General features: G+C 38.3%; 4 protein-coding genes across 7 annotated transcripts; 1 reads left to right on the top strand and 3 right to left on the bottom strand.

Annotated features, from left to right (window-relative positions):
• Positions 1-8,547: 8,547 nt before the first annotated feature.
• On the bottom strand, positions 8,548-17,491 carry lcn15 (lipocalin 15). 2 transcript variants are annotated; one of them, XM_055200749.2, is made up of 7 exons: positions 17,257-17,491; positions 16,842-16,981; positions 16,618-16,694; positions 12,319-12,429; positions 12,140-12,241; positions 11,821-11,842; positions 8,548-8,968 (listed from the first exon to the last, which is right to left on the bottom strand). In XM_055200749.2, exons 1-7 carry the CDS (start codon positions 17,356-17,358, stop codon positions 8,830-8,832), a joined length of 693 nt encoding a protein of 230 aa, XP_055056724.2. In that variant the 5' UTR covers positions 17,359-17,491; the 3' UTR covers positions 8,548-8,829. The 2 variants fall into 2 exon arrangements, with proteins under 2 accessions (XP_055056724.2, XP_055056725.2); XM_055200750.2 differs by having other exon boundaries at positions 8,826-9,125.
• Positions 17,492-20,940: 3,449 nt separating this feature from the next.
• Positions 20,941-31,081, bottom strand: slc2a8 (solute carrier family 2 member 8). Its single transcript, XM_055200748.2, has 10 exons — positions 30,771-31,081; positions 30,470-30,632; positions 29,973-30,179; positions 29,641-29,740; positions 26,668-26,879; positions 26,396-26,545; positions 26,214-26,322; positions 24,532-24,693; positions 21,591-21,736; positions 20,941-21,509 (listed from the first exon to the last, which is right to left on the bottom strand). Exons 1-10 carry the CDS (start codon positions 30,854-30,856, stop codon positions 21,363-21,365), a joined length of 1,482 nt encoding a protein of 493 aa, XP_055056723.2. The 5' UTR covers positions 30,857-31,081; the 3' UTR covers positions 20,941-21,362.
• Positions 31,082-31,351: 270 nt separating this feature from the next.
• On the top strand, positions 31,352-45,754 carry ttc16 (tetratricopeptide repeat domain 16). Of its 2 annotated transcripts, none has more exons than XM_055200746.2 (11): positions 31,352-31,821; positions 31,906-31,996; positions 32,099-32,242; positions 35,046-35,146; positions 35,557-35,686; positions 35,766-35,980; positions 36,483-36,759; positions 36,930-37,071; positions 37,143-37,308; positions 39,320-39,456; positions 45,323-45,754. In XM_055200746.2, the coding sequence occupies exons 1-7, from the start codon at positions 31,694-31,696 to the stop codon at positions 36,703-36,705; spliced, it is 1,032 nt and encodes a 343-aa protein (XP_055056721.2). In that variant the 5' UTR covers positions 31,352-31,693; the 3' UTR covers positions 36,706-36,759; positions 36,930-37,071; positions 37,143-37,308; positions 39,320-39,456; positions 45,323-45,754. The 2 variants fall into 2 exon arrangements, with proteins under 2 accessions (XP_055056721.2, XP_055056722.2); XM_055200747.2 differs by lacking the exon at positions 45,323-45,754 and adding an exon at positions 40,219-40,328.
• A 1,499-nt stretch (positions 45,755-47,253) lies between these two features.
• mymk (myomaker, myoblast fusion factor) lies at positions 47,254-54,312 on the bottom strand. Of its 2 annotated transcripts, XM_055200740.2 has the most exons (6): positions 54,093-54,312; positions 51,376-51,490; positions 49,190-49,338; positions 48,952-49,068; positions 48,713-48,853; positions 47,254-48,129 (listed from the first exon to the last, which is right to left on the bottom strand). In XM_055200740.2, exons 1-6 carry the CDS (start codon positions 54,225-54,227, stop codon positions 48,010-48,012), a joined length of 777 nt encoding a protein of 258 aa, XP_055056715.1. In that variant the 5' UTR covers positions 54,228-54,312; the 3' UTR covers positions 47,254-48,009. The 2 variants fall into 2 exon arrangements, with proteins under 2 accessions (XP_055056715.1, XP_055056716.1); XM_055200741.2 differs by lacking the exon at positions 47,254-48,129 and having other exon boundaries at positions 48,258-48,853.
• Between the last annotated feature and the right edge of the window lie 706 nt (positions 54,313-55,018).

Below are 55,018 nucleotides of genomic sequence, written 5' to 3'. Positions count from 1 at the left end.
TTGAAATCATGTGCAAAATAGTACATGAAGAGATGTTTGTAACTGTATGCTTCTTATTTTGATATTTTGAGCATTTACTTTTATTATCAAAATGTTTCATGACACAAACGCCCATCTTAGAGGCTGTTTACACCTGGTCATAAGATGTGTTTTGGTTGTTCGAATAAAAAGTGGACAACGCTAACAGGTGTAAACGTTGTGTGAAACATTTGGAGCTTGTTCACTTTCGACCTCATTCAGGGGTTGTCGAAAACGCATTGAACCGGATTGTTTTTGTGGGGTAGACGCACATGTGGTCAAATATGTTCGAGTGGCCACAAAAGACTGCTTACTTTCCGCCTATAGACCATTTCAAAAGATGTAAACAATGCGGTTCCAGAAGCAGTTCCTGTTTCAGTTTTTTAAAACTAGATAAATGTTGGGATAAAATACAACCAAAAAACACATAGAACTGAATCAAAAAGTTAAGCAAATATTTTAAAGATAATGATATATGTCAAATAAAAAAAAAACAGTCACAAATTGAAACAGGAAGTGTTTCTGGACCAGTGTTGTTTACATCTTTTGAAATGGTCTATTGATCGAATTTATTGTACTGAGCACAATGTTTTTCCATCGGTCCTGACTTCTAGCGCGAACCCACAGTGTTCAGCGCAATTAAACGTAAACTTTTCTTAAATTTCTTGTGTCGCTATGTCACGGCTAGGGGCTGGCTGTAAATGGCTAAAGCCACGCCCCTTCTCAACTTCCACCTCGAGGAGGTCCCCAAAGCCAACCCAATGACCAGACAACACGGGAACAGGTAAGTATTAAAACAAACTTTATTTAAATATTTAAAATAACTTGGGGAGTGGGGGAGGGGCAATTAAAACTAAACTTCCTCTCTGCCTTCCAGGCAGACCACGGCACAGGAAGGTGGCAAGAAGGGGAAGAGGGCAACGGGGGGTTCCAGGGGGCTGGTGACCAAGGTATAAGTTGGGGGGGGGAGAAGACGGGAAACACAGGCTCCTGCCAAACTCCGCTATCCGTGGCGCCCTCCTCTTCTCTCCTGGAGGCAAAGACAAAATAGTGTGATTTAAGGGTTTATCTCTCTCTTCGCCCGTTATACCTGTATCGCGTGGGTCCGATGCTTCACTGCTCACTCTACTTTCCTCCTCTTTCCACAGGCAGCGACCGGGGCACAAAAACACGTTTAATCTGGACTTGGATCGTCCTCACCTCTCTGCTGTTACAGCTCTGGGTATGTATGTCTGTTCACAGTTCGTTCTCCTGACGTTCACTCTCGTTCTCTCTTTCTCCACAGGCAGCTTGGACACAACAACACGGTTAGTTCAACTTGGATGCTTCTCACCTCTCTGCTGTTTTCAACTATGGGTAGTGCAGCTTTTCCTCAGCGCACTACATGGTGTTCTGATCGACAATGCACGGGGGCGGGCTTACGACAGCTGGCCTGCACAGAAGGGCAACGGCGATGATTTCCCCAGAAGGCGCCGGGGGCCAAAACCCTCTCGGCGAGTTCGCTGGTCAGCAGGGGGCGAACTGTCGCACCGTCACACCGGGCCGAGCGCTGCCCTGTCCTAAATGCCCGTGGGGCGATCGAATACCGGACAGGGGCGCCCCTTTGTAGAGACCACGGGGCGGCGGAACTCCTTCGCCTCTCACTCTGCCACAAGGGAAAACACGCAGGTAAGTAGCAATACACTGGCCCGTAGTTGTACTCACGCACACACTGCCAGCTTCCAAATCTTCACCGCCACACTCCGAAAACTGTCGACACACCAACGGGGGCCGGCTTCCAGAGGCCCACACCGTCACTTCGTGCTCAAACCGCACACAGCGTATAATAGATGAGGTTACTCACGACCGTCAGCCTTTCTGTCTCTTCCTCAGTAAAGGGGATGATGCGGGGTACGTCTGACAAGACACACAGCACTTGCACAGCAACCCACAGCAAATACACAGCACCACTTCAACGTGAAAGGTTTTCAAATTACATGGACTCACCCACCACACTATAGGTGTACACAAAGAGACGCCCGACGTCCTCCACTTCGCTGAGGTCGGATGGGGGCGATGACAATACGGCCGGAGTGTTTAGCTCTGCTGCTATGGCTGCTGAGTCCAACTATTTCCGCGGCTCACCTACCGCGCTAGATCAGGAGTAGGGCCGCCCTCCTCTTCCTGGAGGCGTTCGATAATACACAGGTTAGTGTTTACACTTCATTTAAATCCAGAGCTAATACTCACAGCGGTCCTCTTGGTAAATATTTTGCAAGGCTGTTTCGTTTCCTTCTTCCTTGGTTTCCCTAAATGTGTCACATAAACCGATGTTTTCTTCTACCCACAGGGTCTTCGCTTACTGCAACATCCACTGAGAACTACGAGAGAGAGAGAGAGAGAAAGTACAACCAGCTTCCAATGTGTGTCGGACGAGCACAGCTCCGCACCTCAACTCACACACTAAGCACACAAAAGCGTCCTCGTGGTGCAGTGCTCCTTTACATATCACAGCTCTGTCCTTTTCGCCTCTCTTGGCTGCCGCACTCTTTCCTCTTGCTATAAGCACTCCGTGGATCAACGGCGCCCTCCGGCTCCTCCAAGGACGGAGCGTGTGAATTTTTCTGCCCTAAGCAGCAATGGAGCTCGTGCCCAAAACAACTCTCACTGTTTGTGCTTCCCTTGGACCTTTTTATAGGTCTTGCCTCCCTTCTCTCTTCCAATCACGAGTTGCCTGCTTAATTCGTAACACCTGTTGCTCGTCTGCCTTGATCTGTGTTGCCAGGGAGACCAGGAAGTAAAATGTGCGGTTAAAAATCGGGCCCGGGCGGAAACCATCTTCAGGCGGAACCTTTCTCCGCCACTTTCGGTTCCGCCCCATCAGAGTCACCCTGTGACAGCTAGACACGCCCATTCCGCCGCCAACGGCCAAGCTTTCATTTAAATAAATGATATTGCTCTCTTACTGAAAATAAGGGGCATCAAGCCTCGTTCAGACCACCAGCGTCTTTCTCGCTGTGTGTCACCCGTCTCTTTCAATGAGGCTTTTCTAAATCTGGTCGTAATAAACAAATGAGTACCATCCACTCCAGTAACTGACGAGAGACGGATGATGTGAACTCCACTGCTTCCCCCCATTGGTAGTAGTCACTCCCGAAAATTATTCATCATTTGCATAAAGTTAAACTTTCGCTTGTGTCGCTGGAAGCTTCCATTGAAATGAACGAGATTGTGTCGCCTCACGACTACTTGCTGCTGTCTGTCTGAATGGGGCATCAGGCTGTGTAAAGCTGCATTCATGCTAGCAGCAACTAGCAGTAGCAGAAAGACGCAATTTCATTGATTTCAATGGAAGCTTGGCGACATCCTGCAACAGTGACCATTGGCGACTGAATGGGGTGTGTCCAGTCGCACGACAAAGTTGAGAAAAGTTTAACTTTATGCAAATTAGGAGCGACTTTTCAGTCACTGGCTCGCTCGTGTCGTCGAAGTCGCCAAGCTTCCATTGAAATCAATGAGAATGCTTCGCTCTGCTACTGCTTGTTGCTGCTAAAGGTACATTCACATTATAAGCGATTTTGTCGCTGTGTGTCGCTCATCTCTTTCAAAAGAGGTGTTTCTAAATCTGGTTGTCATAAACAAATGAGTAACGTCCATTCCAGTAACTGATGAGATGCGAATGATGCTAACTCCACTGCCTTGTTCTCATTGGTAGTCGCTCCCGAATGTCACTCATAATTTGCATAAATCTAAACATTTCTCAACTTTGACGCGTGACTGGACACGCCCATGTGTCTACAGTCACTGTCGCTCGTGTCGCCGAAAGTCACCAAGCTTCCATTAAAATCAATGAGATTGCGTCACTCTGCTACTGCTAGTCACTTATAATGTGAAAGACCCTTGAGGCTTTACGGTACATTCACACGGGGCCAAAGCGTTAACACTTGAGGGAAGACTTGTCTGAAGCGTGGCAAACAGCCAATCATAGTGGCCGCAGCACATGCTCCGGTTTTCCATAAACGTAATTGGCTGGGTCTGGCTAAGTTATTTGCATAAGGCAATCTGATTGGCTGACACACGCGTTGACGCTTGAAAAGTTGAGAAATGTTCAACTTCTGCGAGCAACGGCACTGACGCGGCGCAGACGGATCCACAATTTAGTCTGGCAATGCATGACGTCACCCATTAAAAGTGAATGGGAAGCGTTAACGCTAACGTGTGAATGTACCGTAAGTGTTTCCGCTTGACGGAAGGCGTGTCTGAAGCGTGGCCAATCAGAGTGGGCGCAACATAATTGGCCCACTGTGTTATTTGCATAAGGCAATCTAACTGGCTGACACACGTGTTGGTGCTTGAAAAGTTTTGAAATGTGCTGCGAGCAACGCAGTGATGTGCCACCGACAGATCCACAATTCAGTTCGGAGAAGCGTTTACGCTGGCGTCCTGTGTGAATGCACCGTGAGTTATGGCCGTCCGATGTTTACTGAATACAAGTGACAAATATAAAAGCATGCTTAAAAAATCTAATTTGCGATGTCACAGAAGTTACACACTTCAAAAAAACCAAGAAGGAGAGTGTTTATATAAAAACATAGCACGTCTGTTAAAATTTATACATTTAGATTTATTTATCAGATTTAAGTCTAGAAACACACATGACGTTCATTTTGAAGCAAATTTCTTCAGGTTTAAAGCCTGAGAATAGATTTCCACACGTTCACTTAAAAAAAATGGGAAATCGGCATTTAAAAGCTGAGAGAGACGGCAGCTTTAACGCGTGTGGGCGTGGTTTCGGCACACCCCTAGCATTTGAGAGCAGAGATTTCTGCCTGGTATTCCAAGATTTTGATAACTTATTTTATGTATTTGGCATTTTTATCATTCACAAACTGAAACACATTTAATATCGGATTTTAAGCCACAGATCAGTGTCTATCACACATTTACTGACATATGCTTTGAAAGTATGCCTGCTCTCATCCGTACGCTCGTATGCATACGCTACCGAGAAATTGTGGGAGATAAAGACCCAGTTGTACCAAGTGAAACTTCTGGGTTTGGGAGAGCCGAGGTGCTTTTCTGTTTGGCTGGCTTTGCTGAATGGAGCCATTCACAAGCTTCAAACCGCATGCTTTCATTATCTTCATTGTTATCCCCCTCTACCCTTCACCCACCGCAGTATAATGGCACTCCGTAAAAGGGACGGGGTCGGGGGTGCAGTCTGGGAAGGGAGGGAGGGGGTAATTGGGTGAAAGTGGAGAACGGGGGAGGGGCTTGTAAAAGGGAGAGGACAACTAGAAAGAGATGGAAGACCCCGAAAAGGATGTATGGTGACACACCAAAGGCCTATAATAAGCGACCCATCATGTCGCTGACAAGCAATGACAGTATAGGAATGCTTTTTGATTGATTGTCCAGTTGATTGATTCATTGACTAATTGATAACGTCACAATATAAACCAACATAATACTTTATTAATATGAATAGAAGCATGCCAAAAACACATCATGCTATCTTCATGAGATGTTTGTTAGCATTTGAAACCCTATTAAACATTAACATTTGTTAAACATTTGTTTTACCGTTTTGGAATCCATTCAGCCGAACTCCGGGTCTGGCGCTACCATTTTTAGCATAGCTTAGCATAATCCATTGAATCTGATTAGTCATTAGCATCGCGCTTAAAAATAACCAAAGAGTTTCGATATTTTCCCTATTTAAAACTTGACTCTTCTGTAGACTTGACTCTTACATCATGGACTAAGACCGATGAAAAATAAAAAGTTGTGATTTTCTAGGCAGGTATGGCTTGGAACTATACTCTCATTTTGGCGTAATAATCAAGGACTTTGCTGCCATAACATGGCTGCAGGAGGCGCAATGATATTACGCGATGCCTGAAAATAGTCCGCTGCTATTGGAAGTTACCAAGGGTAATATTTTCAGGCGCTGCGTAATATCCCTATGCCTGCTGCAGCCATGTTACAGCAGCAAAGTCCTTGATTATTACGCCAGAATGAGAGTATAGTTCCTAGCCATATCACCCTGGAAAATCACAACTTTTAATTTTCCTTCGGTCTTAGTACACAATGTAACTACAGAAGAGTCAAGTTTTAAATAGGAAAATATCTAAAGTCTTTGGTCATTTTTGAGCACGATGCTAACGGTCTAATCAGATTCAATGGATTATGCTAAGCTATGCTAAAAGTGGTACCGCCAGACCCGGAGATCAGCTGAATGGATTCCAAAATGGTAAAAATCTGATGTTTAACTCTATAGGGGAGCTGGAAAATTAGCATATTTTCAAAAAAAGTGGGGTGTGCCTTTAAGAGGACATAAAGGCAGTTTCCCAGACAGGATTTATCCCAGACTAAAGTGCATGTTTAAGCTACCATAACTTATAAACATCTTGTACTGACATATCTTGACATAAAGTGAAGAAAATAAGTATTTGAACACCCTGCTATTTTGCAAGTTCTCCCAATTAGAAATCATGGAGGGGTCTGAAATCGTCACCGCAGGTGCATGTCCACTGTGAGAGACACAATCGGAAAAAAATCCAGATATCACAACGCATGATATTTTAAACTATTTATTTGTATGATACAGCTGCAAATAAGCGCTTGAACACCTATCAGCTAGAATTCTGACCATCAAAGACCTGTTAGTCTGCCTTTAGTTTAAAATGTCCACCTCTACTCCATTTATTGTCCTAAATTAGATGCAGCTGTTTGAGGTCATTAGCTGCATAAAGACACCGGTCCACACCATACAATCAGTAAGAATCCAACTACTAACATGGCCAAGACCAAAGAGCTGTCCAAAGATACTAGAGACAAAATTGTACACCTCCACAAGGCTGGAAAGGGCTACGGGGAAGTTGCGAAGCAGCTTGGTGAAAAAATCATTAGAAAATGGAAGAAGCTAAACATGACTGTCAATCTCCCTCAGACTGGGGCTCCATGCAAGATCTCACCTCGTGGGGTCTCAGTGATCCTAAGAAAGGTGAGAAATCAGCCCAGAACTGCACGGGAGTAGCTGGTCAATGACCTGAAAAGAGCTGGGACCACCGTTTCCAAGGTTGCTGTTGGTAATACACTAAGACGTCATAGTTTGAAATCATGCATGGCACGGAAGGTTCCCCTGCTTAAACCAGCACATGTCCAGGCCCGTCTTAAGTTTGCCAATGACTATTTGGATGATCCAGAGGAGTCATGGGAGAAAGTCATGTGGTCAGATGAGACCAAAATTTTTGGTCATAATTCCACTAAACGTGTTTGGAGGAAGAAGAATGATGAGTACCATCCCAAGAACACCATCCCTACTGTGAAGCATGGGGGTAGTAGCATACAGGGCGACTGCACTGTATTAAGAAGAGGATGACCGGGGCCATGTATTGCGAGATTTTGGGGAACAACCTCCTTCCCTCAGTTAGAGCATTGAAGATGGGTCGAGGCTGGGTCTTCCAACATGACAATGACCAGAAGCACACAGCCAGGATAACCAAGGAGTGGCTCTGTAGGAATCACATAAAGGTTCTGGCGTGGTCTAGCCAGTCTCCAGTCCTAAACCCAATAGAGAATCTTTGGAGGGAGCTCAAACTCCGTGTTACTCAGCGACAGGCCAGAAACCTGACTGATCTGGAGAAGATCTGTGTGGAGGAGTGAGCCAAAATCCCTTCTGCAGTGTGTGCAAACCTGGTGAAAAACTACAGGAAACATTTGACCTCTGTAATTGCAAACAAAGGCTACTGTATCAAATATTAACGTTGACTTTCTCAGGTGTTCAGATACTTATTGGCAGCTGTATCATACAAATAAATAGTTTAAAAAATCATATATTATGATTATGCCTCTCACAGTGGACATGCACGTATGATGACACTTTCAGACCCCTCCATGATTTCTAAGTGGGAGAACTTGCAAAATAGCACAGTGTTCAAATACTTCTTTTCATCACTGTATATCAGTGCCACTGTTTTGTCTGAAGATGCACACCAGTATTGTTTTTCTATAATGTTTGTTTGTAAAAACTACTATGTATTTCCTAATATAACAAAGGCTAGGATTAACCTAAACCCTGTACGGGAAACCGTCCCGTTATGTCTTAGGACCAACAGAAACAGGCTCCTCCTTAAAATGTCGATGACAAGGATGATAAAGGTATCGGATCACATGAACGATTATGAACTGCACTGTCATGATACACACATACCATAGGCAGAGTTTGGGGGGGCATGGGGGGCTGCACCTCTAAACCAGAGCCAATCATGATTTGTCTGAGCTATGAAGGAACTAAAAATAACAGAATTCATATTTAGTACTTTAGTGGGTATTATTTTAATCCTAAAATATTGCAGTTCCCCTGTCTTGAAACAAACTTTAAAGTCCGCACATGACAAACACCAAACTGTCCATAAATAATAACAAAAAAAAAGTTTTTTATTTCATTTATTATGTCTTTACACAAAACCATGTCATTTATATACAGGAATAATATTACATTTCTAAGGACACATTTTGGACTGTAAATAACCCTCTTGTACTGAGAAACATACAGTGTATCCAGACATGTTAATAACAACGTAGGTAAATAAAGTGTGGGTTAGTTAAGGTTTGTGAACTTTTAAAGGAATTAGGTTATTTTAATTGTAAAAACATCACGGTACCAGAGTCCTGAAAATGCTGTGGTAAATAAATCACAATAACATGACATGTAAACATGGTAATAATTATACAGTTTCACAAAAAGTTATACAATAAAAACAAAAAGTGTTTAAACAGTGGCTTCTGTCTTGATTGTGTCCTGTTACAATAGCGTCACCTGGTGGTTTAAGAGCGCGGCGCAAACTGTGTTACACTGCTGCTGTTATATAGTTGCATTTCTTCAATGATTGTTTGTGTTATAACAAACACCGTTCCCCAAATGTGTAACAAAACTGAGTATATGTAACCAAAGGTCCACAGCTGGCTGAAAGATGGTGAAAGTATAAAGTTAGTTATAAAGTTAAAGCGAGTTACCCATTAAACACATGCTATCGAATCACACTTTGGAAAGATTCTCAGTGCCAAAGATTGATTGATTAGTTGTTTGTGCAGATTTCTCCTCTCTGAATTCTGCTGTGGTCCTGCAGGTGAGTGAACAGTGGTGTAGATTTTAGATTAAATAAATGAAAATGTACTAAGTGATTTAAAACAAATTTCACATTCAGGGCCATTAAGGGTACACTCTTAAAAATAAAGGTGCTATAAAGGGTTCTTTAGAGCGATGCCATAGTTACATAATATGATTTCTATTATAGACCGTTTCATCGAACAAAACCTTTTTTGAAACCTTTATTTTTAAGAATTTATAGGGGAGACCAAGGCTAGTATTTTCAACTTATGTTTTTATGTCTATAATCTAGTACAACACAGTTTCTAGTGAATCTGCACGTTACCTTTCACATTTCTGCCGAATCTCTTTGTGTTTTACTCAGAGCCGGCTCTAGACCTTCGGGGGCCCTAAGCACAATTTGGTCAGGGGCCCATTTGACAGTTTTAAGCAAGGCCTAAAGAAAAGAAATGACTAACTTATAACTATACTGTGCATATTATATCTACTATGTTATTTTTTTACATTTTGTCTATTAAATTATGTTTTTATTATTCTATATATACTGTATGTTAATTATCTTTTTTACGCTGCTGGTCCTGAGTACGTATTTCGTTCTGATGTGGCAACATGCAGCATACAGAATGACAATAAAAGACCTTGGGGTGGTCCCGGATAGGGATTCTCTTAAGCCAGGACTCGGCTTATGAGCGATGTTTTCTAATTAAACTAACATGCCTGACCATCAAAGAAACATTTTTAATTGACACCAGAGTTTAAAGGTGCAGTGTGTAATTTTTAGAAGGACCTCATGACAGAAATGCAAAATAATATACAAAACTATATTATCAGGGGTGTATAAAGACCTTTTTATAATGAACAGTTATGTTTTTATTACCTTAGAATGAGACGTTTTTATCTACATACACAGAGGGTCCCCTTATGTGGAAGTCACCATTTTGTGCCGCCATGTTTCTACAGAAGCCCTTAACGGACAAACTTTTTTTTCTAAGTTGTCTCCGTCAATTAAATGTTTTTCCGGTGGCGGCTACCATAGCTTCTCTATGCGTTTCAAAAGCAAGGGGTGAGCGGTGGACTGAGCCGTTGGTTGCAATTCGCAACTTCACCACTGAATGCCGCTAAATTTTACACACTGCACCTTTAAGAGGCACAAACAACGGCCTATATATAATTTGAATGAAATAGAGTAAATAGTATAACATTTAAATAAAATATTATTAAATGTTTAATAATAAATGATTAAATTTTTCAAATAAACAACTTTAACAATAATATCTAAAACACCACAAACAAGATTAAAAGACGTTAACATTCGCTAAATATACTTATAATCCGCCTCACTATATATTATCTCTTACGTAAATAGCATAACAAAAGTTAATAGGCTTGTTTGAGATGAGCTAAATCTGCACATAACCGATCACCGGTGATCACACGAGATGCGTTTTTCAACTTGTTCTTGACTTATGACATTCATATTTTTTATTAATTCCTTTAAACTTTTGTATTGGTGTTAAATTATTTGTACTGTGAGCTGTTTATATTTCACACAAAAACGAATTTATATTACCACTAGACTTAGATTACATCCCAACATTTACTAAGTAGTCTTTTCCAGTAATGAACAGTTCACCTTTGTTGATTCTCCTTATCTTAATGCAAATGCATTTGTTGGTATTTCAGTTGCATCTACTTAATCCGCGATAAAATACGTGAACGCGATCTCTTCCATTGCTGACGTTTGCAGTCCACACCACAGCGAGATTCAGGTGTCCGGCTTGCCTACGGTTTTTTTCACTCCTCCCCTTACTGCAGCCGTCTGCTCTCGTCTAAATTTCAGGCAAGGCAAGCTACATGTCAAACAAGCCTAGTCTGACAGACAATGATCAGGTGATGAGTGACATCATAGGGTCAGTCAGGGTCAAGATTAGCAGGGAACTCGCCAAATAAAGAACTAAATAAATAACAACTGTGCCGATCATGATGCCTGATAAAGAGCGCTGTAGATCCATTTCTTTTTATTTATTTTATGTTACTTTTGATGTATAATTTTTTTCAACCACCAGCTGGCAGCGACTCTAGTGGGCCCTCTGCTGGCCACGGGGCCCTTTGCTATTGCAAGTGTCGTTTAGTGGCTGGGCCGGCTCTTTTACTGCTTAAAACTGTCAATTAAATTACTTTGCTGCCGTAACATGGTTGCAGGAGGCGCAATGATATTCCGCAGCAGTCGAAAAATCTTCCCCTTAGTAACTTCCTATGGCAGGGGACTATTTTCGGGCACTACGTAATATCACTACGCCTGCTGCAGCCATGTTACGGCAGTAAAGTCCTTGATTATTACACCAGAATGAGAGTATAGTTTCTAGCCATATCTGCCTAGAATCTTTTAATTTTCTGTCGGTCCCAGCACACCATGCAACTACAGAAGAGTCAAGTTTTAACAAGTTTTAGTTATTTTTTAGCGCAATGCTAATGGTCTAATCAGATTCAATGGATTATGCTAAGCTATGCTAAAGTGGTAGCGCCAAACACACAGATCGGCTGAATGGATTCCAAAATTGTAAGATTCAAATGGTTAACTCTAGGGGAGCTGGAAAATCAACATATTTTTTAAAAAAAGTGCAGTGTCCCTTTAATGTACTGTATGAGCCTATATACACAACTAACACTGGTCTCCCCCTTATGCATGCAGAAGTATTAATTCATACCTTGACTCCATGGGACAGGGATCTGAAATAAAAATAAATATATAAATATGATTTGTTTGGTGTAAATATTATGTAATTTAATAGGACAAGCATAAATAGGCAACAGTGAGTGACTCTGTCGAGAATAGTTTGTTTGGTCTGTTTGTATTTGTATCCCGTTTTGTTTATTCAGCAAACTTCAGAGGCCTTATTTAAGGTCACAACATCACATGGATCATACAGACGTCATCTAAGTCAATGCAGATTATTTTTTCCAGGCAATATGTTGCAGTTTGACATTTACAGATCATGTTTGTTATTTTATACACTTAACACTTACCAATGGCTCCCGGGGTCACAATGGCCTCTTCAGAAAATCCCAGTGTCAACGCAAAGGATCTGAATTTTTCAATCACCTCTGGTGTTGAAGTGGCCGATCGCCCTAAAAGCAATATTATAATTATTAATAAGCATGTTGTTAATAATTGACTTAAGGCCAGGGCAACATTATTGACTTACCATACAGAGCTAATTGAGTGTACTCTTTATCCATGCTTTTAAATTTAAGGACCAAACTGTAATCTGTGTAGTTGGTCTCCACCACTGTGATGTCTTTTATTATTTTGTGCCCTTCAAATGACAAAAAAGCCAGACGTTAAATGATATTTAATTTTTAATCAAGAATTATATTTTAAACTGATACGCTGTATAAAGTGAAAGTTGGATTAACTTAAAACGTTTTAGGTGTTACCAATTGAAGTAATTTTTTATTTTTGTCAACTACAAGTTAATAAAGCTTACACTTTTAAAGCAAGTATTTTTTTTCAAAGTTTATTCACTTTAGATTTTTAACCGGAAGTGAGAATTGAAGTCATTTTTAAATAGTTCCGACTTTTGCATACAATTTTGGATAAAATTGTAAATTTTTGCAATGCAGTTGTGTACTATTATTCTGCTTTAATTTGCATAAAATAAAATAGTTTTTATTAGGGATGCACCAAGTTAAAATATCTGTGCTGATACCGATATTCTTAGTACTTAGAATGAAGTCTACCGATAGTTTTGCATTTTAGTCTTTGTTTCAAATATCTATACCGATATTCAAGTACTTTGAATGAAGTCTATCGATAGTTTTGCATTTTACTCCTTGTTGATACCGATATTCGAGTACTTAGAATGACGTCTAACGATAGTTGAGCATTTTACTCCTTGCTGACACTGATATTCTAGTACTTAGGATGAAGTCTACCGATAGTTTTGCATTTTACTCCTTTCTGATACCGATATTCCAGTACTTAGAATTAAGTCTACTGATAGTTTTGCAATTTACTCCTTCTTGATACTGATATTCCAGTACTTAGAATGACATCTACCGATAGTTTTGCATTTTATTCCTTGCTGATACCGATATTCCAGTACTTAGAATGATGTCTACTGATAGTTTTGCAATTTACTCCTTCTTGATACTGATATTCCAGTACTTAGAATGACATCTACCGATAGTTTTGCATTTTATTCCTTGCTGATACCGATATTCCAGTACTTAGGATGAAGTCTACCGATAGTGTTGCATTTTACTCCTTGCTGATACCGATATTCCAGTACTTAGAATGAAGTCTACCGATAGTGTTGCATTTTACTCCTCCTTGATACCGATATTCGAGTACTTAGAATGAAGTCTACCGATAGTGTTGCATTTTACTCCTTGATACCGATATTCGAGTACTTAGAATGACATCTACCGATAGTTTTGCGTTTACTCCTTGCTGATACCGATATTCCAGTACTTAGAATTAAGTCTACCGATAGTTTTGCATTTTACTCCTTGCTGAAACCGATATTTCAGAACTTAGAATTAAGTCTACCGATAGATTTGCATTTTACTCCTTGCTGATACCGATATTCCAGTACTTAGATTGAAGTCTACCGATAGTTTTGCATTTTACTCCGTGCTGATACCGATATTCCAGTACTTAGAATGAAGTCTACCGATAGTTTTGCATTTTACTCCGTGCTGATACCGATATTCCAGTACTTAGATTGAAGTCTACCAATAGTTTTGCATTTTACTCCGTGCTGATACCGATATTCCAGTACTTAGAATGACATCTACCGATAGTTTTGCGTTTACTCCTTGCTGATACCGATATTCCAGTACTTAGAATTAAGTCTACCGATAGTTTTGCATTTTACTCCTTGCTGATACCGATATTTCAGAACTTAGAATTAAGTCTACCGATAGATTTGCATTTTACTCCTTGCTGATACCGATATTCCAGTACTTAGATTGAAGTCTACCGATAGTTTTGCATTTTACTCCGTGCTGATACCGATATTCCAGTACTTAGAATGAAGTCTACCAATAGTTTTGCATTTTACTCCGTGCTGATACCGATATTCCAGTACTTAGATTGAAGTCTACCAATAGTTTTGCATTTTACTCCTTGCTGATACCGATATTCCAGTACTTAGAATGAAGTCTACCTATAGTTTTGCATTTTACTCCATGCTGATACCGATATTCCAGTACTTAGAATTAAGTCTACCGATAGTTTTGCATTTTACTTTGTGCTGATACAAATATTCCAGTACTTAGAATTAAGTCTACCCCTAGTTTTGCATTTTACTCCTTGCTGATACTGATATTCCAGTACTTAGGATGAAGTCTACCGATAGTGTTGCATTTTACTCCTTGCTGATACCGATATTCCAGTACTTAGAATTAAGTCTACTGATAGATTTGCATTTTACTCCTTGCTGATGCGATATTCCAGTACTTAGAATTAAGTCTACTGATAGATTTGCATTTTACTCCTTGCTGATACGATATTCCAGTACTTAGAATTAAGTCTACCGATAGTTTTGCATTTTACTCCTTGCTGATACTGATATTCCAGTACTTAGAATTAAGTCTACCGATAGTTTTGCATTTTACTCCTTGCTGATACTGATATTCCAGTACTTAGAATTAAGTCTACCGATAGTTTTGCATTTTACTCCTTGCTGATACCGATATTCCAGTACTTAGGATGAAGTCTACCGATAGTGTTGCATTTTACTCCTTGCTGATACGATATTCCAGTACTTAGAATTAAGTCTACTGATAGTGTTGCATTTTACTCCTTGCTGATACCGATATTTCAGAACTTAGAATTAAGTCTACCTATAGTTTTGCATTTTACTACATGCTGATACCGATATTACAGTACTTAGAATTAAGTCTAACGATAGTGTTGCATTTTACTCCTTGCTGATACCGATATTCCAGTACTTAGAAGTAAGTCTACTGATAGATTTGCATTTTACTCCTTGCTGATACGATATTCCATTACTTAGAATTAAGTCTACCGATAGTGTTGCATTTTACTCCTTGCTGATACTGATATTCCATTACTTAGAATTAAGTCTACCGATAGTGTTGCATTTTACTCCTTCTTGATACCGATATTCCAGTACTTAGAATGACATCTACCGATAGTTTTGCATTTTATTCCTTGCTGATACCGATATTCCAGTACTTAGAATGATGTCTACTGATAGTTTTGCATTTTACTCCTTCTTGATACTGATATTCCAGTACTTAGAATGAAATCTACCGATAGTTTTGCATTTTATTCCTTGCTGATACCGATATTCCAGTACTTAGGATGAAGTCTACCGATAGTGTTGCATTTTACTCCTTGCTGATACCGATATTCCAGTACTTAGATTGAAGTCTACCGATAATTTTGCATTTTACTCCTTGCTAATACCGATATTCCAGTACTTAGATTGAAGTCTACCGATAATTTTGCATTTTACTCTGTGCTGATACCGATATTCCAGTACTTAGAATGACGTCTACCGATAGTGTTGCATTTTACTCCTTCTTGATACCGATATTCGAGTACTTAGAATGAAGTCTACCGATAGTGTTGCATTTTACTCCTTCTTGATACTGATATTCGAGTACTTAGAATGACATCTACCGATAGTTTTGCGTTTACTCCTTGCTGATACCGATATTCCAGTACTTAGAATTAAGTCTACCGATAGTTTTGCATTTTACTCCTTGCTGATACCGATATTCCAGTACTTAGAATTAAGTCTACCGATAGATTTGCATTTTACTCCTTGCTGATACTGATATTTTAGTACTTAGAATTAAGTCTACCGATAGTGTTGCATTTTACTCCGTGCTGATACCGATATTCCAGTACTTAGAATGATGTCTACTGATAGTTTTGCATTTTACTCCTTGTTGATACTGATATTCAAGTACTTAGAATGACATCTACCGATAGTTTTGCATTTACTCCTTGCTGATACCGATATTCCAGTACTTAGAATGACGTCTACCGATAGTTTTGCATTTTACTCCTTGTTGATGCCGATATTCCAGTACTTAGAATGACGTCTACCAATAGTTTTACATTTTAATCCATGCTGATACTGATATTCTAGTACTTAGAATGATGTCTACTGATAGTTTTGCATTTTACTCCTCGTTTCAAATTATGTCAACATTCTGTTGTCATTGTCACTTAATTCAAAATAATATGAGTTCTGATGCATTTTCTGCCCCTTTCAATTACAAGGATATAATCTGTCATGACCATCGGCTGTTTTTAAACAATCAGCCGATGTCCATTAGTGGGGAAAATGCTTTTATCTGCCAATGTTATTTATAGGCCGATATATGGGTGCATCCCTAGTTTTAATTTGTCAAGTTGACTAAAGGTATTTGTAAATAAAATACAAATGTCTACAGATTTACAGAAGTCATATTTTTCTAGTTTAAAAGCTAAACTCGAGATAAAGAGGAAACTTTGAGCTTACTATTACTAAAGTAAATAAAAGCTCCTGGAACATCTGTCTTCTCATATGAATAAAGACTGATGGAACATCCATATGGTCTGTTAAAACAACAACAACAACAGAACAGAACAGTTACATGGGTTGGTTAAATCGATTTATTTTTCATAATATACTTTTCAACTTATTGTTTAAGATGTCCTGTTAATGCTTTTCTAATGATATATGAAAAACTTCAAATTGTCTACCTCATTGTCCACATGGTCAGATTCGCATTACCGCTGGCATCTGGTTTAAGGGAACCTTTAGAAACCATTAGCTGGCTTTTGAACATTGCGAAAAAGGGAGACTCATCTGCAAGTCCAAGCCGGTACCATTCTCCTGCAAACTGAGAGAGGTTACCGAGTACAGAAAGACCGTTTTGTTAAATTTACAGATCTATATTTGCAATTATATCATGTACACAGTGCTGGATTGTTTAACACATGGTAGGTTCAAATATGGACAAACCCAGTCGTTGAGTTAAAATTAATCAATATTTTTTATTTCGAACAAAATAACTTCTTTAAAATCAATAAAATGCAATAAATTATTGCAGTATTTTTTTACTGTTTTTTTTTTAATCAAAACTGCAAAAAATCCACAACTTAAAATCATACTCACTTTCTCCAGATCAAAGTCTGACTGCGGTTCAATAGGATGTTGTGTGTTGAAACCGTGGGTCCCCAACAAAATACAACAAAAAATTGCCAATGCCAAAATCATGCTGAATGATCAAACAGTCCTTACAAATGATTGAAATGATTAAAGCAACACTATTGGGATATCAGTGAAGCTGTGCTGGAGATCCAAAGAGCTTTATATCTGCAAACAGAAGGGTTGAATGTTTGTAAAGCTGTGAAAGCCAACCCCCAACACACAAGCAAGCGTTTGTGCGATCACACCGCACTTAGTAGGAGGTGATCAATGTTAAACAGTGTGCAGAAATTTAAAGGTTAATTAACAAGTGACAATATGCATGAAAGTTGCAATATACATGGAGTTATGTATGTGTTGTTTTGTTCAATCTATGATCAATCAAGCTTTAAAATGTAGAGAGACAGACTGTGAGTGTCAGATGGCCCTGGACTTCGGCCCGCCGCATGCGGCCCACTCAACTGCCAACACAAAGGTTAGAGAGGATTTACAGACCACATACATTTCCCCTAAGCTTTAGATTAAACAGAGAGATGGTATAAAGGCTTAATACCTGCTGAGACAGAATACTGAGGAGCTGTTTTACAGTAAGGACAATCTGGCTTTATTTAAACAGCATGCACTGGTTGCTTATAATGAGACCACACAAGCACCCATCGCGACGGTTAGTATTAAACAACATCTCAATATATTCAAAAATAAAATAAAAAATATTTTTTATTTTACTATATATGTGTTACAGACATTTTGAAGACAAACTTTAAAGATGTAAATATATAATGTAACCTTTTAAAGGGATAGTTCACCAAAAATGAAAATTCTGTCATCGTTTACAGCAGTGGTTCCCAAACTTTTTCATCGTGCGGCCCCCCTTGTGTATGGTGCATTCCTTCGAGGCCCCCCAAAGAAAATCTGTGACAAAAAACTGTTCTAAACTCAACATTTTACTTAAACACATATTAAATTATACAAAAAAGTAGTGCTTTTGGTTAGTAGCCTTATTTTTTTTATGTTTATTTACACAGAATTCATGATAAATTAATGTATTTTATAAAATGTCATAAAACTGGGGCCCCCCTGGCACCATCTTGCGGCCCCGCCCCCCAGTTTGAAAACCCCTGGTTTACAGTACTCACTCTCATATTGTTACAAACCAACACAAAGGAAGATATTTTGAGGATTGTTTGTAACCAAACCGTTTGTGGGCCTATTCACTTCCATAGTAGGAAAAAGAATACTATGGAAGTGAATGGGGCTCACAAACTGTTTGATTAGGAACATTCCTCAAAATATCTTCAGTCGTGTTCATCAGAACAACAAAATTTATACAGGTTTGTAACAACATGAGAGTGGGTAAATGATGACACAATTTGTACTCCTGGGTAATCTATCTCTCTAAACAGCCATGAACCGGAACAAAAATAAAAACAGAATACAGCACCAGAGTCTTAATATGATTTACACTTATAATCAATAACTTCAAAATCTGAAGTGAAATACAAGTACCTGTTAATATGAAAAATAGACAACTAAGGCCCAATTCCAATTCTATGTATACACCCCTACGCCTCAACACTTCCCCTTGAAACAGAGTGAAAAGGGAAAGGTTTAAAAATATTCCCCTAAGAAATGGGACACCACTACTACACCTTGTCATAAAACAAATGATTATTTAAGTTTATTAATGTGAAAAAAGATTTAAATTATACTCGCATTAGCAGCCATGTTACATTTTTTACCCCTTCATTTAAAGTGGGGTCCTGAAAAATCTTTGTTTGAAGGGCTATTTGACCTTTCCCCTACCCCTCCAACTTAAAGAGAATTGGGACACCCCTAGTCCTTCACGTGAACGTGTTAATTGGAGGGGTAGGGGAAAGTGTAGGCATAGATATGGATTTAGGGCCTAACAGAGGTCAGAGTTGTGAAGAGCACAAAGAAACGGATACGAAAAACATGAAATTTAAATTAGGAAAGAACCGTTGTGTTTAACCTTAATAAGACCCTTGGGGTTAATTCTACCCCCAAGCCACTTTTCTTTAGTTTAAAAACATGGTTCCCTTCATCAAAGTGGAATAAGATTTTGTGACTTTTCCAGATTATCGTCAAGATTCATATAAAAAACTGGGCTTGATTTGGTCGTTCTAAAGAGGCGTAAAAAAATTCACTTAATTCTCCCCTTTGGGGGTAAAAATGACCCTAATTGAAAAGAATGGGAAACGGAAAAAAATCATTTTTTTTCTTTTTACATAGAAAATACATGCTCAATCACACACACACAAACAAACACACACAAACACACAAAGGTAGGACTGCCACAGAGAGCATTTTTTTTTACAGAATTTGGCAAAAAAACAGCCACAGATGCAAAACAAAGATGTAAAATACTCACACAGGTGTGCGCTCTCACACACACACACACACACACACACACACACACACACACATGCAGACATACATACACGCACAAACACACACACACACACGCAAACACGCAGTCAAATTTCTGTGGCATTTTGTAAAAACAGACATTTCAAAATGCATCAAAAACTACAACAAAATTATACTATTTGAAATAATATTTATTTTTAATGTCCTTTCTAATGTTTATATAAACATAAATTCACAAAATGTATCACTAAAGTAGCGATGCGAGCAGTTGGCCACATCCAGTAAAATGAATGGGCCTCTATGGGCATCTGCTGGTCGAAATTATTTATTTCCTAAACAGTAATTCTTTTATGTTTTTCCTAAACACCAAATGGCCGAATTCAACACATAAAATCTAGATCAATTTCTAAAAACAATTTAAATCAAATTTAGATCAAAATTTATGTGAATTTTTTATAAAAATTTGATATTTTACAGGTAAGCTAATGGTGTGGTTGAGGAATTGAGTGGTAAACGGGTACAAAAATAATTCATATCTCCCAAAACACAGCATTAATGTATAGATGGGAAGTAAACAAAAAAACATATATTATTTGTATCATTAAAAATTTATATATTTTTTGTAATCACTATTTTAATGTCTGGGGTCATTTTTACCCCCAAGGAACTGTAATATATACAGGAAAATAGGGGCTTATGAGGGTTAAGATAGTAAGGCATCATATTGTACTACAGATAGTTTGGCTTTCCTGTATCTTAACTGTTAGAGAATGGGGCTAGCAACACCAAAATTATGGGTTTAAATTTTAAGGGAATGCACATAGTTATAAAAACGCTTAGCTAGTCTGCGCCGATAGCCCCATGGTTAGTGCGTCGGCATATAGCATCAGTGCGCTAACGGTGACCCACGTTCAATTCCCTTCTCGGCGGTCCTTTGCCGATCCTGCTCCCCTATCTTCACCCAACACTTTCCTGTCAACTCTCTACTACAATACTATCTAAAAAAGGCATAAAAAGTTTTTTTTAAAAGCTTAGCAAAAGTCACACTCTATAAAAGTGTAGCAAAAAAATAATAAAAATAAAAAAAATAACGACAGACTCAAAACTTAAAGACAAAACAGCATCTGCCTTCACTTTTGACAGTGCAGTTTAATTTTACCCCACTCCCTATATAAAGCAAAAAAGGCTAAAAATGTTCAGCCATCATTAAAAAAATATTGTTCAGCAACCATAAAAAGCTATGAGCAACTGCAAAACATTGCAGTTTCTTGATGTCATTAGTAAGCATTTAACATGTTTTATTTTTTTCAATTACTAATACATTTTGCATCACCTAAGTCACAGATAAAACTGAGAACTAAACCTACAGCTTATATTTTTATAAAATATAAGAAGTATATCTAAGGATATCTCAATATTTTCGAAACTCTTGAAGTTGTGCGCTTCCTTCAAAAACATACTTGCTTATATGTAACCTGCAAGCAAAAATCAATTAGACCTAAAATCACAATGGTGCATCAATATCAAAATTATATTGAACCTAATTCAATTATAATTCCACATTTTGTTAGTTTTCGATTAAACAAATACGTATTTGATCTGTAAACATACGTACAAAACACTTCCGGAAGGTCAATGCAATCATTTCATTTGCTGAAGACTTCGGTGTTAAAGCAACATTGTTTTTAACGCTGATAAGTTCCCTTGAAATGGGCTTGAATCTCCTCCAGAGTTTTGCCTTTAGTTTCAGGGACAAATACAGCAGTGAAGATAACATTCAGCGCACACAGCACTGAGAACATCCAGAAGGTTCCTGCACTAGACATCAGATCCTGAAAGAAGTTTAAGTCATCTGAGAATCCGAATCAAAGTATCTCTATTTTTTTAGGTTAAAAACGTAACCATCAGCTCACCATGAGGTTCTGGAAGGTTTTGGTGACGATAAAAGCACACGTCCAGTTGGTAAGCACACACAAAGCACTGCCCAATCCTCTTGCTCGTGTGGGAAAGATCTCAGACATCACGAGCCATGGAGTCGGACCCCAACCAAGAGCAAATCCTGATCCCACCACATACATAAGTGAGGTCAGTCTAGAAATAAATACTGCTATAACGCCTGATGTACAGCTACTGTAACATGTACATGATTTTTCTACATTTTTTACATGTAATGGGGGGTCCCTCCTCCTCCTCTCTATGCATTTAAAGGAAAACACCACTGTTTTTCAATATTTTAATATGTTCTTACCTTAACTTAGACAAATGTATACATGCATATCTTTTTTCAATGCATGCACTTAATCTTTGTATAGCGCGTCGTGAATGTGTTAGCATTTAGCCTAGCCCCATTCATTCCTTAGGATCCAAACAGGGATGAATTTAGAAGCCACCAAACACTTCAATGTTTGCAGCACTTTGACCTCAGGCGCAGTAATATTGACAGAAGTTTAAACGAAAGGGCGAGTCAGGAGTGATGATGTTACTGCGCGCTGAGATCTAAGTGTTGCAAACTAAGCGCTCTTCCGACATACAACATAGTTCTCATTTTTATCAGCTTAAAAAAATCGCCACATTTTATTTTGTTCCACCATACTTACTGGTGTAACTACTCATGTAACAGTCTTTAAATAGGGAAAACAAGGAAGTGTTTGGTGGCTTCTAAATTCATCCCTGTTTGTATTCTAAGGAATGAATGGGGCTAGACTAAATGCTAACACATTAACAGCACGCTATACAAAGATTAAGTGCACGCATTGAAAAAAGATATGCATGTATACATTTGTTGAGGTAAGAACATAGTAAAATATTGGAAAACAGTGGTGTTTTCCTTTAAGGGGCCCTTGGCCCAAAAAGGTTGAAGACCTCTGTTTTAGATTGAAAGTAAATCCACCAAAACTATATAAATGGTAAAATAACAAAATGTAACTACACTGCAAAAAATTATTTTCAAGAAAAAATTGTCTTAGTATTTTTGTCTTGTTTTCAGTAAAAATATCTAAAAATTCTTGATGAGCAAAATGACCCAACAAAACAAGTCTAGTCCATAGACCAAAAACATCAAACTCATGTGATTTTGTTCAAAAAACAAGCAAAAAAAAAAAATTTTCCCCTAAACACTAAATTCAAGAAAAATTCAAGAAAATTTGTTTACCCCATTGGCAGATTTTTTATGCACAAAATCACTTAAATGTGATATTTTTGGTCTAAAAACCAGACCCACTTTCCTGGGTCGTTCTACTCATCAAGAAAAAGCATCTTAATTTAAGAATTTTTAGATTTTTTACTGAAAACAAGACAAAAATACCAAGAATTTTTTTCTTGAAAATAATTTTTTTGCAGTGTATATTAGCAAATAAATTAAACTGTTATATTGTAGCATTTTCATCGTATTATCACAAAAATTTGCAAATCATTACTCATTGCATTTTATTAAGCAGATTCTTGAAGGAGTTCACATTTATTCTGGACTCTTATTGGCTTATTTAGTTGAAGCCAATAAAAAATAAAAACTATTTTATTTATATAAATACTAAATCATATACTTCATCTAGGGCTGCACGATTTGGGTAATTTTTCCCATTGCGGTTATTGATGCTAATATTGCGATGTGCGATACTAAATGGTATCATGAGTCAACTTGATGGGTTTTAAGGAAAATCCACACACAGTTTAGCTAAAATGTGTATTTGTAAAACTAGAAATGTTTTTGTATTGCCACGTGATGTAGCAACTGCTCAGTGTCAGTAATCCTAAATCCAAAATACCGCCATACAACAGACACAGAGTTTTTTTTTAGCTACCAGATCACTGTCAACCTCCTCTGCATCCATCTTCGCTCTAATATAAGTGACGACGCACACCACACATGTGCATGCCACACGTGCACTGCCTTTTTTGTTAGTTTTTCTTTCTTTTTTTAAACAGCAAGGAAAATCATCAAACTGTTATCAGAAAGTTTGCATATTTATTTATTTAATATAATTGCAACATTTTGCTGTCATATAATCGCACAGGCTGACATCGCAATTGCGATGCGATTAATTGTGCAGCACTAACTTCATCTTAAATGTAAATGCATATTAATAAAATACATCTTCAAATTCATCTATATATCTATCTATATAAAATTTCAGATTACAAGACGACAAGAAACATTTCAGCTAAGTAACCATAAAATGCCTAAAATATGACATAGCACATATCAACATGGCACATAAAAACTGTGCTGTATGCTACAGTTAATTTAATACATTTTAAATATATATTTTTTAATTTAGTATTATTTAATATTTGATATTTATATAAATGAAATTATTTTTGAAATGCTGCATGACTTGGACTGAATAAGCCAATAAGGGTCCAGAATAGATGTGTCGGTAAAAATCTTCACATCACTGATCCATACGCTGCTAACGCAGTGCTCTACCACTGAGCTATACGATTTCATGTTGTACTTATCTATTTTTTGGAAATATTTTTTGGTGGATAATACAGATCTTAGTTTAAGACCCACTGTGTAGATTTTTAGCGGCATCTAGCGATGAGATTGTGAATGGCAACCTTTGGCTCAGTCCACAGCTCACATGCATAGTAAAGCTACAGTAACCACAACAGGACAAACATGTCATCGTTTGGGACAACGTAGTAATGTAAATAAAAACATCTTATTCTAAGGTAATAAAAACAATACAGTTCATTTTGTAAGGTCCTTATACACCACTGATAATATACGTATGTATATTATATTGCATTTCTGTCAAGAGATCCTTCAAAAAGTTACACGGTGCACCTTTTGATCTTTTATATTACAAACAATTATTTGAATAGACTTGACTACTAGAAAAGACTACTAACCTGCAATGAAAAGGCCCATGCTTCCAACAGCAAGCCAGGCCAGGTCTGTATGAGGCTGTTGAGTGTCTGTTAGTGCATTTATCAGTGAGGAGTTATCGTGCTTCATCACAGTCAACTTGAAGTACACGCCAAACACCACTTCACTGACGCACATCGTGACACCTTGAAACAGAGGATAAATCATTTACATTGGGTATTAATTTCCTTGGCAACAAAGTGATGTAAATATATTATTTCAGCAACACTTTACAAAAAGCTTGTATTTGTTAAGATTATCAAATGCATTTGCTAATATCAACCAATAATGAGTGGTGGTGTGAAAAAGTGTTGGCCCCTTCCTGATTTTTTTTGTGTTTTTGCATGTTTGTCTCACTTTAATGTTTTAGACCATTAAAACAAATTGAAATATTATTCAAGGATAACACAAGTAAACACAACATCCAGTTTTTTTATTATGAAGGGAAAATGAAATCCAAACCCACATGGCCCTGTGTGAAAAAGTGCTTGCCCCCTAAACCTAATAACTGGTTGGGTCACCCTTACCAGCAACAACTGCAATCAAGCATTCGCGATAACTTGCAATGAGTCTGTTACAGCGCTGTGGAGGGATTTTGGCACACTCATCTTTGCATAATTGTTGCCACATTGAAGGGTTTCCAAGCATGAACCACCTTTTTAAGGTCATGCCACAGCATCTCAATAGGACTGAGGTCAGGACTTTGACTAGGCCACTCCAAAGTCTTAATTCTGTTTTTTTCAGCCATTCAGAGGTGGACTTGCTGGTGTGTTTTGGATCATTGTCCTGTCAAGTTCGATTCAGCTTGCAGTCACAAACAGATTGTCAGACATTGTCCTTAAAGATTTTTTGGTAGACAGCAAAATTCATGCTTCCATTTATCACAGCAAGTCTTCCAGGTCCTGAAGCAGCGAAACAGCTCCAGACCATCACACAACCACCACCATATTTTACTGTTGGTATGATGTTCTTTTTCTGAAATGCAGTGTTACTTTTATGCCAGACGTAATGGGACACACACCTTCTGTAAAGTTCAACTTTTGTCTCGTCAGTCTACAGAGTATTTTTCCAAAAGTCTTGGGGATCATCAAGATGATTTCTAGCGAAAATGAGACAAGCCTTTATGTTTGTTTTTTCTTGGAACTCTGCCATGCAGGTCATTTTTGTCCAGTCTCTTTCTTATGGTGAAGTCATGAACACTGACCTTAACTGATACAAGTGAGGCCAGCAGTTCTTTGGATGTTGTTGTGGGGTCTCTTGTGACCTCTTGGATGAGGCATCGCTGGCCTCTTCGGCCACTCCTGGGAAGGTTCACCACTGTTCCATGTTTTGGCAATTTATAGATAAAGGCTCTCACTGTAGTTCGCTGAAGCCCCAAAGCTTTAGAAATGGTTTCATAACCTTTTCCAGACTGTTAGATTTTCTACTTCACTTTGTCAGGTGGGGGGGTGTGGTGGGGTTTGTTGAAGCATTTTTTCATCTTTGTTCATATTAGTTAATTCATTGTGAATTGATACAACTTTCGATTTTTAAAAACATGAAACTGAAATAAACATGAACTAAGATTAATAAATGCTCTTGTTCATTGTTAGTTCATGTTAACTAATGCATTAGCTAATAAGACCTTATTGTTAAGTGTAACAATAAACACTCTTATGTGTCTTACCAGATAAAATCAGAAGAACTTTTCGTCCAGCCCTGTCCATGATAAAAGCAGCGAAGCCCGTGAAAATCACCTGAATGGCAGCTACAATCACCGTCGCAACATCGCTGCTCTGAGACAAAAGACTTCAATAAGTATTAAGAGTAAACAATTAAAAAAAGAAGGATTAAATCAAACAGACTCACTTTGAAATGAGCTTGCTCAAAGATGGTCTCTGCGTAAAACATGATGGCATTAATGCCAGTAAACTGCTGGAACAGCATCAACATGATGCCCACCCATAAAGGCTTATAAACACCAGGATCCTTTAGATCAGCTAGACTGAAGCTTTGCTCCTGAAATCAAAAACAAACATGATTTTGGAGGCAGTGCACATCCTGTATTGTTAAAACATAACAGCAACTTCATTTTCAAAAGCAGCAGTGAAGTCATAATAAAACGAAACATGCTTTCAAACCTCATTTTTGGAGGCTTCTTCTATTCTGGCACACTCCCATTCCACTGGTGCATCAGGACCCCTGAGGAACCGCAAGGATGCCTCTGCCTCTCTCCTCTTACCCTGGGACAGCAGGTACCGTGGGGTCTCAGGCATGAAGCACATAAACACCAACATCAGGGTGGGAGGGATAGAGGAAACGATTGCTAACCACCGCCAGTCCAGAAACAAACCTGAAAAACAGATTTTGGTTCATGGAAAAGACTAAACACTCTAAAACATTGCTTTTATAGGGATACTACAACTCCCCTAGAGTTAAACATTTGATTTTTACATTTTTGGAATCCATTCAGCCGATCTCCGGGTCTGGCAATACCACTTTTAGCATAGCTTAGCATAATCCATTGAATCTGATTAGACCATTAGCATCACGCTAAAAAATAACCAAAGAGTTTCGAAATTTTCCTATTTAAAACTCGACTCTTCTGTAGTTACATTGTGTACTAAGACTGATGGAAAATTAAAAGTTATGATTTTCTAGGCAGATATGGCTAGGAACTATACTCTCAAACTAGCGTAATAATCAAGGACTGTGCTGCCGTACCATTGCTGCAGCAGGCGTAGTGCTATTACGCACTGGCCGAAAATAGTCCCCTTGGTTACTTTCAATAGGTTACTTGGTTACTTTCAAAATTCAGGTGCTGTGTAATAGACCCCTTAATCACCCACGTCACTGTGACGTCACCGCTCTAGCTGGAGGCAAAAAATAAGTAGGAACTCATAGCCGGCATGCTAAAAGTTAGAGGTTTTGACTTTAAAATGTCATCTTGTTGTGTTTTTGGCTTCCAGAATAAAAGGGACAGCACTTTTGGTTCAAAAATAAAGTTTTAATTTCACAAAAATCAAGAAGACAATTGTGGTTGAATGCAATACAGCGTACAGACTAGACGGAGACGATCATAAATAATGCCGGTGTTTGCAGTGCACACTTCATATCAGGTAAAATAATCTAGGCATACATACTGTTGTGTTGGTTTTATCTAGTACAAATCAGCAAGTTTCTGTTTTGTAGGTAAAAAGTCGCCAAAAGCGCTATTGTTTAGCTTAAATGTTAAACAAACATACAGCGATAGATGTGTATGCCATCGTTTGAATAGTCTCTTAAAATAATCCACATTGCTAATCATAGTTAGCCCAACGATAGGTTACATAAGACAGTAAGCCTAGACAAAATTACCCAAACCACCTGAAAGTAATTCATATGGTTGTCTTGGAAATATCTAAAACCTGGTTAAAATCGCACGAGTTAATTTACAAAAATACCTGTCACGGTCCCGCAGAATCAGTGACTGTACATATTCGGACACTTCCAAAACTGCTTCTGCATCCATGTTTAACAAATCCCTCCTAAAACGTGCCATCTTAAGTTTGTCAACATTGCCTCTGCGGCTCTTTTTGCCTCCAGCTAAGCCCTGCCCACACAAATACGTCACAATGTTTACCAACTGTAAAAGGGTCTATATCATTGCACATCATTGTGTATGCACAAATGTCTGTGAGCTGTGTACACTGTGTACTTTTAAAAAATGGTGCATGACACCCTGGTATCTATTATCAGTTCACACTTAAAATGTATGCAGTGTATAGCTAAATTTTATTGTTATTGACAGCATAAAAGTCACTATATAGTCTTTATTACAGGCATGCAGTTCATGCAGATCACACGGTATGGATTAGGTTTTCGTACTCTTACAGCAGAGCTACAGCAGTTTACAATTCAGCTCCTGTTCATCCCTAAAATGGACATTCCTGAGCTAACTTGACCTCTTTTGCTAATATAATAATGAAAAACACATTACGCCATTAAAATCTATTAAAACCGAAATGGCCAACACACATTTAAGCCTGACAACAGGCCTGCACTGACAATGTAAATTAAATTATGCTGTGCAAATGCAAAATAATGTGTGATGTCACCGGAAAACTTCAATTGTGACTTCTGATTAAACATTAAAGGAATATTCCATTTTCTTAAAAGAAAAATCCAGATAATTTGCTCACCGTGTCATCCGGAATGTTGATGTCTTTCTTTGTTCAGTCGAGAAGAGGTTGTGTTTTTTGGGGAAAGCATTGCAGGATTTTTCTCGTTTTGATGGACTTTGGTGGACACCAACAGTGGACACTTGGCTCAACACGTAACGGTTTTTTTTCAGCGGAGTTTCAAGGGACTGTAAATGATCCCAAGCGAGGCATAGGGGTCTTGTCTAGCGGAACGATTGTCATTTTTGACAAGAAAAATAACAAATATGCACTTTTAAAGCACAACTTCTCGTCTAGATCTGGTCGTGATGCACCAGGTGACCCCACGCAATACGTCATGACGTCAAGAGGTCACAGAGGACGAACGCGAAACTCCGCCCCAGTGTTTACAAGTGTGTTCCTACGTTGTTATATCAACTGATACTAATTAATGTCTTTGTGTCAGTTTATTGTTTACAATGGTCCGCAAATATGCGTTTTATATATGTAACACGTGACCTCCCTACGTCACTAAGCATTTACGTTAGGTCACTAGACGAAAAGTTGTGGTTTAAAAGAGCATATTTTTTATTTTTCTTGTCAAAAATGACAATCGTTTCGCTAGATAAGACCCTTATGTCTCGTTTGGGATTGTTTATAGTCCTTTGAAACTCCGTTGAAAAAAACTTTTACGTGTTGAGTTAAGTGTTAATTGTTGGTGTCTATTAAAGTCCATTAAAATGAGAAAAATCCTGCAATGTTTTCCTCAAAAAACATAATTTCTTCTCGACTGAACAAAGAAAGACATCAACATTTTGGATGACATGGTGGTGAGTAAATTATCTGGATTTTTCTTTTAAGGAAATTAAATATTCCTTTAACAATCATCTTAAACCGCTAACCGAGTGCTCTGTTATTTTCAAATGCGCTAATGTGTCATAATATATGACAAGTATGATGGGTTATATACTCCACCTGTGATATAGGATCCCATAATGCCCGTCACAACCATCAGTTGAACACAAGAACCCATAGTGCCCCGAACTCGTTCGTGAGCCATTTCAGAGATGTAAAGCTGGAGATGTATAAAAAAAACACACGGTATGTTGTAATATATTAAATCTTCACCCTAAAGCATGTTCTTGTGGCTCAACTGGGTAAAGGTCACAGGTTCGATCCCAAGAACACACATGTACTACAAATCACTTTGGATACATTTTTAGATACATTAATGATAAAATACAACTCATAAGGATAAAGGCATAAATAATGAACACATGACATAGTGGAAAACTGGTAATACTTACAGGTACAGCAAGTGAGGTGACTCCACTGGCCAAGCCGGTGAGAACTCTGCCCAAATATAACATCCAGTGATTCTGAGCAGCAATGATGACTGTAAAACCAAAGATAAATGGTATTGCACAGAACATGAGGCTCAACTTTCGGCCGATCTTTTCCACAATCCATCCTCCCAGCAGACCCCCGAGTGCGGCACCAATCGTCACCACAGACTATAAGACATAAAAAATATTCGTTCAAATCCAACCCACACGACTCTGGGCCATATCCTTCCAGAGTTGTCTGCTGTCTGGGAAAAGTTTAGTGAAATAACATATTGCACAGTTGACTTTTTACATTCACGTGGTCAACAAGTTGCTGAATGTGGTTCTCCTTTAACCTTTATACACACACATCCACCCCCGGCTGACACTACATTAATAACTGAGGCACTAAAATTGAATGACCACCATTTATTTTATGATTCTGACAAAAATTTTTATTAATAGGAGGCACCACCTACCCCAAACCAAGACGCCTCCTCTGTGTTGAGCTGTAGTCTCAGGTCCTGGGTTCTGCTGAGTTCTGGTATGGCAGGAGAGCTGTAACCCAAAACGAACCCAAAACTCAGGGGTCCCAGAACTGCTGCAAACGTGGCTACGTACAACTTGCCATTCTTAACCGTACTGAGATGGAAACATTCAAAACAGTCAATGAATGTTTGAAATGAAATGTCACATCACAATATATTTTATACAAGGTATAATTCAGTTCGTTAGTATCACTAACTTACAGTACTTTTTAATAAGTGTGGAGATACTCACTCGAGGTACGAGTCCTGCTCTGACCTGTCTTCTTGTCTCCCTTCGTCGTTGACCAAAAGTGGTCTGGTCTCCCCGTCATAATTCATCGTAACTTTAAGTGACAAGTGACATTAAGTTATCAAAGATAATCACCACGTCACGTCATACATTACAGTTGCAAAAAGATGACGTTCAGCGCGTGCACTTAAAAACGCGTTATCTTTCAACATCCCATAGAAGACAAACTTGCAAAAACGGCTGAATTCAGTAAAAGACTCTCATTGTGATCAGCTGATGTGCACGATGACAATAATAACAGGGTTGCCAGGTATTCACATCCAAACCATCCCCCAAAACTAGTACAATCGATTTTCGAGGTCGGTTTTGAAGTTAGAAATCACGTTCCGTTTTTGACAAGGGTTAAAACTCGCATTTCAGGATTTAAATATCATTTTATTGGTGTCGCGTCAATCGGCGGACATGCAAAACAGCTCGCGGAAACATTATAAAAAGTAATCTAATTACGCGAGAAAACTGCGATTTGGCAACCCTTGGCAACACACTTCCTGAATTTATTTCAAAATAAGAGCACATGTCTTTTATTTTGCCCCGTAGATCTTTTATTTTGCTCGGTCTTTACAGAAGTTTAAAAAATTAAATGAAAAATACGATAACACATGACTAATTATTTTTGCTTTTAAAGACATCACAGACTGCTTTTTAACATTTAAAAAAAATTGGTGGGAGTGTCTCCCTTATGACTCAAGTGTTTCCATAGTTACTATATGCTTTAAGACGTTTTCCAGGGTCAATATTGTTGTGTGTTGTCTGTTTGGTGCTGCCTCTGTTTTTTTCAGTGTGGACGCAAATTGTAAGTTTTTTTGTTAGATTAAATATTTTAAAGATTTTAGATAGAGAACAGGTTTATGCCTTGAATCCAGGTCATGTCTGAGTCACACAGGCAGACTTTCAGGGAATCTAAAATATTTGCCTCCAAGTTTCAAACCGCAGGATCTAAAGAGAAACCCGAAATGAGTGGGGAGCTCCTGATCAAAAACAAATCAGATATTCAGTAAGTAAAACGCTATTTATAACATGACTAGTAACATACATGCAATCTATCATGAAGTCTTGCTCTGATTCATTCTTTATCTAGTTACAAAGCAGGTGTAGATGCCATGTCGCAGTTTCAGTTTGAGAAAGCTGTGTGCTGTTTCTCAAAGGCCATCCTGCTCCAGCCACAACAGGTGGATGCATGAATATGTGCATTTGTTGTCTTGTATTGGGATTGGGTAATTATTTGGTTAAATCTCTGAATAAATTGTGTTTTATGTTTGATCCATATGCAGACCCAGGTCTATGTAAAGCGAGCAGAAGCTTATCTACAGCAGTGTGACTTCCAGTCAGCAGCGCTGGATTACAGACACGCCTGCATGCTGGAACCACAGACTGAGGTCTACTGTCAAAGACTGGCATTCATTTACTATCTGCAGGTACATAACCAACAGCTGTTGGAAATCACATTTGAGGTCTAACTATTAAAGAGCACTATTGTCCGATTCACGATTTTACATTTCCTTTGGTGTGTATTGTGTAAGTATGTATTAGTGTTAATGATACATACCCCAAAGTAAACAATGACGCAAGTTATCCTCTCCAAAGTAAATCTGTTTTCTTGGACTACAACAAAAACTCGGAATGTAGGCAACAAATTACTTCCTGGGCCTGTTAGTCTCAGCCTCAGACGTCACGCCCACAAACGGTTGGCTGAACATCTGATGTTTTTCGTACACTTTTCTGGAAACCCTGTGAGAATGTTAAAGTCGTCTTTGATTGGTTGGAAAAAAACGGATTTCCAGGAGACGCGAGTGTCGCGATTAGTTTCAGTCCCTGGAAAACAAAGCTCTGACGTTCCATTGAGGAAGAGAATCAGTCGTGTTCACGTGGATAATAATGAGCAGTTATCATGATCAGCTAAACATTGGATTCTCGAAAATATGCATAGTTCGCGGCATCGACTCTCTAAAAGACGTCCAAGAGTTTTCTTTAAGGCAGTTAGTGGAGTTTAAAAGTTTGGTTCTCCTGAATTGCTTGTATGTGTTAAAAAGTGGAGAGATATGCTTCAAACAGACGTTTAACGGGAGCGTCTCATTGGTGTGGCTGTTGATGAAGTGCACAACGTTGTCCTATGGTGAGTAATGTTGTTTATTTAGATACTATTTGGTTGCGGCTGGTTATTTCAATAACTGACTTGTTGCCAGCCGGCTCGTTATTGTGGGGAGTCCGAAACGTGACGCTAGATGAAACAAACTGTGATTGGTTGTTTGACATGTCGGTCAAACAGCTCGTGGGCGGGCTTTGTCCAGAAAAAGCAGCAAAAAACACCAGACCTTCAGTATTGAAGGTCTGGCTACGCGAGACTATGGGCCTGTTGACGTGGACAAGACTGACATTATCATAATTCCTCCCACTTCGGACTCAGCCTGTAAGTTAACTCCTGTTAGCATTGCATTGTGACCGAATCTTTCAAACATGGTAAGGAGCGTCATGGACACAGCGCTTTTCAGATCGTTGAGCTTTGTACAAAATCAGTGCGTTTCAGGTAGACGGGAATATCTGGAGCTACAAAAATGTATGGTATGTGGAAAATAATGTGTTTTTTGAACCATAAACCACACAAACACATTGTACTATACCAAATACACAAAAAAACATTGTTTTTAGCAATGAAGGTGTCTTTTAAATTGCGCCTGCTCGCTTACCGTGGGTTCACATCAACCACGTTTGAGGCATCAAATTAGCATGTACTGTGCCTAGTTTGCCGCTTAAACAGTTTGAGTTTACTCGCTTCATTCGCACGTGAAATTCTAGTCATCGAGAAATTAACGCGGAAATTTGCGTCATGGGAGGGGCTTCTGCGACTCTGCTCGATTCCTGTAATCACCTCACTACCAGAGCAAGCTCCTAATTGGTTAACTTGGTGCGTTTTTCCGCCAAAGTTCAAATTTTTCAACTCGCGCCGAACTAGACATGCGAATGAGGCGGAATCGCATGTACCGTGCCGCGCTTAATGCCTAATTCGCGGCGCGAGACCTCCAGACGCACGTCAACGCGTCTTCACATTGACTTAAAGGAATAGTCTACTCATTTTCAATATTAAAATATGTTATTACCTTAACTAAGAACTGTTGATACATCCCTCTATCATCTGTGTGCGTGCACGTAAGCGCTGGAGCGCGCTGCGACGCTTCGATAGCATTTAGCTTAGCCCCATTTATTCAATTGTACCATTTAGAGTTAAAGTTAGAAGTGACCAAACACATCAACGTTTTTCCTATTTAAGACGAGTAGTTATACGAGCAAGTTTGGTGGTACAAAATAAAACGTAGCGCTTTTCTAAGCGGATTTAAAAGAGGAACTATATTTTATGGCGTAATAGCCCTTTTGGGAGTACTTCGACTCGCCTGAAAAGTCCGCTCCCCTTCTCCCTCTCATAATGGGAGAGGGAGGGTGTTACTGCGCCGAGTCGAAGTACTCCCAAAAGTGCTATTACGCCATAAAATATAGTTCCTCTTTTAAATCCGCTTAGAAAAGCGGAAAAGCTCCAGCGCTTACATGCACGCACACAGATGATAGAGGGATGTATCAACAGTTCTTAGTTAAGGTAATAACATATTTTAATATTGAAAATGAGTAGACTATTCCTTTAACATTGAAATCACTTGCGCTTGACGCCTCTACCGCAGCTGGTGTGAACGCAGCATGAGTCTACAAGTCCATAGGGTGTCCCATCTGTCATTTTTACGCTCCGAAGTGTGCTCATCAGCGCCCCCTCTGCAGCCTTGATGCGGTTTTCGGCAAAGCCCGCACTGCTGCAGGCTTCACACACTCTGAGGAAGTCCACAAAGTGTGTCATTTGGGACACGGACAAAGTTGCACACTTCAAGGCACTTCAGTAGGCCTTTAAGTATGGTCTTTAAGTACTTTTTGAACTCTCAGTTTAGTAGGGACTGTTGCATTATTTGCTTAATTAATTAACAAATGAAGCTGGGTAAAATATCAGATTTTTTTAATGCTGCATAGGGTTGCTGGTGGTCCTAGTTTTCTAAGGCTAACCAACGCATGTGGAAAATGTCCCTGCTGGTTGTGGCCGACACACCCGTGCTGGCATTCAGGTTTTGCCAGCTAGACTGGCGCCAGACCAGTAAACAAGCAGCAAATACCAGCCTGAGATAGTATGGTCATTTTTGATGATTTAAAATGTCTTGTGTGTGCCTTTTTGTACCGTTCTTGCAGGGTCAGTGTCTCTATGATCTGGGGATGTTCCTGGAGGCTCTGGAGTCTTTTACAAGAGCAGCAGAAATCAGACCTGCTTTCCAGCTTTATCACATGAGAAGGTCAGTGCAGCTATCAGCAGATACTTACTGTTAGATCCCAAAATGTATTGCAGTGAAATAGACATAAAAATGTCATGCTAAAAAGTGAAAGTAGGAAAATCACCACTAGGTGCTGCTACATCCCTCTTTAACTGTGTGAATATACACAAAAAAAGACCTTTGTGCCAGTCGTTTGGCTTAGAAAGAAGTATTAAAAATATACAATTAGCAGTGAAAAAAACTTTCATACCCTATGGACTGTCCAAAAGAAAAATACCTTATATTTGTTTACTTATTTTTTATAAAATAAAAAATATATATAAAACATATGATTGGTTTAATAACTAATGCAATGCAATTACATTCAGGCCTTTTTCAGTGCACAAATGCATTTTAGGGCTATCATGCTCTCCTTTACTATATATTCATAGCTTGGCTTGTCTGAGTGCACTGGGCCGATACTCTGACTGTCTACGGCTGGTTGGTAACTGGTTGAAAACGGGTGACCCTTCAGCTGATCTCTTCATACTGAGTGCCCGACTGCACCAACAGCTCAAACAGGTCATTATTCACAACCTCCAAAAATTTTTTTAATTTAAGAGTCTGTTATATAACGGCCCGGGTCTATATGTGTCCCTAGATGGCATTGTGCTATCATGACCTGAGATCAGCAGTCAGATTAAAGCCGGGGCATCCAGAGGCACTCGTGATGTTAAAGAGGCTACAAGAGAGCGCCGAACATTACCATCGTGCAGCTGTTGATAAAGAGTTAATGGGAGAACTTACAGATGCCCTGGGAAAAATAAACACTGCACTGGACTATAACCCTGGTAAAGCACGGTACTTTCTCTTTAGGTAAGGCTTGGGTCATGACATCTGATGAGATTTGTTTTTTGTTGGTTGAATAAAGATGATGTTACGGCAAACAGCATAAGTTAATTTACTATCACACATATTAAATCTTTATTACTATTTTTCACATTTTAGAATAATGGAAAGTAATTAAAATATTCTGTGCAAAAGTCACAAGACTGATTAGTCTTTTGACAGCCCTAATAAATACATATTAATTACAGTACTTTTTGGCCAGAAAATTTTTTGAGATGTATTGCCACCTTGTAAAATAGCTGGCAGGTTCCATTGTGACAGCCTGAAAACTGACTGATGGCAAGTTGTCATAAAAGATTAGCGGTTTTTAAGTAGCTTTTTGTAGACAAGCATTTAAGATATGTGTCCATACATTGCATATTTGCAAAAAATAAACCCACCCTGAGAAAAGGTTGCTGAAGTGAATGTGTGACAACTAGCCCCGGTCTCCCCACAATGTGTGATAAAGTGCACATCTGCATTTTTACAGAGGAATTCTGTATCGCCGCCTAAAAGACTTCAATGCTGCCATCGAGGACTTTGTTCTTGCGGTTGAATTGTGTGGGCTTGATGAAGAAGCACCTCAGGGTGAGATGCAGGAGATCTCGGAGGCTTTAGAGGACGACGCTCAAACCCAGCTGGTGCTCACCTACAACGATTTTCGGTTCAGTGCTTCTCCAAGGGTTTGTATAGAGAAGCCGTGGTGCTGCTGAACAAGGCCGTGGAGAAACAGAAAGACGAGAGCGTGCTGTTCATCAACAGAGGAGGTGTGTTGGCTTGAGACTTTGAATGGCATGGTGTCTGGGATATTTCTCTCAAATAGATTTATTGAATTAAAAAAAGAATTCAAGAAATGTCTGGGCCGTGTCTTTTAAAGTAACAGCCAGAACGTGTATCATCCAGAGAAAATCTCTCTCTGTGTGTCCTCGGTTTCCAGATTGTTTTTTTAAGCAGTGCGAGTGGATGTTTGCATTGGCGGATTATCAGCTAGCAGAGGAGATGGATCCCCACAACACGGATATCTGGCTACGACTAGCTGTCATTCACAACGCGCTGGGGTTGCACAGATTCAACGACAAGTGGGTTTAAATATGCATTTGAGCACATATTTATTTACCTGTATGATACTACTTTTTTATTCATTTTTTAGGAAGTACCAAGAGGCAGGAGATTTGTTTTCTGTAGCTATAAAGTACAACCCAACCGCAGTTCGGTACTATGAAAATCGAGCCAAAGCTTATAGCAAAACGGACAAACTGGAAGAAGTGAAGCAGGATGCCATCAGAGTTCTTATCTTGGATCCCACCAATGACCAGGCAAGATTTATGCTACCACACTGTAAAATATAGGACAGGCAACCAATCAAATACAGCTAAATTATTTATATTAATGAATTTATCCAATTTTATTAAAGCTGCCATCTGTGATGTGTGCCTCTATATCGCCCTCTCTGTTTGAAACATGAAATTGCTAGCAACTACGTATAGAGTTCAGATGCAAAACCCTCTAATGCTGCGTTCAGACTAGCTGCGGTAGAGGCGTCAAGCGCGAGTGATTTCAATGTTAAGTCAATGTAAAGACGCGTTGACGTGCGTCTGGAGGTCTCGCGGCGCGAATGAGGCATTTAGCGCGGCGCAGTTGAAAAATTTGAACTTTAGTGGATAAATGCTCAGTGTTAACCAATCAGGAGCTTGCTCTAGTAGTGATGTGATTACAGAAAGCGAGCGGAGTCGCAGAAGCCCCTCCCATGATGCAAATTTCCACGTGAATGTCTCGATGACTACAATTTCACGCGTGAATAAAGTGAGTAAACTCAAAATGTTCAAGCAGCTCAAACCGACGGGTGTGAACTTACGGTAATGCTGTGTTCAGACATGCCGTGATGGAGGTGTTAAGCGAACGATTTCAATGTAAAGTCAATGTAAAGACGCGTTGACATGCGTCTGAAGGTCTCTAAGCGCGAATGAGGCATTTAGCGATGCGTGGTATACGCGATTCTGCCTCATTCGCGCATCTAGTTCACGCGAATGGTGCGAATTGAACGTTGCCGCGGGAAACGCGCAAGTTGAAAATTTTGAAGTTTTGCAGAAAACGTGCCGTGTTAACCAATCAGGAGGTTGCTCTAGTAGTAATGTGATTACAGGAAGCGAGCGGAGTCGCAGAAGCCCCTCCCATGACGCGAAGTTCCACGTGAATGGCTCGATGACTAGGCTTTCACGCGCGAGTAAACTCAAAATGTTCAAGCCCCAAACTAAACACGGTAGACGCGAATTTGACACCTCAAACGCAGCTGTTGTGAACCCACGACAATGCTGCGTTCAGACCAGCTGTGGTGGAGGCATTAAGCGCAAGTGATTTCAATGTTAAGTCAATGTAAAGACGTGCGTCTGGAGGTCTCATTCCGCCTCATTCGCGTATCTAGTTCCCACTAATTGAGTGTTGCCGCGGAAAACGCGTGAGTTAAAAAATTTGAACTTTGGCAGAAAAACGCGCCGTGTTAACCAATCAGGAGCTTGCTCTAGTAGTCATGTGATAACAGGAACCGAGCGGAGTCGCAGAAGCCCCTCCTATGATGCGAATTTCCACGTGAATGTCTCTGACTAAAATTTCACGTGCGGCTTTCACACGCGAATGAAGGGAGTAAACTTAAAATGTTAAAGCGGCAAACTAGACGCAGTAGACGCGAATTTGACGCCTCAAATGCGGCTGGTGTGATCCCACTGTAAGTGCATCTTTATTAGGCTCTTATGTTTAGTAATTTCACTTTAGTGGCAATGAAAAAGTTATCAGTCAATAATCGAAATGCCTTATTTTCGACCTCTATTTCCTGTCGCAAGGAATGGCATGAGGACAGGGGTATCTGAAACTTGTTTATGCCTGGGGAAAAGATTAGAGCGATTACCAATTAGCAACGTGGCCCAACTACCAATGATCCAATCAGTTCTCGATGGACGAAATCAAGTCCTGGCCTAAACATTTTTTCGTTTTAGAAGCCGTTTCACTCAGCTATAGGGTACATAAGACAATTGCTACTTCTGTTTCATGGCGACTTTAATTTCTAACCAAAAAAAGTTGAAGTTTAACCAGAAAAGTTTACCCAGTGACAGTGCATTCAGGCTATATATTTTATCAGTATGGCATATGTGCTCTCTGGAAATCGAACCTCTGACCTTTGCGCTCCTTACGCAATGTTTTAACAACTGAGCTGCAACAACTATTTATTTATGATTATATCCATGATTGTACAACAAGAAAACAGGAAGGAAATGTCAATAATCACTTGAATACTGATGAACATCTGATAAAAATGCTTGTATCTTGGTTTAGGTGGTGGCTTTGCTGTTGCGTCTGCTCCCAGGATGCTCTTTGTCTGACATCATGTCCTGTGCCACTGCGCAGTCGGTCAAAAAACAGCTAATGGCAAAGATTCAAGCTTTTAAACAAGCCGTCTCAAAAGTATCAAGGTTTGTAAACGTACTGATCGACATGCTTATGAATTTATTTGTTATAAGTTTGATGCTATACTGTAGCAATGTGTCTTTTTCTCATATACTCAAAACATTTTGTGAAACTTTTGCATTGGAGTTTTAAGAAAAAGAAGAATGTTTTTTATAATTATACTAGATTGGATAAGTGGGCCCTTGTCAAAAATGTCAACCAATCCCAAACTGGCTCTCACACTTCACTGGTTAGTGGTCCAGAGCAGAAGATGACGTTATTTAAGGTGGACTGCATAGTCAAAAGCAAACAACAGGTATACAAATAAAAGATTGCATTTGCTTATTTGAATGATTAACACTGTTAGGAAAATATGTGTTGACAACAAAGTCAGTCAAAACATTACTATTGCTGTCTTGTTAAAACAAAACCCCATTATTAACAGTTATTACTGCAGACTACAAAGCAAAAAATTGGCAAAAACAAACAAAACGTTTGGTAATAAATATTTTTATTATCTTGGCTCTGAAAAAAACTTTAATAGCAAATATGTTATGTAAACGTTCCAGAGAAACAGATTTCTCCCCAAAAAAGTCTGTTGTTCTTATGAAAGAGTGAAGCACATTGGATGTACCCAATCAAAAACAGTTTTTTGGAAAACGTTTTGGAAAGTGTTTTAAAGCTCATTTACTATTTGAAACAATTCAGTTATATATTATAAAATTACAGGTTAATGTGTTTGCATTCCTAGAAAAGCTGATATTAATCTCTTGTGTTTATGGTGTCAGTTGAATGAATCGGTGAAGAAAGCTCTGCATCAGAGGCAGCCGCTGCACCGTGATGGGCCACGTCTGGCCCCTGTGCCCCGTGAACGTAAACGCCCCGACACTCAGGATCCACTTGTAGCAACTGTGTCCAGGAAATTTAGGGGCCTTGGGCTTAATTGTTAAAGATCTGCTGGAATCAGTCTCAGTAATTCTGGACAATCTGTTTCTCTCAAACTAAGCTGAAATAGTGGAGTACATCTAGCATACACTCTTAAAAATAAAGATGCTTAAAAGATTTCTCAGCGAAGCCAAAGGAGCAATTCCAGTGTTATGGATGTGACATTTGCAGTCAAAATTTAAAAATATAATTCTCAGAGAATGCATTTATTATCAATACATTGAACCATCTGATTATATTCATAAACCCTTAATGATAAAGTCCAGTCATCAGAAAAATATAAGTCTTTTTACGAGTTTTCTATTTTAGATGAGGGCATCATGCATGCGTTATGGATGTGACTAAAAAGCATGTTTTTGGGAGACAACATACTTTGTAGGATTTCTGTGAATTAATTTTTTAAAGTTTAGGACATGGAGCAAAATTAACTTAAGTTAATTTTTAATATGCTCCTTTATTAAGAAAAACAAGCATTATGGATGTGACAATTCTGAAATATGCACTTACTTAAAGGGTTAGTTCACCCCAAAATTTCATCATAAATCTCTTACCCCTGTGTCGCATGATGCTGACGTCACCTGCTGACATAGTTGCCAACTTTTTTAGTTTTTTCCCTTTTTTTATTTAAGCCATTATGCAAACATTGTAAACAACACCTAAACAGCCCGTATAAATGCACAAATTACTTGCCAGCGTATTTTGTGTCTGTACGCTGGCAAGTACATCAGCGGGTGACGTCAGCAGCATTCTCTGGGTCTGCTCGTGAATGTGCACTGGAGGACAAAGTAGGAAAAGAAATTGTTGAATAATTTTTTTTGCAGACATTATTTTGGGAAGTAATTGTAAAACAAACTGAAGTCTATGGGACAGTCACAAGCCTTACGATTTTCGTCAAAAATATCTAAAAACGTGTTACAAATATTGACATCTCAGATTTCACTATGAGTAAAAACTTTACTTTTTATAATAACGTTTATAAATGCCCATTTACTTTTATTGTTAAAGAGCAACACTAACATCTTTTGCATTTAAAGCGTCCATAACACACACAGTTTCTGCGTATCTGAGTACCTATAGAGTAGTACATCCTTCTTATCTCCAAAGAGTCTTTAGTTTAATCAGATTTATAAAAGACAGATAAGCTTTACCGAGTATTTCTGAAAATTTGGAAGGGGGAGTTACGAACTGCGGGAGGAGCGAGTCACGAGTCAACACTTTATACTGACTTGGTAACTTATGATTCACTACATGTTTCTGTTGTTTATATAATATGGACTTACGCGCCTATTTCCAACATAACATAGAAGTCTTACTTACCGCATGCAACTCATGACCCGGTTGGGACTTTTCAATGAAATCCAGCGTTAAACAAACACTCCCGCAAAACTACACTGCTACCCCGGATGAACAAACTATATCCATTGTGTTTTTAAGAAAAATTAAGTATTAAATTGAATTAAGCCATTAAATAAAAATGTATTCAGTTTTTTTTTTTAGAGCAAATAGTTCACAACTTTCTAACTCCAATTTAAATTTTGCACATGTTTGTCATTTAAATCTGTCTATAAACAAAAAGTAGGCAAGGCAAGGCAAGTTAATTTGTATAGCACATTTCATACACAGAGGTCATTCAAAGTGCTTTACATAGAAAGGAGAAAACAAGAAATCAAAGATACATGAATTTAAAATATCAAATAAAAGAAAATAAATGTGATTTTAATAAAAACTGTTTAAATGTGTGAAAAAGAATAAAACAGGAATAAAAGTATAAAACAGTTAAAAATAAGAATAAAAACAAGAGAAATGAAAAGAATTAAAGTAGTGCATATAAAATATAGTGCAATCAGTTCGGATGCAGCATAGTGCTCATTTAGTAAATGCATAGCTAAACAGATGTGTTTTGAGTCTGGATTTGGAAGTCTGGAAGTAGGCAAAATGGTAGCGTTATCAGTCAGAAGGATGAATGTTTTATGAACTAATAATAATAAAACTGACCTGAGTTTACCTGTTTACAGGGCTTTGAACCAGATTTTTTCCCAATTGAACAGAAACAGTATTTTAACGTTTCCGGTTTTCGGTTCAACCCTAAAATTGACGTTCCTGAACCGGTTAGAACAAAAAAAAGTTCCCGAACCGGTTAATAACGTTCCATGTCAGCTGTGGGACTATAAAAAAGTAGGCTGATCATTAGGACATTAAACTTAAATTATTAGTCTACATAATTTCCAATAAAGTCTCTATCTTGTCATCAAACATTAAAAAAGGCTACATTATGTAAGCGGCATAACTGTAATTCTGACATGCCTACATTTGTTTCAGCATTATACATGAATTAAGACAAGGACAATTTCTGCCATGTCGTTTATTGGCAAACAACTTAAACAAATGTTTTTATTAGAAAAAGAATAATATTCTTTAAGATCATTTTGTTTGTATGTGCCCTGCAAGTAAAGAAAGATTGTTCGCTTGCTTTTTGAAACACGTCTCTCTGTGTATGCACTTTTGAGTGCACTTTAACACATGCACACACACAGACGGATGACGAATTCCAAACGGCACTTCGGGAAGAAGATGCAGCATAAACATTTCCACATAAAGAGAAATTTACGTTGTCTAAATTATTAACATTTGCAAGCCTTTTAAACACTAATTAGTATTAAAAAAAAAAACAATAATCTTCAGATACTTGGTAGCTTACAATTGTTACCTCTTATGATTGAACATTAACTCTTTCACCGCCAGCATTTTTAAAAAAAGTTGCCAGCCAGAGCCAGCGTTTTTCATGATTTTCACCACAGTTTAATGCCTTCCAGAAAATGTTCTTCTTCAAATATATAAACATATACAATATACCAAATGAAAGAACCGACCCTCTGCTTTCAAACAAAAAAAAACATTTCATCCTACCTTGAGTAGTTCTTTTGTAATCAGCTTTTGAATATGGGTAGGTTTCTGCAAAAACACCACATTTTGAGCAAAAAGCTGAGATAATTCCATTTTTGTGACGGACTTTTCATAGAGATCCCATTCAGAGCGATCTTTAAAACAGACACGGACATGCAGCAGCTTGCCAGAGGGCAATACTTCCGGGTTTAAAAAGGGCGCCACCTAGTGGATAATAGCGGTATTGCGGAAAGACGGAAGTACTCGTCATTGGCAGGGAAGCATTTTCTCTTGATTGACGAGATATCTCGTCAATGGCGGGGAAAGAGTTAAAGACTTGGGCTTTAGTAGGCTACTTGCTGGTGGCAAGCTTCTCATTTCTCCGATGAGTCAACAACGACCGGAAGTGAACTTCACCGAGTATTGCACAGAAATCTTGTCAAAGAACGAAAAAAAATAACAATATTAACCGGTTACCATTATTTTAAATAAACGATTCTGTTCCGGAACATATATATATTTTTTAAATTTCTGGTTTTGTTTCTGTTCCTTGCAAAGCATCAAAAGTTTCTGGTTTTCGTTTTCGTTCCATGAACCAGTTCAAAGCTTTGCCTGTTAGAAACTGGTCATTTGTGATTAACTCCCCCTAGTGGTGAAGCATCAGATTTTCGAAATGTTTTGAAAGTTATGACGTAACGAAGCCTCGTTTGCTAAAATAAATAAATACTTCGGCCAATTTGAAACACTCTCCGAACCACTGTTTTAAAAACAAAGCATTTGCAAATGTTTCGAGGCTTCATAAAGCAGTGTTTCGAAATTACCCCTCACTACAATTCATTGTCTGCTGTTTTGAATCTGTCTGCCGTGTTTGTTCCTATAAAAGTCTCGCTCATTACAATAGGATGGGTAAAAATGACAAATAATCACTTTTGGGTGAATTAGGTGAATTACACCTTTAGGTGAAACAGATTTAAAGGGCACAGTTTTTGGGTTAGGTGTAGGACCTTAACGTCATAGTAAGGGGCCAGTCACACCAAAAGCGCTTTAAACGCTTGCAAACGCAAGGCGCGACACACTGCCTTTTTTAAAAAAGAGCAGTGCGACGCAGCTTTTCATATTGCTAAGCAACCACCGAGTCAGCTGTCTTGTCAATCAAATATTGAAGCGTGAGCGCTCTTTTGCTGTTAACTGTCATATTAGCAGAAACTTTAAAAAGAGGACGCTTGCTCTGACCTTGTTTGAGGGTGAGAGGTGCACAGTGAGTGAGTGGAGTCCGGTTCTTCAAAGCAACTGTAAACTTCCCTCACCACAACGTAAGGCCCGCCTCTCCCCTGATTCGATTGGACAATGGAAGACGCGAATGACGTCAGGCGCTTCTCCGCTCTCAGCGCTCCTTCAAAAACGCGTGCGCGGCAGGCGGCAAAAAACCGCAAGGCGCTCGGCGCGCATAAACAGCGCGCAAACGCGCCCTGCCCATAGAATATCATTCAAAAAAGGCGCCTGCAACTGCCATAAACGCTTTTGGTGTGACTGCAGCCTAAGGGAGATTATTTTGGGATTATTGTTCAATCGAGTCAGTTCTTTGTTTTGATCATAGCAGCTGTCAGTGCTCCACTTCAGCTGGGAGAACAGCTGAAGAAGAAAGCACGGCAGCTGATGCACCAAACATTTACAGTATTAGATATTTACACCCCCATGCAAACAGTTAATCACATGTTTAAACCCCTAAAGGAGGCAGCCTTTTCGGAACTCCATCGGAACAATAAGATGTCGTTTAACAAAAGATGCTCCAGACAGAGAATATATAAATCAAGATGTCAAACAAAAGAGAATGAAACGTAGAAACTGCAGAGGAGAATGAAGTTATGCTTCCAACCAGCAATCCAGATACGTTTGCTTTCAAACGAACATTGCGGTGGCGAGGCTTGGTGGAGTTTCCTCAGACTGTGAGCCTGTGTGGGCTGAGACCACAAACAAAGTGGTTTTGAACAGACAGCGGTCATAAAGAAGTCGAAAGTGCTTCACCGCTGTAATAAAAGTGTAAAGTTACCTTTTTTCTGGCAGATTAGGACAGATGGCAAGAGAGGCAAACATTGCCAGCTTTCCCCCAGACAAAAACACCTTTCTGTGGGCACAGGAGCTGATGGCCTGGACCCCTGTCAAAGAAATGTCTCAGAAATGTCAAAATTTCATTCATGTTTTGTCTAAAACATGCCGCAGGCATTTGTCATTTTTGGACAGTTTATATGTACCGATGGACCAACCAAGTAAGAATGTATGAGTTCCTTTATTTCGTTGAACAGGAAAAAAGATATTTTGATAAATGACCATTGACTTCAATAGTAGGAAAAACTATACTATGGAAGTCAATGGGTTCTGTTAACTGTGTGCTTACCACAAGTCTCAACTAGTTCTGATCCAAATTAAATTTGATAATTAAATTTGGCTGGCGGTAATTGTCTAATAAATTGCCTGTTTTAGGACTTTGACGACTAATTGTCTGTTTTATTGCTTTGAAATTTAATTCTCATGCATTTTTTTTTGTTTGTTCATGAAATAATTTTCACACATTGTGATTATTTAAATTCAATCTTTTGTCTTATGTCTGTAGTGCCTGCAAAAAATCTATTTCTTACAGATCCTTAAGAATAGCATCCTTCACTTCCCTAAATTTAAAATTGCTGTTTTGGAAATGTATATTTTACTTGGCAGTTTGTACTGCTTATCAAAGTTTTGCACAACATGATCTCACAAATAGTTATTTTTCGGTCTCATTGTCACGTATTTCCGCCATTTTACGTTTTCATGCCACGACTTTCTTTTCATGTCAGTTTCACGTATTGGTTACTGTTTTTCCTAATTTTAAACCATTGTCGCTTTGGTTTGGGGTTATATTTGCTGTTTTGCTACTAGGATGTCACTTTAAGTATTGGTTTATAAAAAAAATTGTATGCTTTTTAAACCATTGTCGCCTGATGTTAGGGTTAGAGTTGGGTTTGGGTAAGGATGTCATTTTATGTAACATAAAGTTGTTCTAACCCCAAACCGAAGCCACAATGGTAAGAAAATAGGAAAAACAGTTGAGTAACCAATACATGAAACTGACACGAAAAGAAAGTCGTGGCACGGATACGTAAAATGGCGGAAATATGTGACGATGACAAGGAAAAATTAGCAAAATATTTCATGACTATTTCACGTAATTTGTGAGATCAGGTTGGTTTTGAAGCATTTATTTAAATTGTGTTTTTTCTACTGTATTGAATTGCTTTGCAATGTATCGCATTACACTGTCAGTTAAGAAGCACCATCGGATACTGTCTCTTTTATACACGCGCTGCAGCTCCCCCTTGTGTTTTTTAAAGAGATGTGCAATCATTGTGGTGATCTGAAATCATCGCGATGAGGTTAAACAATGATTTAATAATTGTGACGGCCCTAGTTAAAATCACAAAACATTTGGTTTCTCTCACACTTTTAGTGGTTTCAACAACAAAGGCCACTAGGTGTCAACTGTTAGCTGCATAATCTTGTCACAAATTAATAAATGACTGTCCCTGCATATTATTATTAATGCAAAAAGGTTTTGAAATATGAAAACTACATTCTTATAGCTTTCCAACAATATATAATTTTTTCAAGATTATTTCAAGTTTATATGATATTAGTGTTATAAATATACAATCATTCATTTGTATTCCTATGGGGTCAGTGACATTTAACAAATTTCTATCATCAAATGGTCTTGAAATATGAAAACTACATTCTTGGAGCTTTCCAACAATATATAGTTTGTCACGATTATTTCTGGTTTATAGGATATGTATTAATAAATATATAAAAACACACCTGTTGGCCGGTGACATTTTAGGAAGTTACTCTTACTATGTCATTATTTTTGGAAAATGGTAATGAGAGCTGAGACCTTTGAGTAAAACCTTCTGTAGGACATCTGTTATTAAGAGTATACTTTAATAAACCCAAAAGACAAATCATTTCTTTATTTAAAAATGTCAAGTTTTAATGCACTTAAAAATTTTAAATCACTCAAACAAAAAATTCAACAATGGTGCTGCAATAAATAAATATATTTACATACATAACATTGTTACACTGTAAAAATGTCTTTGTTGTACTTGAATTTACAATTATTTTTGATATAAATTATAAAAAATAAAGTTGAAATAAGCTAATTCTATAAAATGTATAGCAACTCCTCACTCGTCAAGAAAGTTGATTAAACTTAAAAAAAGGGTAGACAAAACAAAATGTAAAAAAATGAATAATTTTAAAGTTTCTCACTGTACTTTCATCTACTTCACTATATATCAAACAGTTTGACTCTTTTGAGTCTGCGTTTATTTGTATCCAGATGATGTCTGACCTGTCTGGCACAAACACTTGAATATAAAGAATTAAATAGCCTTTTTACGATCATTTAAACGATCATAGACAAGTGGTCCCTACTGAGCAACCTTTATTCATTTTGGACAGATAACACGTCTGCTGTTTTTTCTAACTCGTAAACTTTCCAGCTGGACTTTTACGGTACGTTCGGTCCTTTCTTCTGCCATCGCTTCTCCTAGTCCTAAAGACCAGGTCTTCACAACCCGTTTTTCACTACAGACACTTGACAAGCAGGGCATCATTCAATCCTTGGGAATAAGTTGTCCAAAGCATACTTGGCCTGTTGGGAGGTCGTATAACTGTCCTCACTGTCAGGCTGCTCTCAGCAGACACAGTTTCTTGCGTTACATGGTGCGTGGCTGAGATTTGTGTAATGGTAGGCCAGGACCACCGGTCCGCTTCCAGAGTTTTTGAGGAGTGGTCCAGACAGTCCGTGCTTTCTCTTTCATTGGCGGTTGCGATGTCTGCCATTAGAAAAATAGGAGTGCAATTAATATGGTTTTTGGCAAATTAGGGAAATAGTTCACCTAAAAGTGAAAATAATTTACCCGCCTTCATGCCGTTCCAAACCCGCATGGCTTTCTTCTTGGAAAATTGTTAAGAATGTACCAATCACTTTTTTTAGTTGCAATTAAGAATGAATGTTAAGCTAAAGCTTTAAAAAGGACACAAAGGCACCATAAAGTAACACAAAGTGATCCATACACTCTTACAATGTAAAAAAATGGTTATGAAAGTTCTATGAAAATGGCTGTGAACCGTTTGTAGCACTCTTATTTATAAGATGCACTATATTCTCATAGTTCATGAAGTATTTTAGTACATTTGTGTCCGCTTGAAAGCCACAGTCGCTATTTATTTAATTGAGCGGTACATTTTTAAATATGTGTGCTCATGCAGGTTTGAAAAAGCAAGAGATTGAGTAAATGATGACAGCACTTTTTGTGGTGAACTGTCCCTTTAAATGCTCACAACGACATTGTTTGTCAGTTTAAAAAGGACTGCAGGGTGAAGATCGGCTCGCTCGGATAAAAAGATGTGTCATACACAGCAGCAGAGGGTGTAGCAGTTGAGTTTGGCCGCGTTGCGTCCCGTCCCAGCATACCGGTTCTTCTTGGGCAGGAGCAGAATAAAAGAAACAGCCAGTGACACATGGTAGAAACTGTGGACGTAAGCATATTCCCACTCCTGTGGGATGAAAATGAAATAGTCATTACCGCAGTTTGGCGCAGTTTTATGCTTTTATAACAATTGCATCATGTGTTCTGTAAAATTAGTTTTTTTACCTCGAAATAGAAGCGAAGCATTAAAGCAAGAGCACCAAAACAGCATCCCGGTCCTACTTGTTGCGTGTAAACGCTTTTGTCTGGATACAGCCCTTTCTTTTCCTTCATTTTTTGCAACTGGAATAAAGTAAAAAGAACAATTTAGTCAGACATTCGTGGTAGACAAAATTTTTTGTCAATGCAAATTGCCTCTATACATCTTTAAAAAAGCCAATCAGCTGTTCTCTCTCAGACTCACCCATTTAACTGTTATCATAAAGACAGCTGTACCGATGGGACCAGAATAGATGCCGTAGCCCCATCTGTCTTGGTAGATCCTCACAGCTGCAGTCAGCACCCCAAACATTGTAAGTGATGAGCGCTTCGGTTCATCGAAATCTCCCAGTGCTGGATGAGTGTTAGAGAATATGAGCATATGGTCTTGACACAGTGGAATGCAAGATATAAACACAGTTGTTATACAGTTAACACCAATCATGATGATATCATTTCAGCCTTATATTACCGGACTTTGTACTTATTTTACGAAGTGGCTAATTTGTGCGAAGTGAATCATACAAAAACGTGTGATTATTAAAAAAAACAATAATAAAACCCTTTCCCTAACACCAACATCACACAGGAATTGTAATGAGAATTTGGATAGATTTGTACAAAGTTAAGCGTACAAAAACAAGAAACCGAATAAAAGCCCGCACCTAACCCTGACATGACATGTGCGAAAGTAAATTGTAGAAAAACGTACGAATATGTCCGTCTGGATGAATACGAATTAGCCACCTGGTAAAATATGTACGAATTGCTATGAGATTGTGTTGGTTAACTACTCTATATTTGGCCTTATGTAAAAGTATACAACGATTGAAGATGTGTTTAACACAATAAAGTCAAGAATTTATGTTATTGTGATTTTTTTACAATGTTGCATTGTTTCAAAGCAGCTTAACAAGAAAGACGTATAGAAAAAAACACAGAAAATGAGTAAATTATTAAATATAGAGTGTATATAATACTGGTGTATATATATATATATATAGTAGTTGGATCTACTTAAAAAAAAAACATTTTCTTACTTTAAATGTAAGGCTTATGGTGAAAAAAAACTTTTTAAAAAATTACTTGAACAAATTTAAGTGGAATTTGGTGTTACCAATTAAAGTAATTTTTTAAGATAATTCAACTTTCACTTTTTACCGTGTAGTATTTTGCAAATTTTATTGTCCTTATAAGTATCTTATAATCTAATATCTGGTATATATACTATATCTTTGATAATATTTAAAGGCGGAGTCAATGATGTTTGAAAGCCAATGTTGATATTTGAAATCACCTAAACAAACACGCCCCTACCCCAATAGAATCTGGACCTTCTGTTGATAGACCCGCCCCACACATACGCAACCCGGCATTTGATTTGATTTGATTGGCTATAAGTGTGTTTTGGTAGTCGGCCCGTCTCCTTTTCCAAAGCGTTTTTCAAACATCGTGGACTCCGCCTTTAATTTAGTCAATTATAAATAACAGGCATCGCATTAAACTAGACAGAACAGTCCATGTCCATCTTGCATGGAAATTGCTCTTTACAGAAGAAAAAAATTATATAAGAGCAGGAATTTTACATTACATAAAAAATGTGGTCCAATAATACCATGAACAGCAGTGTAAAGCGCATAGAGAAATTGTATCAACATCATTAAAGGGACACTCCACTTTTTTAAAAAATATTCTCGTTTTCCAGAGTTAAACATTTGATTTTTACCATTTTGGAATCCATTTAGCTGATCTCTGGGTCTGGGGCTGCCACTTTTAGCATAGCTTAGCATAACCATTGAGTCTGATTAGACCATTAGCATCGGGCTCAAAAATAACCAAAGAGTTTCGATATTTTTCTTATTTAAAACTTGACTCTTCTGTAATTACATCGTGTACTAAGACTGACGGAAAATTAAAAGTTGCGATTTTTTAGGCCGATATGGCTAGGAACTATTCTCTCATTCTGGCGTAATAATAAAGGACTTAGCTGTCGTAACATGGCTGCAGCAGGCGTAGTGATATTCCCCAGTGCCCAAAAATAGTCCCCTGCGATTAAAAGTTACTAAGGGGACTATTTTCGGCTGAGAAAATTGCAACTTTTAATTTTCTGCGGTCTTAGTACACAATGTAACTACAGAAGAGTCAAGTTTTAAATAGGAAAAATATCGAAACTCTTTGATTATTTTTGAACGCGATGCTAATGGTCTAATCAGATTCAATGAATTGTGTTAAGCTATGCTAAAAGTGGTACCGCCAGACCCGGAGCACAACACACCTACAAAAGTAAAATAGTGACGTCTTTAGATTTTATTTTAATGATCCAGCTACAATCTTATATTAACAGAATTAACATAAGAATAAGGCAAAAATACTGTTTTGCACAGTTCTCACCTAAAAGTGTGACCCACATAGAGATGGCTGTTCCATACACGCTGAAGTACTCCAGTATCTCATACTTCATAAAACAGAGTATGGACAGTCCTGGTCCATCACATGCATGGTAAATCTGAACACATGTGAAGAGAACATTTGTGTTTACATTTCTCATGATTAATATGCCATTTTTATAAAGAACAATGTTGATAATGTGTATGTTTAAAATTCCCTAAAACAGATTACAGTAAATAAAACGTCCCATGTTGGGAAGAGACATTTGTATGTACAGTATATGGTTTAGATTTAGCATAATGAATCAGTTTTAAGTCTGTACACTTTACTTAAAGTAATAGTTCAGCTAAAAAATACCCCATAATTTACTCTCAAGCCATTCTTGATGTATGCGATTATTTTTTTCAGACAAACACAATCCGAGTTACACAAGAAAATGTCCTGACTGTTTCAAGCCCCACAATGGCAGCAAATGGTGCCTCCGATTTGAAGCCCACAAAACTAAAACAACTAGCTTCCGGTAACGACCAACACACGTTCACGAGAGAGTAAATTACCAGCATATGAAGTAGAACAAAGCGTACGATAGTGAAAATGAGACGAGACACAACGTCCAACGCTAAATACGTGCTCTCATCGATTACCCTCAGGACTTCAATATAGGACTTTAATTAAGGTCTTTATTAACAATCCTGAAGCCTTGTGCAACTTCTGTGAAGAATGGAGGGACATTTTTGGGCTTTAAATCAGAAGCACCATTTACTACCATTATAAAGCTTAAAACAGCCAGGACATTTTCTAATATAACTCGGATTGTGTTTGTTTGAAAAAAGATCATCTTATACATTGAGGATGGCTTGAGGGCAAGTAAATTTTAAATGAAAACTTATAATAAACTCTTTTATAAGATTAACATCGTTAGTTAGAACAACTAAAACACAAATAAAAAGACACACTTGACCACTAACACGATAACAAATGTGAATGGACGTTAAAAATACTAACTCTTGCGTGTGTCTAGACAGTTTTTTGTATGTGCACATTCGTGTTATAGTCACGAAAAATTTGATAAATGTTTTCGTGTTATTGACACAATTTTCCGCTGTTTTTCGTGCCTCTGGAGCACATATGTCTTTTTCGTGCCACCCAGCACAAATTTCTATGAATGGTTTTTCGTGTCTGGGACATGACTTTCTTTATCGTGTCATTTTATATTTTGTTTTCTCATCGTTTTTTCCTCTTTTTTTACCATTGTCACTTGGGGTTTTGGTTAGAATCACTTTCTGCGACTTCCTAACCCTAACCCCAACTCCAGGTGAGAATAGTTTTAAAAGCGTACGAAAAACATGTAGAAACCAATGCATAAAATTACATACTAACGCAAACCGCGAATCTAACCCTAACCCAGTGCTTCTCAAATAGTGGGGCGGGACCCCCAGGGGGGGCTCGAAGCGACACCGGGGGGGGGGTGCGCGAGCCCCCTGGGGAAAATACTTTTTCAGGAAGTGATTTTTTGCACCGTCACTTAAAGACATTACACCCCAATCACGCTGATAAGCTGCTTGAGTTTTTTATTATTATTTATTGATTATATTTAATTAAATTTTTCAGTATCAAATGGTCAAAAAATATTATACTTTATATAAGGATTGATTTTTTTCAGGCAAATTGATGCATTTTAAGTCTTTTCTGTTACAGACTAAAAAACAATGTTAATAAAGTTATTCTTTGTTGTAAGTTGATCGATATTTCTTTTTTTCTTTTTTTTTTCTTTTTGTGTTTTCTCAATGTTAATAAGGATACAATGTTTTGCAGATGTGTAATTTTATAGACAAATTATACTATTTACAGTCACTGCGGAGAGTTAGGGGGGGCGCGAAATGTTTACTTCTTCTTAGGGGGGGGGGCATGACAGAAAATAATTGAGAAGCACTGCCCTAACCCCAAGCGACAATGATTCAAAAATAGGGAAAACGATGAGAAAAAATAAATAAAATGACATGATAAAGAAAGTCGTGGCACAGACACGAAAAACCATTTATAGAAATTCGTGCTGGGTGGCACGAAAAATACATTCGAAAACCAGCGGAAAATCATGTCAATAACACATTAATCAAATTTTTCGTGACAATAACACGACTTGCCGTGGCATAGGGTAAGCATACCTTGTAAAAAAAATTCTGTAGAAATTACAGTATTACTGGGTATTACTGGAAACTAGCTGCCAGTAACTTGCTGTAGATTTTACATTGATGTTATTTACTGGCAACAGTTTGTTAAAAGTTAAATGAACATGAAACATTTTCAGTCTTTATCTTTTACAGTAAGTTACTGGTAACCAGCTGCATAATTACAGCAAATTTTTTACAGTGCATCATATAATTTGCAGTCCAATACGTTAATTCACAGTATGTTACTGTAGTTAACACAACTACTCAAAATATTTTGTAAATTTAAATTTTAAATATATGCACAAGTTTATGAAAACTGTATAAATATACATTTATTACAAGCTTTATGGTTGTGGTTATGGTTGCTTAAGGTAGTACATGTACGTGCATATTCTATGTTAAATACAAAAACACTGTTAGTAATGAAAGAAACGATTTACAATACAGATGGTATAATATGCAAAGTTACCAAAAACTTTAGTGTCCAGTACTTCATGCCTTTTTGTTTTAAATTGGATATTATACATGCTGTGAGTCATTACTGCTTACCGCTGTGAAGAACATTGTAAAGAAATAGACCATGGCCTCCATGTGGAAGCCTCTCTTTGCAGCCACACTGGCTGCAGGCAAGAACACCAGACTGCTGATGGTGGGCAACAACATCTTGGCGATAAACGCTCCCATTCTGACTTAAATAATGGACCTCTGGATTGCTGGAAAAAGCTCGGAGGCACTCTTCTGCGTGTTTAGTTCAGCCAAATCTTTTTGAGAAGTGACCCTGAAAACGACCAGAAACTCTTAACCTCTTTAAATCAGACAGGCAGCTGGGTGCCTTGTGGACCTTTAAAGTTTAAAGGGCTCACAGAAGTCAGCATGTGCCATTCAGACACAGCAGTTGTCTGGATAGGCTACTGGGAGAGACCTTGCTGTCATATGGTGCTTTTTTGTAAAGCCATTTATGGAACAGGAACACACCCAACTTGCCTGCACAAATATGCGAAAAGTGACAGTAGGTCAAGTGAGTAAGCTGTCTGAAAATTCATGGTGTAGTAGGTGAACAAAATTTGAAGTTTAAGTGCTTAAAGTGCACAAACTAACATGGGGTTAATTGTAACATGGCTACTTTATATATTTATACAGAGCAGAGCAATTTGTACTTTTGTTTTTTTTTGTCTTATTGTCAGAAGATGATCTCCAGTGAATTATGAAAAGTTTTGATGTGTTTTGGTTAAGATACTGGACAAAGAGTGTTTTGGAAGCATGAAAGAAAATTTCTTGATCTTATGTTTTTTTTCAATTTCTGAGTTGGGTGTGTAAAGGGGATCGCACACCGGCCGCACAGCGCCGCGTCACGTCGCGCCTAGGAGAACTCGGAGGTATTGTAAACCGAAAGTGCACATGTCAGATAGCGTCTCCTTCAAAATGTAAAATATACGTTAGCAGCCAATGTTAATCATTAATGATGTGGGACAAAT

Source organism: Misgurnus anguillicaudatus, chromosome 22, assembly GCF_027580225.2.
Source record: "Misgurnus anguillicaudatus chromosome 22, ASM2758022v2, whole genome shotgun sequence".
NCBI classification, from domain to species: domain Eukaryota; kingdom Metazoa; phylum Chordata; class Actinopteri; order Cypriniformes; family Cobitidae; genus Misgurnus; species Misgurnus anguillicaudatus.
Note: the sequence above shows the minus strand (reverse complement) of the source record. Positions and strands in the feature narration are given on the sequence as shown.

Excerpts from the sequence above, each read along its gene's own strand:
- lcn15 (XM_055200749.2), bottom strand. The coding sequence starts at position 17,358 with ATGATTTTGGCATTGGCAATTTTTTGTTGTATTTTGTTGGGGACCCAC. Across the intron at positions 12,242-12,318 it reads CACTCAATTAGCTCTGTATG|GGCGATCGGCCACTTCAACA; the intron begins GTAAGTCAATAA and ends TATTGCTTTTAG. Across the intron at positions 11,843-12,139 it reads TGTGACCCCGGGAGCCATTG|ATCCCTGTCCCATGGAGTCA; the intron begins GTAAGTGTTAAG and ends TTTTTATTTCAG.
- slc2a8 (XM_055200748.2), bottom strand. The coding sequence starts at position 30,856 with ATGAATTATGACGGGGAGACCAGACCACTTTTGGTCAACGACGAAGGG. Across the intron at positions 26,880-29,640 it reads TATGGGATCCTATATCACAG|GTTTGTTTCTGGACTGGCGG; the intron begins GTGGAGTATATA and ends TCTGTTTTTCAG. Across the intron at positions 24,694-26,213 it reads AGTTCTTCTGATTTTATCTG|GTGTCACGATGTGCGTCAGT; the intron begins GTAAGACACATA and ends CTCTGTTTCAAG.
- ttc16 (XM_055200746.2), top strand. The coding sequence starts at position 31,694 with ATGTCTGAGTCACACAGGCAGACTTTCAGGGAATCTAAAATATTTGCC. Across the intron at positions 32,243-35,045 it reads CATTCATTTACTATCTGCAG|GGTCAGTGTCTCTATGATCT; the intron begins GTACATAACCAA and ends CCGTTCTTGCAG. Across the intron at positions 35,147-35,556 it reads CAGCTTTATCACATGAGAAG|CTTGGCTTGTCTGAGTGCAC; the intron begins GTCAGTGCAGCT and ends ATATATTCATAG.
- mymk (XM_055200740.2), bottom strand. The coding sequence starts at position 54,227 with ATGGGAGCGTTTATCGCCAAGATGTTGTTGCCCACCATCAGCAGTCTG. Across the intron at positions 49,339-51,375 it reads TATGTGGGTCACACTTTTAG|CACTGGGAGATTTCGATGAA; the intron begins GTGAGAACTGTG and ends ACACTCATCCAG. Across the intron at positions 48,854-48,951 it reads TGCTTCGCTTCTATTTCGAG|GAGTGGGAATATGCTTACGT; the intron begins GTAAAAAAACTA and ends TTCATCCCACAG.